General features: G+C 38.4%; 3 protein-coding genes across 3 annotated transcripts in view; 1 reads left to right on the top strand and 2 right to left on the bottom strand.

Moving 5' to 3' along the window:
* The window catches only part of LOC139712585 (beta-1-syntrophin-like), an 87,841-nt gene extending 81,024 nt beyond the window's left edge, over nucleotides 1–6,817 (bottom strand). Inside the window, exon 1 of the mRNA XM_071624393.1 lies at nucleotides 6,113–6,817. Coding sequence (XP_071480494.1) covers nucleotides 6,113–6,680 — 568 coding nt within the window. The 5' untranslated portion in view covers nucleotides 6,681–6,817. The remainder of the gene's footprint in view (nucleotides 1–6,112) is intronic.
* A 3,230-nt stretch (nucleotides 6,818–10,047) lies between these two features.
* LOC139712574 (malonyl-CoA-acyl carrier protein transacylase, mitochondrial-like) lies at nucleotides 10,048–14,182 on the top strand. Its single transcript, XM_071624382.1, has 5 exons — nucleotides 10,048–10,538; nucleotides 10,979–11,105; nucleotides 11,666–11,753; nucleotides 12,330–12,550; nucleotides 13,787–14,182. Exons 1-5 carry the CDS (start codon nucleotides 10,048–10,050, stop codon nucleotides 14,180–14,182), a joined length of 1,323 nt encoding a protein of 440 aa, XP_071480483.1.
* Nucleotides 14,183–25,250: 11,068 nt separating this feature from the next.
* LOC139712590 (uncharacterized) lies at nucleotides 25,251–55,402 on the bottom strand. The gene is made up of 10 exons (XM_071624400.1): nucleotides 54,921–55,402; nucleotides 52,142–52,265; nucleotides 50,535–50,581; nucleotides 47,199–47,319; nucleotides 45,616–45,711; nucleotides 33,337–33,477; nucleotides 32,482–32,683; nucleotides 31,755–31,875; nucleotides 28,440–29,064; nucleotides 25,251–27,662 (listed from the first exon to the last, which is right to left on the bottom strand). Exons 1-10 carry the CDS (start codon nucleotides 55,310–55,312, stop codon nucleotides 27,036–27,038), a joined length of 2,496 nt encoding a protein of 831 aa, XP_071480501.1. The 5' UTR covers nucleotides 55,313–55,402; the 3' UTR covers nucleotides 25,251–27,035.
* Between the last annotated feature and the right edge of the window lie 7,451 nt (nucleotides 55,403–62,853).

The following is a 62,853-nucleotide window of genomic DNA, read 5'->3' on the forward strand; positions in this document are numbered from 1 at the left end:
TCTTCCTCCATCATCTTCAATACATCCATTCAGTGAATTTGACAACTGGCTGCCAACCACAATGGACCATTCTATACTGAATTTTTTGAGCATACATGAGTACAATACAGTATATTGAGAATTATATAAGTTACCTGCAGCAGTCAAGCCCCTCGGGGTGCCATACTGGAATTCTGTGCAACTCATATTGGGGCACAATGGACATTTGTCATAATCAGTGCAGCAAAAACGTCTTCTGATTGTGGGATTATGTGCATTCACAGTGCCAGCAGCTTGACACTGCTTGGGACCCTGCTAGCACAGAATACACCACACATCGCACTCAGTCATTTGGCAATCAATTCAGAAGACAGACAATCAGTGTCGGAATATTGAAAAAAAACTTCTAAGCCTCTATACTGCACTGGGTATGCTGTAAGAGTATGTGATACACTCCATTTGCCATGATATGTCATAAAACATGGAATGTTTTGTGTTCTGTGATGATCAGAGTGAAAAAAATATCCCTTAGAAATATTTACAATGTAAAGTGAATAATATCATAACAATTTTAATGGCACTATTCAAAAAACACACTTTTCATTTTGGATGTTCATGTATTCTACTGAAGAAACTGCTAAAATCTACGACACACAATGATGTGGGGGTAAAAGAACACAACCATAAAAATACATTGAGCAATGTGAGGGAAGGGGGAAAAAATGCCTGAAGCCAAAATGGTTCTAAGATTGTTGGATTGGTATCCCTCCCACCCCCCCCCCCCACCCCCATACACACACACACACACACACACACACATACAAACAACTTCCTACAGACACACAAGTACCTGGTACATTGTATACATACAGTGCATAAAACATACTGTAACCATTCATCAAAGCGACTTCTGTTCAAGAACACATTACTGATGATAATGTAATATGTACTCAAAAATATGAAAGGTTTGATACCAATATCTAGTCAGGGAGTATCAAAAAGTATGTCTAGATGTGGATAATTTGTTTGACGAAATTATTCCGTACTGTCGTTCTAAACACTCACATAGAGAGGACTATGAATGTCAATGTGCCTCCTTGGCTTTTAAGTCAGAAAATCTTGGCAAATTTATGAAAATACACACATCAAGAAACCACTTAAAAGCTATTTTCACAAGGGGATAGTTCCTTGCTCATTGATGGGTAGTTAAACCGTGTCATTGATATCAGGAACTTGCTCCTTAAACACCGTTTGCAATCTTCACTTGTCATCTACTAAGTACTGTATTTAATGAGACTAAGATCCTGTCAACAGGCAAATCTTGAGATGAGGAAACAAAAGTCCGAAGTATTGTGTACAGTCTGGGATGACCCAGTTTTGTGCTGTGGGATACAGTACTTGTAGGAGACTCCGCAAGTCAAGGTTTTCACATGTTGGGTGAACTATCTCAGAATGGCGACTGAGAATGTGTGATTATGACATCCCTGGCAAGGTACATTATGTACAGGATACTGCCCAAATAGTGTGTTTTTACGAGGGATGGTATAGTTTTGGTTGAGATATGGATTAAGATTTCAACTTTTAGTGAGATAATTAGAAACCCTTCCTTAGGATCCCTTTGTTTTTCTTGCTTTGTTTTTCAATATCTCAGCCATTTCAAACTGATTTTCATCAAATAAACATTCAAGTCCTCTTTGTGTGCTCTTCAATATTTAAAGTGGTTTTCTAATTACCTTGCAAAAAGTTAAAACCGGAATCCCCATCTCAACCAAAACTATACCATCTCTTTAAATAATTTCTCAAATAATTTCTGAGAGAAAATAGTCATCCCAAAATTCCACTTAAAGATGTACTTTTGTAAACATATCTTGGACACTATGTTCTTATATTATTTCGCGATACCCTGTTTACACTGCTGAAATAGCAATACAGCACAAAATCTGGAGGTTGATTGAGTCATTTTTATCATTCTACTATTGAAACCACCATGAGAGCAAGAACGAATCACATAAATATGGCAAACATGAGGTGAGACATTCTACACCGTCTCAAACCCGCGGATGTTTTAATGCATTATTAAGCCGCCTTCTCCTCCACTGTCAGTATCCATAGATCTACATTGTAAATTGTCACAGCATACAAACTTGAAGTCTCTCACATGATCTTGCTTCCCAGTAGGCCTACATGTAGTATACATAATGCACATATGTTTCACTGCTAAGCGTAGTTGTAAACAACGTCAACATGCAAAGTCTGTGCACTTGCTTAGAAATTACTTTTTTATTGTTCTAAGCATGAAATATTCTTTTCACAACTTATCTATTGTTTTCATTTTGATAGCGCTCATTCCATAGTAGTATAAATAGGCCTATTTGGTAATTCAACTTGATGATTATTTCTTAATTGATAATTCTCATTCTCAAATGCTCACTGTGTAAAATAATGATATGTCATGAGAACATACAGAGCTAAATACCTGTCTGTCATTCTAGAAATGGGTCACCATGCACCATTACCATGTTGGACATTGGATGGCACAAATTACCAAAAGCACATAATGTCATATCCAAAAGGGGTATGGGTCTTGACTTGAAGTATAGGTTGCGCAATATGTTTTGCTCTCTGACACAAGATGTTCATCCCCATGTAAAATGAATGGTACCAGGCACCTTATCCATGTGTTTCGGTAAGGAAAGTCATTCTGTGTTCGTGCCTGATGACTGGTAACGTAAAGTGAACACAGCATGACAGCAGTGTTAACGGCTTCGGGCAGAGGAAGCTAGAGGAGTCATTTTAAGCCAATGACAAGTTTCTGGGAATATAGCAAAATGTACTGTAAATATGGCATATTTTGCAGGGTTTTATTTTCGCGAATTTTGCGAGTGCGGTGCTATGCGCAAATTCAAAAACGTGCAAAAATATCAACTCTGAATGACATGAAATTCAATGTGACATGATGCGTACATTTCTCCAACCAGTTCTGTTCTCCATAATCGCAAATTCAACCATTTGCAAAGATGTTGGGAAGTCCTGACTCACAAAAAATTAGACTTGCTATATATCACAATGGCATACCAGTAATTTCTTTTACCAAGATGCCGTACGTGTAGTCACATGAACACAGGGTGCATTGTGGAAAGCCATCAGTGCCAGTTATGAAACAATACATGGATATAAAATGGAATGATGATGAATTGGTCTATACATATTTGCTTGTTTGTTTTTTCATTTGTTTTCTCTCATATTGTCATATATGCAGCTTATGAGGTTACTATTCCTCACAACTTTCTTGTACTTCACTGTGTCCTCTCTTTAAATCTTTTGCAAACAAAACAGACAAAGAAAATGTTTTTTTTTTCACCCTTATTGGCTTTTGGAACAGACACAGAATTTTTAACTCTTCCTTTTTCAGGCCTTACTATGGCTGGCAAAATTGGCGCTAAATTGAATCTGTACTAAAAGAAGCGCTACACACAAAATAAATATCAAGGGACTTCGGGGGAAATGGGGAATTACAAACACATTGTGCAAAAATATCACACCACTTGGCCCTTTTGAGCAGCATGTCATTAAAGTGGTCCAGCTGGGATTAAGATGACATGCATGAGTGAAAGTTTATTCGGTGGGGAGTGCTTTCTGTTTACGTCCCCAAGAAAGGTCTACAAGTAAATGGCTTCTCATGCTCATGCAAAGAGGGGATTCAGTCAGTGCTGAGTACATAGAAATGTATGATGTATTATAAAAGCTTTGTGCCTCATACTATGCTGGGTGAACACAGGTGCTGATTTTAGAGATCTACAGTGTATGTACATTGAAATACATTAAAGAAAGACAATTTCTTCCAGAATTCATCGAGGCCCTACTCCCTGATTCATGGGAACGGCATGCAGTGATTTCTTACTTGACCACAGTAGATGTAAATACATGTAGGAACAATAACTCTATTCCCAGAGCCAATAGGACCAATATGCTGATCGATCACAATGAAATTAAAAAAAAAAATTAGCTCAAAGCCCTCAACAAAGAGAATCGGGAAAGGAGAAAACATGATGAGGTTAAACTTGATGATATTTTGATTTCATTTGATTATTCATCAAATTGAAGGAACTATTATTTTGTGTTTTGTTGACTGAAGGGTAGATTTATGTAAGTACTGTAAAACAAGGAATTTTTGCGTGCATTTTAATTTCGCGAATTTCGCGAGCGCCAAGATTCGCGAAATTAAAATGCACGCGAAAGTCCTTGTGTACACTATATGCATTGAACGCCAGTGGCATTTCGCGAAAATTTCATGCCACGAAAAAGGCTGTCGGCTCCAATTCGCGAAAAATTCATGCCGCGAATATATCATGTTTTACAGTAAATTGTTTGAACCTGTGGTCCTCATAAAGTCACAAGTTAAAAGGTCACTTTCATTGCATACCTTACACTGCTCTATCAAAAGGAAATCATCCATATCATTGAACACTACCACACATATTATTGTGCAACTTCCATTTTGTTGTAAAAACAACATTACAAAGAAAGAGACAAAATTAAATACTAAACTATAATCCAGAGTCAATATGAGAAATACAAGCAGTGCAATACACACCAGTCTTATTTGTCAAGGGTGACCAAGGAAATCTCTTTGTTGAAGTGCTCTTGTGAACAAAAATATTTTCCTAAATCAAATAATATAACACAAGGCATTTTATCAGAAAAAAAAAAATATGGATGACCTTCTGAGTGGTGTGAAGGGGGCTTTCTGGAGGAATAGTCTTCCCTCATTCCTCTGCTTGAAAGCAAGTGGGGACATTTAGAATGACGCGTTTCAATTAGGATGAGAGGAAGCAGTCGATGAGAGAGCGATGCCTACTTTGTCACAAAGGAAGCTACACAATGCAAGCAGGTGTCTGGCCAGATGTACAGACCTTGTATGCAACCTGTGAAGGCCATTTGTGAGTTGAATGCACAGAGCTGACAATTTGACTGCCAATTACATTGTATCTCTCTCCCCTTTCTCTCTACCCCCCCCCCCCCCTTGTGTCCTTTTCTTTAATGGTGATAGAATACCATAAAATTTTTCAATCAGTATTTTCATATCACTTGTGCAAATGGTAGGCCCTATGTGTTTCACATGTGTTAATTTGTTTTCAAATATCTGCTGCAATGAAATGGTGACTGCAGTCCATAGAAGTTAATGAATGCTAGCAGCATGTACAATCTACTATGTATCTTTTTAACTGGTTGTGACACAAATGAATGGTAGGCTAGTAAAGGTACTACTTCTTCAAGATGTCATGCATCCGACGCAATTTTTTCAGTGTAAATCTTCAAAGTATACATACCATGTACATGTATCATATTCAATAATACCAATTAGCATAAATATCTCCCTGGGACCCATATGAGTAAATGCTATATCACTTGTATCAAATGCTTACAAAGTAGTTAAATGGTCCTCATCTCCTTGAGTTGTATACTAAGATTATGAAATTCATAAAAACAAAACATACTAAAAGAGAGGGTCCTTGCAAAGTCAATCATGTATTCATGACTGCCCGAAAGGTGCTAGACAAATCAACAAGCTCATTGATCATCTTTCTGGGGCAACCAAGACCAAAATGAAGAACCTGTCCAACTCAGGTAAAAGCATGCATCAAAAGAAGAAAAAAGGAACACACGCACACACAACCTTGTTATTTGTTGAAATAATCAATCATCAAATTAACAAAACAGAATAAAAGTGTCTCTGTCCAAGCTAACAAGATAACCCCTTGAGGATATCCAATAAGATCTATAGTGTAGTATAATAAAACTTGTGAGAAAAAAACCACAAGATATTACTTCTGCAATATTATACAATTTCGGCTTAGAATGCCTACAGCAGGCCTATATACATCATTATATGTTTTTGTATTATTATACCAGTATCTACATTGTTGTTCATTTCATGTTAAAAAGAAAAACAAACACTAAAAACCCCGAAAACCTAAATTCTAGACTAATATTAGAATTAAATCTCCAACTCCAGAAAGCCTAGGTCACATATTATTTAGACTAGGGCCTACAGTTCTGTATCACAAATTTGAGAGTGCATCCAGAGAGAAACATATGGCTCTGGATGATCAGTTGAAAATGTTTTGCTCACCTTCGAGAGTGACTTCTTTGCCGGATCTCTTCAACAATCTCACAGCTTCATCATGAGTGGCATCTCGCAGGTCCTCCCCGTTCACGGACAAGATAGCGTCCCCAACATACAGAGCTTCCGTCTGGTCTGCGGCTAGGCCTTTGAAAATCTTGCTGATGATGATGGGCATTTTATTTTCCTTCCCGCCCTTGATGCTGAGGCCCAGACCACCGACCTCCTGCTTGACAACGCGGATCACTCTCTTCTGATTTGCGATGGAATCAGGGATTGTGTCGCCACCGTGTGTGTGATGCATGTAATCCGAGTATCGTATGGAATCGTTTCTCCCGGAAGCCGGATGATGACCTGACGATGAAGTCGTCGACGAATTGGCCTTGTTGACGCCGTCGTTATTCCCGTTGCTAACGCCATTGATATCGTGTCCATCCTCAAGGCTGATTGTAAGGGCTTCCTCGTCCAAGGCGGCCAAAATGCGGCACCACTGATCACGAACGAGTACCTCGAGAAGCCCCGACTTTGCGACACCAGCGGCAGCCATCTTCATCTCGCTTCGACTACCCTGGCTCATCGGCGCGCTGAACCTGCCCGAATTACCGCGTTTTGCCTATGTAGCATGTAATTTCAAATGCTCGACGGAGGTAGTGTGCAGCAGACTGTGACATAATACTTGGGATACAGCTTCCCTCGCTTCGGCTCACCGAGCTAACGCCGTATCTTCCCACCAGCTCGCCTCGGGTTCCTCGCTCGATCGCAGTGCTAGTGCAGGAGTTGCCTGAGAATGAAACCCTACACTACAAAGAGGAGCCGCTAGAGGACGACTACATTCCGAAGGAGGGTAACTGTGCGATATTATGAGGTAATATGTAGAATTAAAAATATATCTAAACGATGCGTTATACCAGTGACATTAGTAAATCTTGAATCAGATCATAATGCTGGCTAAGTGAGGATAAACAGATTTGTAGTGAGGTGTCAAGAATATAATGCCATTAAGACATGCCCTGCCAAGCAGGTAGAATCGTTCTTTCCATGCAAACTTCCGGTGAGTCGTGCTGACCTGAAATGTGAGTTGAATGTAATAGTTGAATGTTATTATCCACATATACATGATAAAACATTTCCTTTGTATATTATATATTAGAACTGTTTTGAGTTCTCTCTTTTTTTTTGTAATGGATACGGTATTCTACGTGATACTGCTAGATGGATGATGTTTCGTTTAATCCACGTTTGTTGTGCACAGTCCCATATGTTTAAAAATGTGTTATACCTTGGAAATATACCTTGGAAGTAGGCATTTAAAGTTAATAACTTATTTGCCTCTCGTTATCATCAGGACAAAGAATCCAGATTAGAACACAAGTCTAGTGGCGCTGTACAGCAGTTGATGAACATGGACAGGCAAAGGACTCTTCTGGGTCAAATGGGTCTTTTCTTAACGACCAAAATTTCGACAAGTTGGACTTGAAAGTATTAATTGATGTACTCTCCATCCACCACAGCAGATGGGAGGTTGTTCCATTCATTAATACATCTCTGAGAAAAGGATCCATGTCTAAGCTTTGAGTAAACTCTCTTCTTGGCAATGCTATATCGATGGCCACGGGTTCTACTATCAGTTGGATGGTCAAAGAAGTGTGTCGGATCAAGATCATCTCAGCCATGCATTATTTTGTACATCTGAATCATGTCTGCTCTATGGCGTGTGTAGGCAAGAGATGGCAATTTGAGATGTTGTAATCTCTTCTCATAACTCAGGTGTTGTAGCATCTGTATTTAGCGAGTTGCTCTATGCTGCACTTTTTCTGTTTTTGTAATGTCTTTTTTCAACACTGGATGCCACACAGTTGAACAATACTCAAGCCTGGGTCTGACGATTGCTTTGTATAAATGCATAAAGCCTGTTCTGTCCAAATTAGAAAAAGTCCTATTGATGATCCCAAGCTTGCGATTTGCAGCAGCACATACACTATCCACATGATGTGAAACTTCAATTGTTTGTCAAATATTACACCAAGGTCTGTCTCAACTTCGACGGCGGGAATAGGTGTATTCTCGTCTGACATGTAGTCATTATAACGAGTATTACTTCAACCATAGTGGATGACCTTGCACTTCTCTTGATTAAATGGTAGTTGCCACTGTTGGGACCATTTTAAGAGTCTTGTCAGATCGGCTTGTAGATTTTTACTATCCAATGGAGAGCGAATTGGCGAGAAAATTTTGGTATCATCTGCAAATAGCTTGACTTCTGATGTAGTATTACAAATAATATCAGGAATGTCATTTACATATAACAAGAACAATGTCGGCCCCAATACACTTCCTTGAGGTACACCGCTACCAACGTCTGATGCACTTGATGGGGTACAATTATTATTATAATAATTAATAAGCTATCTTGATATTTGTGTTTTTGACAATCAGTTAAAAGTAGACCACTACTAGACCTAGTCTCGTCGTTTTCCAGGTAAATATAGATTACACTCATTCTGTTTCTAGAAAAATTGGTGTGAAACGTTCGTTCGTTCATTAATTTACGTCCAGTACACGGTTAGTAACTTGCTTGGTAGTGTTAACACCGCAGGCCCGCGTCGTTAGTTTAGTGCTGCACTGCGTGCGCTGGTGTAGATATCTAAACATTAAAGTTATAACTAGGAGATGCTAAACTAAATGTTTTAATGTTACCTTTGCCTAAATTTGACCACTGGCAAAAGTGTAACATAACATAAGTACACTTCAGGGATGAGAGGAAAACTAGAGCGAGAGCTGTACAACTGAACGGAAAAATGTGTGCACATCACATTCATGTCAGGATCAGAGTTATTGGTACATCGTACATGTACATGCATGGACCATGGTGCTATTCACAAATTTGAAAATAGAAGATCTATTTTTCGCATGTTTTTACATTTGTGAATAGCACCCAACTCGCCAAATTCGCAAAAATAAAAACCTCACGAAATATCCAGCATATAAATTAAACAGTATGCTTTGAATCCTGAAACTTAAAAAAAAACAAAACATTGAAATACAAATTATGCAGGGCATCTGAGACCATACTACTCTGTATTTAGGGCCTGCTACAACTCTACAAGTAGATCACCTTGTTACATCCCATAAATATGCATGCCTGGGATTGTCTAAACCAGTCTTGAATAAGTTTACCTTTCCTGAGATATTGTTTGAAACAAATTTAGGAAGAATGTTGTAGCTTGTTTTTACTGTAATTACAGATATAAGATATAAATCACACATTAAGTGATGTATCATTGACGAATCTCCAGTTATACTTGGATGGGTAAAGTCAAAATGATTTAGTGCACACATCAGAAAAAAATTAAGAATACACAAGAACCTCCATTAAGCATCTGTTGACTAAAGCAACAGATATTTCTTTACAAGGGCTATCAATTCCATGTTAACAGTGACTTCACTTAACCTTTAGCATCCATGAATGCTTAAATGTGACTGATATAACTTTATGTAAAAACTTTGTAAATTTAGCAGGAGTGACATCATTGTCACCAGCTGTGTTCTACATAATGATGTGTATCATTGTTATATTATCATTTATTACCAGGTACTATTGATACAGTCCAAAAAGTGACAATGTCATATAAATCTTGTTCTGTCACATTCTATTTCTAGATCAAAGTTTGGCTCTGCAAGAATAATCAATGATGTCAAAGGTTGCTGATTGGCTGCTTCAAAGCAGACACACTTTGGCATGGAGATTCTTACAGAGTTGCCGCAATGTTGGGTTCATCGGCCATGGATCCTTTCCCACCTCCACTTCACAATGGGGCTGTGCAAATGGAAGGGACATCTCCTGCAGTTCTTTTACAACATTTACATGTAGCAACAGCAGGAGGAGAAACCATTTGTTGCTGCTGCGAGGCTTGGCAAAATGTGAGTTTGGTTGCCAGCAACGAATGGCAAAGACATATTGTACAACAAGTGCAAAAAGAGCAAAGTCGGGGATACCACTCAGGCTCAGTGCTGAAGGCATATGTGGCAGGCGGGGAGCGAATTTTGAGCAACCATCATGTCGCCTGTCCACCTCATTGAAACAGAACAGTAATACAAAGGGAGATGATGTAAGTCAAGATCTTTCACAATCTGGCAACGATAGAGAAAACAGCAGGGAACTGTCTGCTAGGGACCGGAGGGCAGGAATAAAGGCGCTTCTGGATGATGCGAAAGCAGATGACACATTGAGCGAAGAATTTGAGTTTGGGGATGACAAAGGCAGGACTGATACTGATAGAGGAAGACAGCAGCAACAAAGACCAATGCAAGATCCCTCAGAGACGTCAGTCCTCTTGTTCCCAGGTCAAGGGTCACAGTTTGTTGGCATGGGGCAGGGACTGCTGAAGTACCCTAACGTGGAAGAAATGTTTGAGGCTGCATCCGAAATTCTGGGGTAAAGACAACCATATTAATGTAGAACTGGATAGAATTGTATTATGCCTATATGCTGTTGGCAATGTAATTATAAACTGTTTGAATTCACTTTTATTCTTCACTATCGGCTAATGTTTTTTTCCCTTAAAAGCCTGGTGCATTAATATTTTGAACACAGATACCTGAATTAGCGTACCTATTGTTCCTTTGGATTTATGGTGCAGTTAACAGTTTCAAGAAATTTGGGTGATTTGAGAAAGAAAGAGAACATGTATGTAATATCCGTTTTAAATACTGTAAAACATTGATATGTTGTCATAAGATGACATCAGGTATGGATGATTTTATTTTTTGAGCTTTTTTCCCCATGCTGTGAATTTACACACATTTATGAGGAGCATGTACATATTGTGGATAACCCATTACCCACCCACCCTTTTTTCCCCCCATTCCTTTTAGGTATGATCTGCTAGCGCTGTGCATCAACGGACCAGCAGAAGAACTTGACAGGACGATACACTGCCAGCCTGCTGTGGTGGTGACGTCTCTGGCTGCTGTGGAGAAACTCAAAGAAGAAATGCCAAAGGTAATGCACGGTGATACAAGAATGCCCAGTAAGTAAAGAGTTAAAGAACTGATGTGTTGATATAGCTTGTGTGACAAGGGGGTGGGGGAGGGAGCATTATCATATTTTAGCAAACCAAGCCAGGTCCTTCTGCTTCTGTGAGTATTTATTTGACTTTGTTGTACTCTTTTGAAAAAAGATGAGGGAATTTCTTACTTCTCTCACATATTGTGGACAACATGCAAACCATAGGATTTCCTTAACAAGAAAGCTTTGTCCGAGATTATACTACCTAGTAGCAACCAAATTTAGTGCTATTTGTTTACACTTGCTTTTTAATATAAGATCCACAATAGCTACGAAACAGGTAAAGGTTTTGCAAATTTTTCAGATCACCTGAACGAGCCATCCATGAATCAGAATACATTATGAAACCCAATTACAAACATTACAAAAAGAATGAGGTTGTAAGCTTGATTGTGTATGATGCATGCAGGCTAGCTGCCTCCTCCATCTGTTTTCTGTCAGGTTACCCAAATTACTGATGCTGAAATGTATTTTACTTGGCTCACCTATTTAAGGCCATAGAGAACTGTGTTGCTGCAGCAGGCTTCAGTGTTGGAGAGTTTGCAGCACTGGTCTTTGCTGGGTCAATCTCATTTGAAGATGGTGAGTATTTAATCTGAGGATCCTATTTCCCATCAAAGGCCATGCATCCCTTTTGCAAACAGCACAAATTTTGCATGGTTAAAGAATAATGCCTTCCAACATCATGTATAAAATCTTACAGTAATACACTGCAGAGTTTTGTTTTGTTTTGTTTTAAGAAAGGAAAAACTAGATCCATTTTACTTGAGAATATACTCCCCATTTGCACTGAGAATAATGGTTGGATTTTTTTTCGGTGTGTTTTAGTGTACTGTGAAAGTGGACATTTTCACGCATTTTGACATCCAGAAGCCAGCGCAAAAATAAAAGCGCACAAATGTATTTGCATGCCATATGTTCCAGTAATTCATGTCCTGAGTCCACGGAAATAAAAACACATGAAATTCCACTTACCCAGTCGAGCGTGAAAAATTACTGACGCGAAAATATCCACTTTTACAGTAATTCAGCAAGTTGAATCATAAACCCATATACGAGAATGAATAAGCTTGTTGTGTGCTGTATTGGCATCTGTACAAAAGGATCTTGAACCATGTGCTAAAAATCTTATTTTTTGCTTGTCATTCTGCTTGGCAGCCATATATCTCATCAAAGTCCGTGCCGAGGCGATGCAGCATGCATCAGAAGCGGTATCGAGCGGAATGATATCTGTCGTGGGAGGGCGACGGGCGAGGTACAAGTTTGTGTGCAAAGAAGCTGAAAACTACTGCAGAAATCACCACGGTGTCAAGGGCCCAGTGTGTCGTGTGGCAAACTACCTCTATCCAGATGCAAGAGTTCTTGCAGGTCACAGTGAGGTATAGTGATAATGATAATGAACAATCTATTGTACATTGCATTTCCAGTCAAAGTGATCAATGTGCTTTACATGGTGAAATTGTCTCACTGATGAGGTGAAAAAGTATACAGGAACTTTTTGATATTCTCTTTGAAAATTGACACTGAGAATGATGAGCAGAGTTCCATTGGCAAGATATTCCTTGCTGATAGTCAACAAAACGCGAAACTATGCTCAACAGCCATAGTTTTTATGCATGGTACTGTAAAACGAGAAATGTTCGCCTGCATTTTAATTTTACGAATTTCGTGAGTGCCAAGATTCGTGAAATTAAAATGCATGTGAAAGTTCTTGTCTTCACTATATGCATTGAACACCAGTGGCAATTTGCGAAATTTCATGCCGCGAATATATCATGTTTTACAGTATCTGGAGCAGAGTAGCATCCATGGAAGATTCTATCAGATTTTACTACCTATGAGCTGATTGGTGGGGAGAGTGTAACATATTATAAGGATCAGAATTGTGTAGGCAATGAAAAAGCAACAAACATATTTTATATGGGACTCTTTTGTCTCCAGGCAACTAGTGTAACTGTTTGAGTAATCAGGAGATGCACAATAATGCCTGCCTTCTCCAAGCACAACACAGGCTGCTTTAGTTTTGGACATGTAGAAGTCTAGCAATTTTTATTATTCTGCTTGAATCATTTCTTCATTGCAGGCAGTTGGTGACATACATATTTAGGTATATTATTTAAAACATAGATATTGGCAGTTATATAGTGAGAAGTATGCTAAAGTTGTCTTTTCATGTACATTGAATCATCCCTTGAATATAAAGCAGTATTGAAATGAAGATTTCATATGGAGTTACTGTAAAAGGAGGATTTTTCGCGTGCATTTTAATTTCACAAATTTTACGAAAGCCAAGATTTGCAAAATTAAAATGCATGTGAAAGTTCTTGTCTACACTATATGCATTGAATGTTAAGGGCAACTCGCGAAAATTTCATGCCATTAAAATATTGTGTTTTACAGTATTCACTCTTCACATTTTTGCTCCCTGAACCTTTGAAGCTCATTTTGGTTGCATTTCAATTTCAGACTCCTTTTGATGATAATCGTTTTTGATGACTACTGGTATTGTCCTTGATAAGGCCAAATATCTTCACATGTTGTCATGTTCCTCTTGTAACCAGCCAATATCATCAGTCATTTACACCGCACTCAAATACCATTTGATTTCCTACCAGGCTCTGTCCTTCATCAAAGAGATGTCCAAATCATTTGACCTGAAGATGGTGAGGCCAATTCCGGTCAGTGGAGCATTCCACACCCCTCTCATGAGTAGTGCCCAGGAACCCCTGGCCAAGGCTCTTGCCTCCGTCGCCGTGGAAACACCCGTCATCTCCGTGCACTCGAACGTGGATGGGAACACGTACGGCAGCCCGAAGCACATCCGGAGGCAGCTGAAGCGACAGGTGGCTGAGCCGGTGATGTGGGAACAGACGATGCACAACATTTATCAGCGCCCCAAGAACATGGCCTTTCCATTCACATATGAGATCGGTCCGGGAAAACAGCTCGGCTCCATACTGAAGAGAAACAACCTCAAGGCATCTCAGTCACTGGCAAGTGTGGAGGTGTAATCCATTCATAAAGATATTTCCCTTCCTCTTCCAGTAAAAAGAACAATCCGCTTTCTTCTGTTTGCTGTATACAGAGCCCATTCTTCTTTTTTTATTGCAAATCTGGACTTTCCAACAATTTTGTGAATGGTTAAATTTGCAGTCATAGTGTACAGCAATAGATTATTAATGTATGTGTGCACGTTGTATTCATGTCTGGATCAGAGATGATATTTTCACGTGTTTTAAAATTTGAGAATAGGACCCAACTCTAGAAGTTGTGAAAACAAAAACCTTGCAAAATATATGGTGTAAACAGTATCCCTCTAACTCGTTTGAAGGGTTAGTGCATTGATAAAACAACAGCAATTTCTCTGATGAGATTTACAAGTACATGCTCTACATTTCTCAATAGCAAAGCTGGACATGCTACATTTCTTGTTAAACGTAGTCAACCGATGTCTGAAGTGTTGCGTGTTGCAATGTGATGAAGAAAAAGAGATGCCATCTCATATGAAATGCTGTTTAAAACAGATTTAGTTTAAAGAAGGTTTATCCTTGGTCATGATTGACTGATGTATGCAGTTACTGTGGTGATTTCATAGTTTTGAGGGACAAATTGTTCTAGTCAAATTCATGGTATTACCTGAAAGAAAAACCCCAGTTGGTGTTTAGGGTGATTCTAATGAGTGTAACAAAATAAAGGGGGAAAAAAATCAATTTATCAAAGCTGATAACAAATTTAAAAGTTGATGAATTCTGAGTCTTCCGCGAAATATCCCAGTGGCTTTGTAGACAATTTTGTCCTTTTTTTTTTTTCAAATGAATTCAAGAAGAAGAAATTATATCATTGGTATCATGCTCTTGAGTTGTAATCATAGAGCAATGACTTATTCAAGAGGCATTTTAGTTGCAGACCTAATCTATACATCATTTTGTTTTATTTCTATATTATGTACAAATAAATGGGAGATTAAATTATGACATCATCGCCTAAGCTAGGTTGCATGAAATTGTGACCATAATCATGGTGTCATGAAAGTTTTTATAGCAATTATCTTTTTTTTGGGGGGGGGGATGGGTCTGATCTGAATGATGTATTCACAATTCTAGTGCCCAGTATATTATGTTTGACTATACTATTTTATTAATTCTATGATCATTTTAGTCACGGATCACTGAACAGAAATATCTGCATTCAGTAGCCCTCACACAAGAAGTGAGACTACTCTGCAGTACTCTATAGATATCTTTTGGTGCTTGTTAGTTTGTTCCAGCAGAAGACAACAAAAAAAGAAAAAGAAAAGAAAGGAGAAACTGATGTTGTACATGCGTGTTTAGCTCATGTGATTTCCTTGGTCCTGGTGACTCCATATGATTATGATGGTTTGGTCTAAATTCCAGAGGGGGCTTGAGAATGTTACCTGTGCATCTATACTTGATTTTGCCTTGGTTTGTATTAAATTAAGATAACAACCCATATCATGTGCTTTCATTCAAAATAATTACATAGTGAGAAACTGTCCTACGTAAATTGCAAGATGTCCATGGTTGAATACACAGATTCTCATGTAGTCTTGATCTTACACAGGGAATAATTTTCCTGGTATTGCATCGCAATTTGTTATGCATTTTTACACCACTGCTACACAACTAACGTTTATGTAATAGTTTTCTTCCATAGAAGTGTACAGGATACCATTTGAAATATTGTTCATCAGCTGAAATTGCTAATCAATTTTGAGTTGGAAAATTATTCCCTGTTACAGACACATGGAGACTTTCAAATCTGAAAGGGATTCATAAGAACTTAATGTAGACCATACTGGCCATGTAATCTAATAGGTAGCAAGAAGAATATGGGTTCAATATGGGATGGTACATGTATCATTATTAGTTTTACATGAAGGAATCTCTTATCAATAATTTGTTTGTCATATTTACTGTTACATTTAAAAAAAATATGATTCACTGCACATCCCAGTTGAATCTGTCAAAGTGATAGAGGTACAGATAAGTCGCAGATACAACGAACTTTGCATTAAGTTGTCGTCACGCAAGTTGACATAATGCAGATGTTATGTTAACCCGTTGAGGACAAGTCCCGAGTATACTCGGGCAAATGTCTATGGGAAATGCGTGTTGTAGCAAATTCAGTCCGTCCTCAACGGGTTACATGCATCACATGGCTTGGATACATTTGCTTTGATAAAGCATACTACAAAACGAGAAGGATGCTCAGCATTGGGGTTTAATTTTCTGCTTTGTTGACTTTTGCCCATGAATCAACAGGTTCCATGTGAGCATGCCATAAGTGTGAATATGTCTGTGTGTGTGTGTGTGTGTGGGGGGGGGGGGGGGGCGGGGGGGGGGGGGTAGTGTCAAATTCATGATGCTGTAGGAGTACAATGTGTTATGTTGATGTGTGTGATGCTACTTGACATGTGCAGAATCACCAGCTGTTGGCAACTGTTTGAATGTGCGAGGACAAACAGGAGTGCAGTGAGTGTACCCCCTAATTCCCCTTATTCATTGTGTTTCTCAATGCAAGCAACAGTGAAAGTGACGGTTTAAATACAGGCGACTCCTGTTATAACAAAGTCCTCCTTACCAGCAGTTTTCTTTCATTATATAAAGATTTCATTCTAGCCGAACAATAAAGCATTGTAAGGTATATATGTAGACAATAATTTTGGGACCTGGCTTTTTACTTCACAGAGACTCTGAATCTCCCGCTTTCGATGGGAGATCTCCTGCCGAAAGCCCATTTTCGCAAAAGTACCCGTTCTCCTGCTTCAGATCAAATTTCTCCCGCCTTGGCTATGTGTTTCCCGCTTGTATAGTTTTGTAGAGCTATGCCAGTCAATTTCATATGAATACATAATGACATGACATGATATTTCGTCGACAAAATAGGCCACGCAACATTTGGCGCACCATAAAAAACTAGTCTTTTTCCATGGTTTCAATTGTACGACCTTCGTGAATTTGGGCCTTTAAGTTTAAAAAAAAAAAAAAAAAAAAAAAATTTTTACATTATCTTTACATTATCTTTATTTCATTGTCCATGTGTGACATCACAAACTGCTGTAGCCACCTTCTCCAGCAGTTGAGGTACCGAAACTTAAAGAATTCATAACTCTTGAACAGATTGTCCAATTTTACTCGTACAGTGTACTTCAGTGTGTTGTGCTACTATTTCAGCATTTAATCAACACACACACACATGCACACTGTATATATATATATATATACATATATTCGTCGCTGGGGTGACAAGACCTTGTATCTGCAATTTTGGTGAAAATGACTTTTTTGGATTAATAGTCAAATAATGGGTTAAGTGATGTCCTGTCCAAATCCCAACTGTCTTACTCCAAAAATGAAGCCACCACAGCATGTCAAAGGAAAGGCCATTCCATTCGCTATAGTGCTTTGGCCGCCATGTTTTTTGGCTCTCCTGAACATTTGACATTTTGTAGATACGAGGTCTTGTTGCCCCAGCGACTATATATATAAATATATATATATATATATATATATATATATATATATATATGTATATAATCATATACTGTATATACAATTTCGCAATGATTTAGAAGAACTGATTGTGTGTGTGTGGAGATGAAATTGCAAAATAGCGCGATACACGAATAACATTAATCTAGACAGGACATACCTTACTGGGTCATCTACGTTGCTGAGCACACTTCTGTATGGAAAACTTCAAAATTCTGTTTCATTCATCAAAACAGCTCAAACAACAACAAAACAGCTCACCAAACAAAACCAATGATTTCAAATTCAGTAGAACATTAGTTTTGATGTACAGTATTCCACTAACAACAGCAAGTTCACATCAAGCCACCATCAGCCATACCCACTCTCACACAAGGTGACGCTGAATAAAAACACTTCATTGTAAACACTTTGTGAGTTTTTTTCAAAGTTTTATTTTCTTTTTAGTTTTTATTGTTTTTTGGTCAGTTTTTTTCAATTTTTTTGGTTGTTTTATATCTATTTTTCTTTACATCGTACATGTACAGTATGTGCAAGAGATCTACATCCTTGAAATATGTTACCATGTACAATTCATATATTTTAGAGGAAAAGGCTAGAAAGGCATACATAAATGTCAGTTGATTATCTCAGCAAGTTCAGTTACCATGGGATAGTATTGCTCTCTGGTCACACAAACTTCAAAGAAAACTTTCTTACTCGTCACTTTGCAGTGAAGAAGGTACTCCATATGGTACAGTTTTTTGGGTTTTTTTTACATTTTCCAAATTGTCTCATGTCTGTTCAGTAAGTTCAATGACATTTTCAAGAAAGGAACTCTCATACAGGATTATCAAACATTTTTTTTTTCTGTGTTCTTTTTAAGTAAAATAGTTGCTGTTAAATAACTGTCACAGGAGTGGAAGGAAACGTTTTATCCATAATGCTTTTAACGTTTTTACAAGAATATCTTTTCTCATTTCTATTTTTTCTTTTTTTCTTTTTCCTTTGGGTACATTTCATATACAATAACAAAACTGTTTACATCTGGTCAGTTAACTTGCCATACAGAGTGTAAGGTAAATATACATTCCAATTCTTTTTTTTTTTATTAATTACAAAGTCTTATTCTCCTCACTTGTGCCTATAAAACGTATGTCTGCTCATAAAATAGGATAGCTTGCATGCTCGTGACGTTATATTGCCTAAAATAGGAGATAACTTCTGTAGTTCAATATTCACAAACAACAAAGACCTTCAAAACAATTTTCAGAGCTTTTTAACCCTTCAGTAATAAAATGCTGAACTTATAATGAACATAAAATATCATAGACAGCCATACAACTCAAAATCATTAATGTATACACAAGACACTGTTTAGGTAGTAGTACTTATAACACAGGGAAATGAACGGAAATTGAATGTGACAAAGTTTGAACATAATATTCCTTTGATGCACATATGTCAAACTGTACAACCACGCAAATAAGATTATTGGAAATAGGATCTTGTAAAAGTGAAAAGAGAGATTTAACCATTTTTTGTATTGGCCAAATTGTTCAGTAAAGAAGCTTTCGCTTGTGGAAACTTGTGTGTTGAGTGCATATATCATGACTATTACTGTGTTCCCCTAAATATGAGTACTCGTATTAAGAACACGAAATACAGGATGAAAACTGGAAAAAAAAAAGTTTTTTTCAATAATGACACATTGGCACAAGACTGGAGGAAAAAAAAAATGTTTGCTGCAATAATAACGACTTGTCACAAAACTGCAAGTATTCACAAACTGATACTTTGTCTCTCTTAGTCTCTAAAGGCAATATTCGACACAACTGAAAATCAGAGTCGGCTTATACTAAAATATATGTATCGACATACAATGCAAGGCATGTAAGGAGAATTAATCATACCAGCATCACAACATCAACACCACCAACAACATCATCCACGACATTTACCTCTTAGTATCGGCATTATCATCAATATCATAGAAAAAGATCTGGAAGTACAAGTGATTCTCACATTGTCTAGGACTACTTTTGACACTTGTGGAAGAAAACTAGATTGAGTGTTGGTAGCCTTCTTGTTTGCTTTAAAGCCCAAAAGTGGCATGACTGCTGTTCAACATGCTATTATGCACAGTGGTCATGCTACCTTCACAATGGAATTGACGAGTTCCAATACGTCATTAAACACGTGCACCATCATAATGTGCTTGCTCACAAGAAATTTGCACACTAACTTTTAAACAGATACCACAGTCAATGAAAGAGACAAACAGAAGTAATCCCATGACAGTTAAAAGGTAATAATCTGACAAGCTCTGGAAAGTCAAATTCCACAATCATGGATGATAGCTATTCCATCTTTCCAGAACAGGATCTCATACTCTTAAAAAAGAAAAATGGGCAGCCCTGTAGTGCTTATATTGTTGCCCTTACTTTAAAAGTTAACTTAAAATGGCTTCTGGACAAACAATTTGACAGGGGAAAACACAATATTAGTACTCCAGTGTACCCCTATATTCAGCAATCTCAACACAAAAATAAATTAAATAACAAAGTTCTCAAGCTTTCACACACTGAATGTGGACATCAATGATTATTAAATCAATAGCTATTTCCAACTTCTTCTTTTTTCTAATTATCACTGCAGTGACAAAACCAAAAAGAAAACGATACCATGAAAATGTTTGCTGATATCAATTTCCATATAAGACTTGATGATCAAACTGGCAAGTTGAGTGAGTGAGAGAATGAGTGTGTGTGTATGTGTGGTTTTATAACATTGTAATTTGCCCAGCTCAATCATTTCATGTCATATGGACAAGTACAAAAGAAGGGGAAAAAAAAGAAGTCCACCATGAATAGTGATTTCAACTATTGTAAGTATGGGGTTCTCCTGTAATTGGAGTGAATACGCACATGCAAGAAACATTGATTTCATATATATATATGTATATTTATATAGATATATAGATACATATTGTTATACGCATATCTTGTACAATGAAGTGAACATGAACACTATGTGGAAAGCACAATTTATCACTGTTGTAATGAACTTAGTGGCTTGCTTCTTTTCCTTTCTCTATCTCACAATGGGTCTACATGGTGATATATCAGTGCTCCATTTGCGGTGGAAAGATTTCTTTTCACCAACCATTCAATTGCAATTTTAAATTGTGCTTTCCTTTGTTCATTTTATTCAGGCCTGATGTACGATGTGCTGGACTCGTACAACATGATTGAATTGGAATGTTCTGAAGAAAGTCTCAGCATGGACAAAACATGTCTTGTGATCGGGAACACAGGGCGTACCATGGGCATATCATTTGCAGATGTATCATCCGATAAGGGACACCATGACAAAATGTGAATGTACAAGCAAATTAGCTGCCACATGAAAAGCAACACAAGGTGTAAGCTTTATACTTGGACTAGGGAACAAATCATGTCTACCACATAAACTGAAATACAACCAAGAATGAGAAACAAAGATGTACATCATACTGTACTTCATGAAAACTTCAACAAAACATAGGACAATGTGTGCACAATGTACAACTGAACCACAAATCATTTCATTGCAGTCTATTCAGTTAGGAGAGGGGTGAGATTCTATAAGACTTTGTGTACAGCTACACCAAGGTAGGGGAAAACATGTACAGTAACAAAGTGCATGACATGGAATAGGGAAGAGAGGGGTCTGGGGTACACACTGTTTATTGAGCTATTGCACGGATTGGTGCATCTATATGTCACGATAAAATATGCATGGGATCCCCTCTTCATCACAAAACTTTTCTCATGATTGCAACTTGCAGAACAAGGGTGGGAGCACCATATCAGCAAAGAGGAGAAGCCTGCTTGACTTTTGAGCACCTGCCTCATCTCTAGAACACACTGCTTGAAGTTTGCATCACTGTCATATTCATACACCACACAGAAGGTGCATAGCATCATATGGAGGATATGAACCTTTAGGCGACTTGGTATACAGGGCTCGACACTAAATGTTTTCTCCAGTGGCCTGTTTGGACCACTTACATCTTGAAATCTGAAATTTTGGTGGCCTGAAAAAGAAGTGCCCCCCCCCCCCCCCCCCCCAAAAAAAAAAAAAAAATCACTTCAGAGCTTACTTGCCCAATAGGTCCACCAAATAATGTCCATTTCAAAATTAGGTAGCCATACATCAATTTTTAGTAGCCCTGGGCCACCAGGCCACCTCCCATGTTGGGCCCTGGTATACCGGTCTAAAAGTGTACCTCAACACCTATAGAGTGCATAGACACTTGATAACCCTTGATTGCAACAATGCCCCACTCTGTCCCCACCATCGCACGCTCCCCTCATTCTAAACAATCATGATTGAGATGGGTTGTACAGGGAGGTATGGAGGGAGGGGGACCATGGATTGATTGATACTGGTTAAGTTGATATCCACACGGTACTCCATTATTGCACTTGAGCAGCTTCTGAGACTGGTCTCATCTCCGCTGAGAGTCATCCTTTTGAGGGCTTATTGCAACACAGGGCCTAGGCACACTACTGTTCTAGTATTTGGACATGTTACGAGGAGAAGGGTTTCTGGCTAAGCATTTGAATGCCCCTGCAACACACGATACATGTATGCAGTGTCTGATGGAAAAAGCAGTAAATGAGATTCATCTGTAAAAATGGCAAGTTCTTGAAGAATATTCTACTCGGGAATAGACAACATTTATTGCAGCATACCGCTGAGGGAATCATCTTTTGAGATGTGGCTTTGTGAAATTTGTCTTCCTACTCAGACATTTGTGCTAATACTGAATTATGACGACGATTACGGCAATGTGACCGTGGTATACAACTGGGCAATCAATTCTTACACAACACATGTGTACACATTTGGGCAGAGTTTTGATATCCTGTTTCTTTTCTATTTCTTTCTTTCCTTTCTGGAAAAAGGGGGGGAGAGAACAAATGTAATCTTTCATGATGACAGCTCCGAGCTGTACCTGAAGATGGGAGTGGGGTATAATCCAATCTCTTTCATCTGAGTGATTTTGACAGAATTTACCTCACAACACTCAGGATTACTTCAGCCCACCAAAGCCAGGACTTGGCACTCGGAAGTACCTCCTGACATATGATCTTGATGGTTCAATACAAGCCTGAAGGCAGGGATCTGGCTTAAAATTATCCCCCCCCCCCAAAAAAAAAAAAAAAAAAACCCGGAACAAAACAAAACAAACAAACAAAACCTTGGTACAGGTAATTCAGAGCCCCGTCATTTTAAATACATAGCTCAAGGTTTCTCTAATGCCCTAATAATCGTCGCTGGGGTGACAAGACCTCGTATCTCAAATTTTGGTGAAAATTACTTTTTTTTTTAATTAATGGTCAGATAATCAGTTTAGTGATGTCCTGTCCAGTAGCTGTCTTACCCCCAAAATGAAGCCACCATGGCATGTCAAAAGAAAGACTATCCCATTTGATACAGTGCTTCAGCTACCATGTTTAATTTTGCAGATGCAAGGTCTTGTCGCCCTAGCGACAATATAAAGTATATCAATTTGCTGTGGAGGCAAACCAGGGATATCCGATCATATCTCATGGTACTGAAGATTAAAATGTTTCCTCTATCCCCCTTCAATCACTACATCATACAGTACTGAAAAATAGCTACCATTGTGTCTTCTGAACAATGCAAGTTTTTGACTAGAGCTGCAAAGTTATCGCATTCTCTGACACAGTTTCATGCTTGTGGGCTATTGCCATTTGCAACATCAAAACACATGTTCAGAACACTAACAAAAACAACAAAATAGAAATACACCCATTCAACAGCTTCTCGATGGCGATCGAAGGAATCAATGTCGATGGAAAAATAAAACTGAATAAAATCATAAATACAATATACATGCCTATGGGGTTGGAGGTATCAAGCACTTTGGTATATAAACATTTCTCGAAACAGGAACAAAAATATATGACAGAGAGAAAAATACAACAAAAATATTTACTTTCTTCGTATTTGCATACACGACATTCCACAAAAAAATAACACTCTGGTTTAAAGGTAAAAAAATACTCAACATCTGATGAATCTGACGATTTCTGTCTCACATATCAAATCATATACATCCCCACCATTACTCGACTCTTTACACCTTTGCGCTGTTGAGACCTCCTGTTCAACTGATGCCCCCAAATCCACTTTTTTTTTTTCAAGTACAACTATGTTTACCACAAACTTCTGAAAAAAAAAGAGTTGTCATATCAACATACATATTTTCTAATACGAATCTCTGGAACAGATACCACGGCTGTACACTAACCCATTTTTTCTACTGGTCCGAGCTGCATGTCGGACCAGTAGGTACCCAGTTTTTCCATTTTTTCCATTTTTACTGGTCCATTTCCGAAAAACAGTGATTTTTACTGGTCAGGGACCGTTGGACTTGTGCCAGTGTGCAGCATTGCAGATACATGTTGATACCTCTACAATGTTTTAGTTCCTGTTTAAAAATACTGTTTATCCTCTTCATCCCCCTCCCCCCCCCCCTTTTTTTTTTGGGGGGGTGAGCAAATGGACCTACAGTGCCTGAAAGTTCTAGATGAACCAGAAAAATTCAAACAAGCTTTTAACTCACTAAGAATTCCCTTACAGTGACACTTTAACAGACAAGAAATAAACAAAAACCTCTGTACAGAAGGACCTGAAAGATAGAAGTCCTCACAAAATGCAGGAAATCGTCATGTCTTATTAATCATTTACGTTGCACTTTACAAACAAATATACAGTCTACGGCAAATTCTGTGCACAGAAACTGCCTCATCATCAAAACTACCACTTGGTAGCGTGCTCAGCGGCCTTGAAATTTTGCGAAAAGCACTTCTACCACACTGTTCTGGTAGAGATTCTGATCTAAGCCTAGTAAGCGCACAGAAGTCCTCCTTACACTCAAAAATGAAAGTCAGAGTGCCATCTGATATAGAAAATACTTTTTCACATCAAACCTCGCTAGCCTACCTCCCCCACGCGTGGGACTAGCAAGCACTGCTGCAGCTATGATTGCTAGTTACCCACGCAAGGCAATTACAGACACTGAAACGGAAACATGTCTCTATATTTAAAAAAAAAACAAAACAAAACAAAAAGACAACCAAATGTCAAAGGCTATTTTCGTAACTTGAAAAGTCTGCCTTTTACACAGCTCTTAAACAGAACCAAAGGTTGTGTGCAAAGCTCTTGACAGCACTGCCACCAGACACTGGCTGTTTCATGCTCACACATTGCCTTATTATGCCGTGCCTTCCTTCAGTGGGGGAAACACATCTTTCAAGTGGTCAAATAACAATCATTTGGACATGGGAGCCGTGTCCGCTCCAATTCCCATTTCATCAACACCAAGCATATCGTCTGTCCAGCTCTTCTAGCATTCTATGTAGAAATGAAACAGGATGCATCATTCCATATGGTCTAAAATGCCTTCACAACAAAGAATTTTACACAATCAACTACAGAACGCTACTGCCAATATATTGGACAAAATGCATATTTCGCAGTGGTCTTTCGGTGATCAGTCAACTGAGCTGTGAGAATAACCTCAGTTATTTGTGCATCCTGACAGCTGCCACACAAACTGGTAGATTCAAACTCAACTTACGCACAATCTAGAATGGCTGCTTGCTACCAGAGAGCAAGTGTCGGCCCAAAGTCGCTATTCTTCCAATATGTCAGATACCTTAGCTTGGGCGGATGCACTTTTGTGATTTGGCAGATGCTGCAGGTACGCTACAAATCATACTGAGGTCCAATATATTTATGAAGAGGCAGGTCTATGTTTGAGCTGTAACACCAGACTACATTTGGTTCATCACAAATGACTAGTGCTTCCTACTACTACTCAACCCTTTCCTCATGGGAACCTGGTATACCATGTTTCCATTCCGTCAACTCATATACGGAAACCTGGTATACCAGGTTCCCAAAGTGTAGACACGAGTGTCTGCATTCGTGGCCTAAGTTCATGTTTGTTTGTGTCATGCACACCGGTAAAATGACTTTAATCGAAAGTTTAAAGGCTTTTTTTCCCATTGAAATCTGTTCTTTTTCCATAGCAAACTGTTTTCTAAGTTACCCTTTTGTCAAAGTAGTAGTGCACTCGTTTGCAATAAAACTTGTATGACGATATATAGCCATCAAGGCTGAGCTCATTAGACTTTGACTTTTGCTGACCCTATTTGGGTGCCCTTTGAATGTATAACAAAAGAGTTCACGAGCCCATCAGTGTGCAATCTATTTATAATTCACATCCAATTGATATATTCAATTGTTCAATGGCACGTGCAGTTGACTGTGGAACAGGGATTCTTGTACTACTTGACTGCTATCACAAAGGTGGATTACCCAACCTGTCCGTTCTCTGTCAACCTGCAAAAAGAATCTCGTTTTGGGGCATTAGAAGCTATCAAGAGAATTACAGGAAAAACGGGTTAATACCATATTGGAGTACACACCATAATCCCTTAGGCCCACAACAGGTAAACCGCTCCCCCACTTTTCTCTGCCCGGAGTAGCAACTGAATTTTACTCCAGACAACGAAACAAAGCACCAATGTCTGATCCTGATGAGTTGCTCCTGCGTGTTCTCATGATGTCACAGAAATGCTTGAAAGTATTGGAGGGCTGCTGTCGTCTTTCAAACGGATAGAGACAATCCAAGAAAATGCATCAATTGCAAACTTCCCCCTTTTCAGATCAGAGGCCATTTTCAGAACACAATATGTCCAAAAGACTCAACAGAAGTACACACAAATGCACTAGTGACAAATATCTGCTGTGTGTAGGTGGGGGGGGGGGGGGGGGGTTGAAACAAGAAAGAATGGACATGCACATCGTGGAAGCTATGGCAGTGTGGTCACAGATGTACTATTCCAGTTCACATAAATTACTCCAATTCTTTCACTCTCAATCAGTCACAATCCCCTACCTGTAAATACTACAAAATACAAAAAGCACGTAACAATGTTCAGGGTTTTGTTTTTGTTTTACTCTTTTTTTTTACACAAATGGTAGAAAAAAAAAAATCATGTCGTGACGTGAGGAGACTAAATGCGAGTTGTCATTCCATGATCGTCTCGGAGGCTCTTTGAAATAACATGCCTTCAATGAAGAAAACTCTGTACAAAACATGAAAAAATCACTATACACTTTTCAGGTATGACTTGTAACGTGTACAGAAATCTAAAATAGAACCATACAAAATTTCCTCTTGTTTGCTTTTTTTTTTTGTGATTTTTTTTTCATCCTCTTGAGATGTTTCAGGATAGCGCAACTGTTTCCGTCAAAAGGTCTCTTGTTCATGATATCACAGCATTGATCACCGAGTTGTTATTTGGCTGTCCCGTTGGCTGTCACGTTTGTGTTTGCGCTTTATACGCTTTCCCCCACTAGCATTGCCATTTCCTGCGGTGGCGGTGTTGTTGTTGCCTGCGCTACCGCGAAACTTGCTACTGTTCTGATACTGGTGGGACTTGCTGCGATATGTTCGTGACGTGACGGGCTGCGACACGCTGGTCGCCGTCGCCGCGGAGGCAGGCACTTTGGCAGCTGGCGAGGGGGCAGTCGCTGCCGCTGTTGTCACTGGTGGCTCGCTCTTTGGTGGTGTGGTCTCCACGTTGGTGATAACCACGCTGGCCTTGGCACATTGGTCGCAATCGCGGCTCGTGGTCTTGGGCTTGGACACAGCCTCCGTGACCGTGCTCGTGCTGCTCACCGAGAGAACCGCAGAGGGCTTGATGATGGGAGGCGTGGCCGTCCGCTGCGAAGTTGAGCTTGACACAATTATGGATGGTGTCATCGCACTCGATGTCTTCATGGACACGACAGCTTTGGCGATTGCTTTATGCCGCCCCTGGGGAAATGGGGGCGGAGAAGGACTGTCTTTAGCAGAAATGTCAGCAGTATCCTTTGAAGACACAGATGCTGGAGAGGAGTGTTCCGAGTCCTTCAGGGAAAGAACAGGTTGAAATCGTGTTATCAGACGATTCTCTAAATCATTTTAAAATTTTTTGTTTATCTTTTGACCACTATAGAAAAATCAACCTTTTCTTGAGTGTCCTGTGAGAACAGCATAGACAACTGCACAACTGCTTACATTTTTTGTGCAACCTGCCAACAACAAAAGTCATCTGAGGTTCAAAGTTATCCTCGACACACTTGGGGATGGCCAGTATTCTACATGAACTCCCAAAAACAAACAACCCCAAGTACGTACATCTGAACTTGACTATGACATTTGCTACTGAAAATCCTTTATAATCAAAGACCATTCCAGTCAGATTTCTATGTTGGCGAAGTCAGATTGGTAAATTTAACGGTCATAAATTTAAAAGAAAAAGTCTGTTTCTCCTCATTTTGCATTGATTTAACAATTTCCTCCTCACAGCTTCCTCACCCCACAATCCAACATTCAATCCCTCAATCTGTAGTTTTCTTAATCCTATTGCAAAATGTTTTTTTTTTTAGAATCATGAATCTCATACATACAACAGACAAATTATATTACGCTCCTACTACAGATACGTACAAAAATAGGACAAGGTAAAAATTCAATCCCTCATGTTGAGATTTTCACTGCACTCTAGACTTGGTGTAGAGTTTAACTGAAGGTTGATTTCTGTGAAGATGCATGCATCTCACATCCAGACATCATGGACAAATTCTGCTCACTTCTCTCTATTTTGTTTTGTAATTCTGGGATCGAAACTCTTCACACACTCACCACGTCACTGCAGCTCGAAAGATCCTCCTGTGATGACGGCAATGATAACGTTCCAGCGGAGACTGCCTCCGATTCGTTACTGACCGGCAATGTCGTCACTGCACAGCTCTCTTGCAAATTCTGCTGTTGCGGCGGTGGTTGTTGCTGCTGCTGCTGATGCTGATGCTGCAGCAAATGGGTGGGGGGTTTGGACTCCTCCTTCTCTTTGTTTGTTCCCTGGCCTGCCGGGGTTGTCTGCCTCTCCACCACAGTGGAGGTAGGGGTTGTTGCAGTAGTTGTGGTGGTGGTGGTGGTGGCAGTGGTAGTCCGTACACTTAACTCATTATTGTTGTTCATGATCTGGTTGTTGTTGTTGTTGACACGGTGATGCTGCTGTTGATGGTGCTGCGGCTGCTGCTGCTGCTGCTGGTGCGCATAGTTGCCGCTGTTGTCTATCCTGAGCGTGGTGTTCTCAGGCAGCGACATCTGGTTCATGGCAACCATCTGCATGTACTGCAGGGACTGCATGGATAGCATCGTGGATGGCGGCCATGTCACCGGATGCACTTTGTGGTACCAGTTCTGGTGAATGAACTGACGATAGGCCACAACCTCATCTGTCACTCGGATGATACGACCAAGTATGCTGTTGGAAGAAAAGGATATCAGGGCATTAGATCCTCTTTTTTTCAAGCTTGTCTTCTGTTCACTGTCTGCGTGAGTAATGTAGAACAAAGGTTTCATGTGAAACTGCCTACTCCCACACATTGTATAATTGTGACCCGCTACAACAAAATGATCCTAAAGTCGGGTGAGGTCGATTATTTGAAAATTGCATGACACAATTCCCTAATCTCTCTGCTTTAAAATGATATATAACACATCTTATAACAATAATCGGCTGTGGAGATATCGATGTTTAAAAGAGAGCATGTCGAGACGTCTGGGAAATCACTGTTTCGAGAAAAGCGCCCTAAAAGTTCTCCTTGCGACGCAATCACAATCAAGGGACACGCAAGTCAGTATTCACCTCCAGACAATAGAAGGTAAGCCCTAGCAACCCCCGAAATGCTTATTCAAACACAGCGTCGGCGGTCTCCTCACCGACCAATCAGTGACCAGGATGCCAGGAGAAGCGGCTGGGCATAGCACACCCCGCCAGCACGCACCAGTGAACTGGGCAGTGTGCGAGCTTCACGCTTCGGTTAGCGGCAAGCAGCAAACTGACCAATGAGATCACGCTGGTCGTTGTTAGGGGCGGAGCCTATCTGTGGCGCTCAATCCAAATGTTCGAACCAGTTTCTGCTTCGTTGAAACGCCAAAAAACATGGCCCAGAAAAACGCTATTTTTTGGTCTTTCCTTTCATCATTTTGCTTCAAAATTTCGACAGACAATAGAAGACATGTCAGACTCTAATAATATGTCAAATTCGGAAATTCGTAAACTTTGACCAATTTTGATGCTCTGACTTCAAACTCGATTTTCACGGCATTGACCGTGCGCGACTTTAGGACCATTTTGTTGTAGAGGGTCACAATTACTGCTGAATCATGTGTGTGCCTTACCTAAACAAAATTGTTGTGCAAAAGACATGCTCTTGGGTTTTGGGCTCTGGTTTATGGTTTGTTAGTTTTCTTTTATGGTAACAATGTCTTCATGGAACTGCAGCTGGCCGGTCACACAGAACATCATATTATGCAATGGTAATGACGTTGACTAACTTGCAGATGGACGAGAACAACTTTAGTCGATCAGATGAAAGTATATCAAAGAATCAGAAAAAAAAAACATTAACAAATCTGGATTTATAGGGAAAACACCCATAGTAACTTATCAATCAAAAGAACTCCTGACATTGAACACCCGACCTTTATGATTATCCCAAACTTAATGATACAAGTCCTTTGACATACATCCCAATATATTAGATAAAGAAGTGCACCTTTGCTGCATTTTACCATGCTGACTGAGGTGGAAAGGCAGTATACATGTTACATATGAGAAACAAGCATTTCTGGCCAAGCCTCAAGTTTTGAGTTGAAATTTGTATTTCTTATAATAAATACAGAAATAAATATTTATCATACATGCTGTCCTCTGTGCAGCAATAATGCTAGCTCTTGGTTTTTTTACATTTCTGTTTTTTTGTGTGGATCCTTTCATGTTACCTCTTTGAACAAAGAGAAAAGGTAAAATACATTTAGTTGATGTATCAAGTTCTCTTGTAATTTAAACAAACAAAACTTTTCACATTGAATACTTTTTTTGCAGTTTCTGGCATGAAAATTGGTCAATATTTGAGTTCAGCAATCAAATGTATATATACATGTATAAACATAAACCTCGTACAGAGGCAGAAAACAAATAGGTGTAGTCACAAGATATATAGATATGGTAGAAGCCCAAGAGGATATGGGTTTCTTCCATCAGAACTCCCATCAGAACAGCAAAACTGCATTATAATATCAAGTTTCACCTTCAATATAACTGGAGGGTCAAAGTTAGTAGTGCCATCAGGTCATCATTCTGTAACATCTTTTTTCCTTCTTCTTATTTTTTTTTTTTTTGTTCATGACACTTCAGTTCAGCATAGAATCAAATATTTATTGTAAAACTAGTGTTAAAAACAAAGAATATTAAGTTTCATGATTTAAAATGGTGTCATGCAATAAAACAAGACAAAATAGAATCTTGCGATTGCATAGGTGACATCACATGCAATGGTAAATTTATAAAAAATATTCAATTACCACCTCAACTATCAGCGCAACCAGATTTTTATGCAATTTGCTCAGTATCAAATATTTGATGTTTCATCACTTTATAGCAGAATGAAGACAAGCTGAAATACTCATATCTTCACAACCAAACAACAAAATCATTCAAAAATACATGTTTGTTCTGTTTTTGTTTTTTTGTTTTGTTGTGTTTTTGCCTGAAGGCACAATACCTGCAAGTCTATGCATATCTATGTAGTTAAAGATCAGAGTAAGAACAAAAGACTTGGAATCCCTGCTCCTCAAAGTATTAAGGGGGATGTTGGCTGATTGGTGTATTCAGAGAGAGGAAAGGTTATGAGCTTGGTATAAAGAGTGATGTATGACACAGGAATACTGTAAAACCAGAAACATTCGCCGCATGAGAGTTTCGCGAAATGGAACCGACAGCCACTTTTAGCGGCATGAAACTTTCGCAAATCACCACTGGCATGCAATATGTTGTGTAGACAAACACTTTCGCATGAATTTTACTTTCGCGAGTCTCTGTTCCTCACAAAATTTGCAGAAATTTCATGCATGCAAAAATTTCTGGTTTTACAGTAGCCTATCTCTCACCTCTCATACTCGTCCTCCTGGTCGATGTGGGGCAAGACGCCCTGACACAGAACCCTGAAGGCGTAGAGGAATGCCTGCCTGACTGCCATGAAGCCATACGAGCTCTTGCCGAGGTCCAGATCTGGAGGCCGGTCAGGGGAAGAATTAGGAATTGGTCAAGCTTGTAATCATTCCACAGCATTTCAATGTTCTGATTCATTCTTAGAGAGTGAAATCGAGGAAGGCACACAATAAAATCCAGCGATCTCAGCTTACCCTAACAAATAAATTCTTACTTTCTGAAGATTATCTTGCATGCTCAACAAGAACTATACTAAACATATCAGTCGGTATAATGTTAATACAGGGCGCAATGATCCCATGCAGTAACCAGAAAAGCACTCAGAATTCACAGACATCTGCTAAGCAGCTCATTTCCAACTACATTGTGATTTCCCCTTTATATTACAGTTTTATATCCAGATAGAGATGCAGATCACTACCAAAATTCAATCACCTGTTCCTTGTAACATGATCAACTTTTCCTGAAAATTTCAACAAAATCCATACATAACTTTTTGACTAATTTTGCAAACAGATAGATAAGCAAACAAACAGACAAACAAACAAACCAACACTAGCAAAAACATTACCTCCTTGGTGGAGGTAATCATTTTCCATTTACAGCTTGGACAGTTCACAGTATAAACCTCACTGACATGAATGGGGTCAAGGCAGACCCCCTTACCTGGGTCGAGAGGATCTTCAATGCAGAGCAAAGAGGTGCGGTATCCGAACAACTTCTTCTTCTGAGCATCTTCCTTCCGGAAGTAAGAGCCCCCGTCAGTCACGCTGATGCCTGTCTTGAAGTAGTTGAAGTTGTTGCCATAGAGCTCGAAGAATTCTATGAGCAGCACTCCAAGATTTTTAGGCTCAGGTGGCGCATGGAGCTGGACAGATCAAAGGGCAGGTGGCAGACAAGTTTGAAATGTGACTTTTATAGCAATCTCATTTTATACAAAAATACAATATTTCTTTAACTATGGAGAGCTTGTCTACTGTAAAGTGTTCTCAATTCAAAAATATCAACCCTAACATGAACATTTTACCAGTATACTTGTGAAATTTCCGCAAGTTTTGTTCTAATTCATTCACAAGGGAAAGATGGTTTATACAAATCTGGCTCTATGGCAATCAAGGGCAATGAATACTCTGCTTATAAGACACTGTATTGTTAAGTTTTACTAAAATGTATCTAAATACATACCTCAAGTCTTTTATCAAAAATACCATGTATGCAGTGGCGGATCCAGGCGGGGGTGCACTAGGCGTTCCCCCTTTATTTTTTGTTAAAACAAACGAAATAAAAATAAAAATAAAATGAAAGGGGGGCGCATGCGCCCCCTTTATTTTTTTATTGCGCCCCCTTTCCTGAATTCCTGGATCTGCCTGTGTACGTGAGCACTAGCATCGTAAAACCAGTACACCCAAGATGAAAAGGACATCCATTCACAAACCATAAAAACAAATAAACAAATACAGAAACAGACAGACAGACAGACATACAAACAAACAACTCCTTTCCAGTGACCCTCTCTCTTACCTGGAGGAAGCTGACAATCATGAGGATGAGGCTATAGGAGCTGATGCCACCGGTCCACACCTCGTTCAGATCCCTCTGAAGGAGGAACTGTTTCAGGGTGAACACCAGGAATGGCAGACTGGGAAACTGCTGGATGAACTCCTGCACACAATGATGGAGACAAAAAAAAAGCAAGGTCCATCATACAACTTGAACAACTTAAGGGGAACTCCGAAGGCAATTCAACCGATGAGTGACATCACAAGGCTAACTAGAAAAGCACTCAGACAGTGTAGACCTCCGCCAAGCAGCTTATTTTCACCCATATGTACGTTCTGCTAAAAATGGCCCCATATCCGAATGATAAAGAATCCTTTCTAGTGTCTCTACCTATAGCTTCTTGCTGCGCATCACACGTACGCGCACCTCAAATGTGTAGCGCTTGAATTCCCTTGTTTGTTGGCCCTATTTCCCAATGATAGAGAATGTCAAAAAAAAAAGAAAAGGAAAAAAAAAAATCAATGAAAAAAAATTCCTTGATCTATGCAGACAGTGATCTGGATCACTATCCAAGTTCTATCATCTGTTTCTCATGTCATTATCAAGTTTTCCTGTAAATTTCATCCAAATCTGTTCCCAACTTTTTTAGTTATTTTGCAAACAAACAAACAAACAAACAGACAGACAAAGAAATCAATGCTGGCAAAAATTACCTCTTACAACGTGGTGGCAATAAATCAGAGTCTGGCATGAACACATCATTTAGTGTGTCTTTATAGACATGTACTGGATACAGGGACAGTATAACAGGTTACAATGTGAAGGAGGATCATACTATAACTGAGACAGCCTCTTAAAGGGTGTGTACAGTTCTGGTCGAGGTGAGGATTTAGCTTTTAACGTTTTGCGAGATATTCAGAAACTACCTGGTACTCTATGAGATGTCAAAGAGCATGCAGTTCTAAGGGGTATCAAAAGTTTATTCGATGAAAATCGGTTTTGAAATGGCTGAGATATCCCAAAACAAGGTGAAACAAAGAGATCCTGATAAAGTTGTGGCATGTCGCCTTTTATTATTAACACTTTTTTGGATATCTCAGCCATTTGAAGACCAATTTTCATCAAATAAATGTTGAATCCTTCTTAAAATTACATGCTCTTTCATATTTCATTATTTCACTTAGGAATGTTCAAAACATGAATCCCCACCTCAACCAGTATTGTGCAGTCCCTTTAAGTGCCAGAGAAGCAAAACTGATACACAAATATAAAATTCCACATTAATGACGATGTCTGCATGTACACAGATTTTTTTTTTTCAATTTACCACAAAGTATGTCAGGCATATAACATACAATATGCCCTTTATACTTTAAACACACCCACACACACAACACACACACACCTTTAGTTTCAAATATGATAGGCTTATACCCGACACACGCCTATATGTGATACACAGTGTAAACACCACAATGAATGGATACAGAGGAATTACATGTAAGTGCCTTATCATTACACTTTTTTTTTTCTAGATATAATTTATAAGTGAAGAAAGAAAAACAGTCCATGCAATACTGCAAATGACCACTTAATTTGTCTAAATCTGCATCATCTCAAATGATAGCATTATCCTTTCATAATCGTTTATCCTTCCTGTATGTATATGGAAGGCAAAATAATGCCAGTAATCTAAGTCTTGTAACACTTTATTTCATTCATGGTTCACATGTACTAATATTAGTAATTATCACTCCTACATTGTCAGTTTAATAGATGCCATTATTGTAACCTTTAAAGTTTTTTCAGATGGAAATCTCTCATGTCAGAGATGTACACTATAATTTAACAAATGAAGACATGGATGAAATAAAACATTCCTCATGTGAAAATTAGAAGAATGGGGCACTGGTATATTGTATCTTTCTAAGAAATTTGATATACATGAATGACTTGAATACCTGCACTGTCTACCACAGTCACTGCACGTATGAAGATCCTCACTGATATAGCTACTGTCTCGGTCCTAATTGACACACACCCAGCTCCCTCCCCCACAAATATTTCTTTGCCATGCCCGTTGCATTTTCTCGCCTCTCCTCAAGGAGGTTAACGCCCTTTTTCACATGTCCCTTCTCATACATTGTACATTCACTCCTTGCTCCCATTTTTGTGTGTCTCTGCATAGAATATGGACAACAAGATTACCCAGATGCTCTGCAATTCAGAGGACTTACTAATCCACTTTCTCTCCCACGACCATATCAATTTCCCTTTATTAGTATACTGTGAATGCCACACATAGCAGAGGCCACTCTGACTGCACCCGAAAGGAAGCGCAGTACAGTGTACATCCTACGCAGTCGGCTGATACGGCAGGCATGTCACGGGCTGCCTTCACAGTTACAATGTACACGGCTGCCTCGGGCCGGTCTCGTATGCCCCAACGTCGGTTTCATTACCGTCAAGTTGCCTCGCAGATGCCATCCGATATAAATGGCATGCTCCATCATGACATTTTAGTTTTGCGACCGACAAATTAACTAATGTATTTCTCTCTCAAGATGGCCTGGTTCGGCATCTTTGCATCTTTGCACTTGTAACAATGTGTGTAGAGAATGCCCAGAGATATGAATATAATAAGGAACGTGTCCTAGATCTACTACCTATACATAATATCTCCTGTGTGTTAAATCAACACATTTTTTTTATTCATGGCATCACACGATCAGCAGCCTTCACTTGCAAACATTGATGTCTTAATACAGAAAGATGTCTCTGAGAATATTAACAGCTGACACAGTAGATACATAAAAGTATTCCAAATACCATCATTCCAGTACAGAATGATCTGCAAAAGTATAGACCTATAGAGGTCATCTACAGGTCTATGTGACTGTGTGACATCTGCAGCATCCAGGAAATAAAAAAGAACACTTTGCAACCAACAATGTACATTGTACGTATGCATACAACTTGTACAAGTGTGTACAGCTCAGAAGTACAACGTAGCACACAACCTGAGTGAGAGTTTAGGTGTACATATATGGTATTCTTACCCTAAATGTCACCACCGGATTGGTTAATGAAAAGAGTAAAAGGCAGGTACAATAATGGATGAAGATAAACATGATAGTGTAGTATTAGTAAAACAATATATCATACCAAATAGACTTTCATAATAACCCATAATTTTGAGGCCACATATTGTCAAATATATATCCACTAAGATTCAGGGCTGCAAAGGCTACATTATCAACTAGATACAGGTACACGTACTGTATACATGTATACCACATAAATACTATGCATGTATTTAGCAAGATTATTATTATTTTTTTTTGCAAATTGGGACTTCCAGACAATTTTGCAAGAGGTTGAATTCACAATAGTGGAGTACGGTAAAGGATGGAGAAATGTGCGCATGCACATGTACATGTACACTGTATGGCATTCATGTCGGGTTCGAAGTTGATACTTTTGAGTGTTGTAAAATTTGCAAACAGCACCCTACAACTTGCGAAAGACACAAAAACCATGGCGTATACAATAATAGATGGCAGCATTTAAAGCATATTTCCACCTGCCAACTGGAATGAGTTCCTTTTATATAAACACATTGAAATGAAAGCCTATATAACAGAGATTACACTGGTAGCAAAAAGCACACGAGACATACATGTATGGTCAAAGTTTTTACCTCCAAGAAGTTGAATACAATGTATGTGATGGTAAGTACAGACAAAATAAAAACATTAAGAAAGTGACAATACTCTACTCTGAATGAGGTAATGATATAGAATGATAATGGACCATCTCCAAATTCCAGCCCAGCCCTCTGCAGTGCCACCCCCCTATTTTTAGTCAAGCAGGCATTCCGTAGTTGTCAGTGACGATTGGGTTATCAAAGCAGAGGGCCAGACCGGCTCATTAACGCCAGGGTTGACTGGAAGGTCATCGGCGCCCCCAATGGGTCGTCAAGGAACCGCAAAAGCGACATACGAGGCACTTCACAATGCACAGCTGGCGGCTGTATCAGTCTAGTAGGAGTACTCAAATGTGCTTCATCCTTGCAGAAGTTGAGTCCAGATGTCACTCAAAAATTATGCAGGTGTTAAGTAGGTTTTTGAGGCTTAATCTTGTGAAATATGCTGGACTTTTTTTTCCTGCTCCAAAACACTTTTGATGAAAAGTTTAGTAATACAAAAGGACTTATAAAGTTTGGCGAATGAAAACAGTAAACCAAACAACATTATCAAAAGAATTTGTGCAAAATCATAATTAAAAAAAAAAATACTTTGTATATAATTTTGAAGTTGTTACACTCAACTGTATACAGGCAAATCAGTTCATACATCATTAGAAAGGCATTTCATACCAACTAAGAGACTATAGGACTGTCGTGTTTACTTTAGATTTCAGCAGTTAAATTCCCCTTTTGTACATCAATTTACTGCACCCTGCTACCAGAACCCTGTACATCACATGATCTCCATGATTATAACCCACGTGCCAGAGCCTGTGTTCTGCAGTGGCTGGGAAAAGTGTAGCGACACGAGAGAAGAGAAGAAGTCTCCAGTCTTAAAGTGCATGAAATCAAATTTTGCTCCGGACTGCTTGAGACCAAAAACAGTTCAAATGTACTCGACTACTACAGCCTCAAGAGTTAGGACATCCACTTCCATCCAACAAATATTTGTCTGAACATTCCCATAAAGTCAAACTGAGGCAGGATGACCTGTGATTCCTCATATTGAGAAAACATGCTGCTGAGGAGGCTCTTAAGAAATTTCCTGTTGTTTTTTTCACCTCTCTAAGACGACATGTCATGAAAGGGACAAACTGTCTGACAGAAGTCAGGCCAGGTTCATCCACAAAAATAAAAAACAACTAGAAATGTCGCTATGGCGACTGGTATGCCTCCGCCATAATGAATGATTCTCCTAATAGGTCTATAGTACATGTGGACAATGTGTGATTACATTTTCAAAAAATTGGTAAAATATTAAAATGACATGTTTGTCACAAATGTATCGAATGTTTACCTTCCTTGACCTATGTTTAATTGGATGAATAGGAGAGCATGTACTTTAACTTTGACTTTGACCCTTTCATAAGTTTACGCACTTGAGTAATTTTCAAGGTATGGAGAAAAAGTGCAATTTCTGTATTGAACAGTAAATTGTTACCATTTTCATCTGGCCTTTGATTCATAAGAGAATCACTGTCAGGCAGAACATACATAAATATGTACTAAGTTTAATAGATTACTTGAGCCGCTTCCGATATGGAGAAAGTAGTAAGTTCAGCACTTTCACTTGATCTTTGACCTTTTGACCTTTGACCTTCTTGGCAAAAAAAAAATCCCAGAGAATCTCTAGTGGGTAATATACATGCATACATTAAGTTAAAAAAAAAAATAATCCTGCTGGCATTGCATAAATATAAGGAAAATAGTAAAATTTCGAAGTATTGCCCTTGACCTTTGACCCCTGACCTTTGACCCCATGAACCCCAAATTCCCTAGCTAACTACTGCCAGTCAGTACATGCATGTATACTCTGTTCCATAAAGATACTTTGAACAATTTCCAAGATACAGAGAAAAAAGTGAAATTTTAACATTTTGCTTGACCTTTTGACCTTTGACCTTTTGACCTCATTACCCCAAACTTTCACCAAAGAATCTTAATTGAGTAATACATGTATGCACTAAGTTTCAAGAAAATATCTTCAGGCATTGCATAGATATGGGGGAAATAGTGCAAATTTAAGCATTTGACCTTGACCTTTTGACCTTTGACCTTGAGCATGTGCACCCAAAAGTTGATAGGCACAACTTCACCCCCTAATACACATACATGCCAAGTTTCATTAGGATACCTCAAAAGGTTTTGATAGTTACCTTGTCCACAAAATTCATTACGGACGGACGGAAGGACGGACGGACGGACGGACGGACGGAAGGACGGACGGACGGACAACCCGAAAACATAATGCCTCCGGCACCACTTCGTGGCGGAGGCATAAAAAAAGTAGAATCATCATTTACACTGTATAAGTGAGAATATGCCTGTACTGCTATGATTAACATTAGGCCACTAAAAGTTCATGTCAGGCCACCAAATTGTCAAAGAGCATGCCTTTGGGTAGCCTGATCAGGTAAATAAGATTCAAAATACATTGTCATGTTCCCCTCCGTTTAACATCTCTACACTTCTTTTCGGGCCACCAACATTTTAAATTGAACTCGAAAAGCACTCTGAGAGCGCAGACCTCCGCCAAGCAGATACTTTCCACCCATGATCTTGCTCTTCCCAAAAGAGATTTTTTTTTTTTCTCCTCTCTACCACTGGGGAAAAGCTCTTTGGGCTCTTCCATAGAGATCAGTGATTTCCACCCACAGGACCTAAACACATGCTGAAAAATTGCCCTATTTCCCAATATAGAAGCCCTTGTTACGTCATAAACCCTCAGCTGCACAGCGCACCTCGCCCCAGCAGAAACTAGAGCACGCACTTTAGTGCGCACAGGCAAACCTCAAATACGCGCAGCCTGAACTCCCAAGTTCATTGACCCTACCTGCCAAAATACCAGAAATCCTTCATAAATTCCCAAAAAATTCTCGGATCATTACCAAAAGTTAATCGTTTGTTACTTGTGTCATTCTCAACCTTTCCTGCAAGTTTCATTCCAATCCGTTAACTACTTTTTGAGTTATTTTGCACACGGACAAACAAACAAACGAACTAACTAACTAACTAACAAACAAACCAACGGTAACGAAAACATAACCTCCTCCCTTGGCGGAGGTACAGTAATAATCTTAGTGGCACGAACTGTTCACCAGAGAAACTAGAGAAGCACTCTGAGAGCGCAGACTTCCGCCAAGCATGCAAATCATTTTCACCACTGATCTTGTTATTCCGTAGAGATATCAGTGATTTCCACCCATATGTACATGTACTGCATTGTGTGCTGAAAGTTGCCAGATTTCCCAATATAGAAGCCTTTGTTACGTCATAAACCCTCAGCTGCACGGCGCGCCTCACCCCAGCAGAAACTAGAGCATGCACTTTAGTGCGCGCAGGCAAACCTCAAATACGCGCAGCCTGAACTCCCAAGTTCATTGACCCTACCTGCCAAAATGTCAAAAATCCTTCATAAATTCCCCCCAAATTCTCGGATCATTGCCAAAAGTTAATCGTTTGGTGCTTGTATCATTCTCAACCTTTCCTGCAAGTTTGATCCCAATCCGTTCACTACTTTTTGAGTTATTCTGCACACAGACAAACCAGGGTTCTCGCCAGGAATTTCTTCACGCTTGTCGGCATTTATGCGCGCTGTTCTGGGGGTGGGTACGGGAGGAGGGTTCCCCCTCCCGCGCGAAGCGCGGAAGCCTTTGCTAATGCTCAATACAACACAGATAAATCGCCGCTAAAATGCCACTAAATGCGACATTTTCACGGAGATGTAATGAACGTTGTGAGGGGCATATTCTCACAGAAACAATGCAGAAACTCCATACCTTTTGTTAGCGGCAGTTCCTAAATAATAAATGAAAGAGAAGTAGGTGCCGATGGTGGAGGTTCCGATTTCTTTTAGGCCTTTCCTGTTTCACTGTTGCAATAATTAGCCGCCTCTGCATGCATCGCAACAACGCGCGCCGTGTTGCTTTCTCGCCGTCTGCTCGACCACGTGGTAGGCCTATTGCATGCAGATGCGCGAGAAGCGATCGAGAACTTTCGGGACATCGTTGCACTTTCCTTTCTGGGTATACTGCGGTAGTTTGGCCGTGACATCAAAGAGATATCATACAAAAATGTAATGATGGTCATTATTCCGAAGGTTTGTTTAATCATAAAATGAAACGATTCATTACTGAGTACTTCGAAGGTTTGTAATCGGAAACAACGACAACACCAAAGGTCGGTACTACAGATGAATGTTCAAAATAAAACTGATTTCGTTCGAAGATTAACAAGCATTTTTTCTTTATTATTTTCCGATCAACGAACCTTCAGAAAGGAATCTATCATCTATCATCGTTATTGCTTCAGAAAAACAAACCTTCTGAATAAGAAAACACCCTTTTGGGGCCGTTGTTGTATTCCGAAATTATACTGGCAGAACATTCGAAATAACAAAATTGATTTCGTTTGGATATAAACGAATATTTTCTCCTTTATAATTTTTCTATTAACGATCATTCAGAATTAAGAATGTAGAGTATTATTTTGCCATTATTCTTTCGGAGTAACGAACCCTGAGGGTAAGAAAACTGTAACCGTTTTCATTTCTTCTTTATCGTTTTCCGATTAACGATCGTTCAGAATTAAGAATCTAAAGTATATTATATCGTTATTCTTTCGCAGTAACGAACCTTCAGAGTAAAAGAAAACTGTAACCGTTTGGGGCCGTCGTTTTATTCTGAAATTTCGAAATAACAAAACTGATTTCGTTGTGAAATGAACGGACATTTTTTTAAAATCATTTTTGGATTAACGAACCTTCAGAATAAGGAATAGAGCATTATTTTTGCATTAATCTGTCGGAGTAACGAACCCTAAGAGTAAGAAAAGTGCAACTGTTCTTGGGGCAGTTTTATTCCAAATTTCACTGGCAAAACGTTCGAAATGACGCACTGATTTCGTTTTGAAATTTACGGACATTTTTCTTTATTCAATTTTCGGTTAACGAACCTTCAGAATAAAGAATCTATTGTTATTACATCATTACTACTTCTGTCGGAATAACAGACCCTTATAGAGTACGAAAACACGCTGTTTTGTGCCGTTGTTTTATTCCGAAATTTCACTGGCAGAACGTTCGAAATAACAAAACTGATTTCGTTGTGAAATGAACGGACGTTTTTTCTTAATCATTTTTTTTTGGATTAACGAACCTTCAGAATAGGGAATCTAGCATTATTTTATCATTAATCTGTCGGAGTAACGAACCCTCAGAGTAAGAAAACTGCAACTATTTTGGGGCAGTCGCTTTATTCCAAAATTTCACTGGCAAAACGTTTGAAATGACGCACTGATTTCGTTTTGAAATTTACGGACATTTTTCTTTATTCAATTTTCGGTTAACGAACCTTCAGAATAAAGAATCTACAATTTATTATTTCATCATTACTACTTCTGTCGGAATAAGAGACCCTTAGAGTACGAAAACACGCTGTTTTGTACCGTCGTTTTATTCCGAAATTTCACTGGCAGAACGTTCGAAATAACAAAACTGATTTCGTCGTGAAATGAACGGACATTTTTTCTTAATCATTTTTGGATTAACGAACCTTCAGAATAAAGAATCTAGCATCATTTTATCATTAATCTGTCGGAGTAACGAAAAAAAAAATGAATCTTGGTGGCGATAACTGATGCTGGTGTAGAGAAAAACAAAGACAGCTCGCTCAAAAGATGCTTCCTTCTTTCAGTTTATTTTCTCCCCAGTCATTCCTATCGTTCTCCTCCCATGAACCCCTGCCATGCAGGGACGATGAACAAAACAAAATGTTACCGATGCTGCAATGAAAAAAAAAGAAAGAAAGAAACACGTCCTCAAAGCAAATTATCTATACACTTTTCAAGTTGAACAAATTGATGTTCGTAATGAAGAATAAAAAAAAAAAGCACGACCTCAAGCAGTGGGGAAACTTGATATCATGGCTTGTGGAAATTTCCACGATATTTCCACGAAAGCCAGGTGTCAGATAAAGAATGTCGCGCGTACTGCCACCTTGCTTCAGTGGTCGTAAACAGCGTGTACATAGCATGTAAACCAACTGGGAACATTGATGAATGATCATCATTTATTTTCTGCCCATGAAGGCCCCCTAACCCACCTTTTAACAAACCAAGCCAGAAGCACGTGGAGCATTACGTATACGTTGAACTTGAAAGACCATCATGACAGAATTACTATAAATTTCGGCCCGGAGAAGGAAAATGGAATATTCACGAATGACGTTTACAAATCCATAGAAATTGAAAAGGCTAAAATGGAACGCATGGCTTTTTAGATTTAAAAAAAAATAACCCACTGAAACTACCAAAACCTAAATAACAATTTGCATTTGCTTACTCCATCGCACGTTCTTTTTTCTTTTCTTTTTTTTTAACGAAAAATGGAGTTAATTTTCTCTCTGCGGCAATGCTTTGAACGCATCTAATTTTGCGTCATTGCCGATGGCCAGCTTCCTAAAGAATTGATACGAATCCTTTCAAATATACGAAACAAAGTCTAAAGATCCTGGATCCTGGCGGTGAATTTCGGTGGTATTATAAATCCTGCTCACTATCAAAATTTAATCATCTGTTCCTTGCACCATTTTACCAACCAACTGTTCCTGAAAATTTCATCCTAATCTGTTCCCAAATTTTGACTTATTTTGCGAATAGAGAGAGACAGACAGGCAGACAAACTAACAAACAAACCAAAGCAGCCAAAAAAAAAAAAAAAATACAACCTTTGGCGGAGGGGGGCATGCATTTCATATCGTTTGTTCTTGCGTAACCCGACAACAAGCGTGACAACAAGCGAGCACGTGTCAGCCTTCCTCAGCCTCCCTCGGCCTCCGACCCTCTCTTCCCGTCCTCTCTCTCCCTCTCACAATACACTGTAGCGTTGTACACGCACGCGGCTGGATAAGTGGCCGGCTGGGTGCTTGTGCATGTGTGTGTGGATCCCAAATCAGAGCGCATGTGGTGAGCAAGTGTGTGATGTGGTGTGTATCTGTAGGGAGGTAGTACGTCGCTCTGTTGAGCCGCGTTGTTGTGATCGGTGCGGTGACTGCGTGGGTAAATTTTTGCGCTTGTATAAGTATGTAAACTGCTGCTGCTTTCAACATCTAGCTTCTTTTCTAGCCAGATAATAAAGACTGAAAAAGGCGAGAAATTGGTCCGAACTTAGCTCGTCAAGCAAGTTACCCTTGTCGGCAAGTTCACGCGTGGTGTTACCCTTGTCGGCAAGTTTTACCCTTGTCGGCAATTGCTTCTTCAAACCGCACGCTTGTCGGGGCCGACAAGGGTGATATACGCTGGCGAGATCCCTGCAAACTAACTAACGAACTAACTAACGAACAAACCAACGGTAACAAAAACATAACCTCCTCCCTTGGCGGAGGTAAAAAGTTACTGTCAAGCCCTGCAATATCATACAATATTGTGTATTGCTGCTGTACAAACTTTCACTACCCGAGCTAAAGGCAAACCAAATGATCACAGTTTCTGTGAATGACATTTAACTACATGTATTCAAGTTTGTACAAGGACTGGTTTTGCTAGGATTTCAAAGAGCTGAGGTACTGCTCATTGCTCCGTTGTTAGAATCCAGCTATCACTTCTGTTTTCTCTTACTCTTTGGCAAGTGATGAGATCACACACTCATGGATGGATAGGCAACACAAAACTAGAACAAGACAGCACACTTTGGGGCCAGACAAAACAGAAAAGCAATTCAAGAAACTTAAAGCACTCACACGTGCATGCGCGCATGTGCACATAATCAATACTGGCATAAATACAACTGAATGTGGTAAAGTATTGACCAACAGATGCCATGTTTACCAATCATTTTTCTTCATTTTTTTTTTTTTTTTTGGGGGGGGGGGGGGGGTGTCTGTTTTTTTTTATCTTTGGCATTGCATTTATCACTTGACAATGTTTTAATTTGCCCAATCATATAATTCATATGACAAACTATTGTCATATGGGAACATAACAATCTATTTTGAATCTCTCCACAGAAAATGGTCATGAAAGGCAAGAATGACAATCTTTTTATATAATGCAAAGCAAGAAAAGAAAAAAGAATTGAAAGGACGGAAGTGCCTATCATTGCGTATCATTCTACAGCTTGACAGCGGTCCACTCTACGTCCATGTGCATGTCCATATTTGGTCATCATTGCTCTATTAACAGTCTCGATGACCATGAAACTACACCCTGGCACTACAAGTGCCATATTGGGTGTAACACAATGAAGTTTGGGTTAAATCCATGCGCCATATTCATTGGATAAGAAGACTTCAACAATTTGTGATGTCACAGTAGGACAACAATATTCATAAACAAAATATGAAGAGAATTCAAACTATTTCCATTTTTCTGGCATGATAAAAGAACACCCGAAGGCAGGGGGAACAATATTCCTCTTAACATAGTATACCGTATAATAGCATAATCCCTATTACTGTGATATGAGCAATGTACATCACTCCAAAAGCACACACACAAACTATTCACATGTATACATCAGTCATGTACCACACAATGTGAATGGCAACCATTCCTACCTCAATGAGTTTGGCACAGTTCGTCCCTGTCCGCATGTTGAAGCTGATGTCAACCCTGACCTTCGTCTGGTCATCTTTGAACTTGACAATGGGCACCTGTTGAATATGATAGGGAGACAACATGGACATCATTCAGTCATTATCAAATACAAATCTTGAAATTCAAATCATCTATCCACAATCATCTAAAATCAGCATATCATAAAAGTTCACCCAGGGCATAAATGTATGTGCCCATATACATGGACTCAGCATGGGTCATACAAATTGTATGATATTTATAGCAAAATCATCCTAATGTTGATATGTATTCAATGCACTTTATATGGTTTAACAGAGGCCATACGGGTGTAAAATCTGTGCACCAGTAAGATAAAATTGGTAGGGTTGTCATCAGAAGCATACAAAATATGGTCAAATACAATTTGAATCCTGTCATTTCTCAGTGCTTTTAATCATTAAAATACACTCTGCTTTATACCTCTATACTTGTATGCCTTTTCGTTGGATAACTGCAAATTGTACACAAGCATCATTAATCAAGCCATGAGAACTGCAAACACAAAGATGCAAATCAAATATGAAACACAAAGATTTACTGGGTTTCCCTATGATAACCAGGGTTTGCGTTTAAATACATAGTATCTTCCAAATATTTACACCGACCTGTCCTGTAGATATAATGATACAGTAGATTCTACATTGCAGTATGATGTGCACGCCAATATCCACGTGAAAATGTTATCAAGGTGGGACAAGATGCAAGATTGTTCAGGACTTTTGTTTGTTTGCCTCGTTATAGCAGGTGTGTGTGTGTGTGTGTGAGTGTGTGTGTGAGTGTGTGTGTGTGAGTGTGTGTGTGTGTGTGTGTGTGTGTGAGTGTGTGTGTGTGTGTGAGTGTGTGTGTGTGTGAGTGTGTGTGTGTGTGAGTGTGTGTGTGTGTGTGTGTGTGTGTGTGTGTGAGTGTGTGTGTGTGTGTGTGTGTGTGTGTGTGTGTGTGTGTGTGTATGTAATAAGGGTGTATAAGACACAGCTTCATGTACACAGGATAATTACTATAGGTTTCTGATTGGCAGAGGCCAACCACACTACAAACACAACTTTGATCCTCAGCAGTGATATGCATATAGGTCATAGCAGTATTGTTTTGAAATCACATCTGACTTGTTTCCTTTCATGTTATCAATCTGTTGTTGCTCATTATGGGAGAGGGCTTTCAACACTTACTACAGGGGGTTTCAATACTTAGTACAAATTGGCAAATTCATGACATCAAAATAAATTTTGTATTATAGAGTAAAACACCCTGTTTGTGGCAGGCTTTATTCAGGGTGCATATTTGTGGCAGGGGCCGTTTCATTCATTGATGAAAAGGCCCAATCAGGTGTCACTTCCCATAATACTTGCGAGTGTTAAACTCCTGCTTACTAGTGTTCTATTAAAGTGGGACTAAGCACACATGATGTTCATGAGCTGTTTTATTGATGAATGAAGGTGCCCCTGCCAGAAACAGGCACCCTGCCGCAAACAGCATTGATTACTCTAATTTAAAAAGTATAGTGACAAAAAATGGCAGATCATACCGAGGCCTTGTCAAGGACTTTGATGCTTCCTGGTTCTGCAATGCCACTTTTCTCCAACTCATTGCCAAGCCTGAAGAATGGACAATCGCCTATTTCTCCAAAGAGGACAAGGTCGATGTCACTGCAAACAAAAGAAAAATAATGAACAAAACAAATGAGTATTTAGAGAAAGAATATAAAGAATAAATTAAACATGTGCACATATTTTCTAGGTATAAAGTTGGAAACTCCATTGCCTCTGTGTAACAAAAATGTAGCTGGTGATAAAATTGTGACTCTTGGACTCAAATACAACTGTACATTAATATCATCACCAACTACCGTAACAGGAGCATACATGGTTCACTACAAGGACATTTCTGAGAACAGGGTATACTACAACACAGTAATACAGTCATCTAAAGCTTTGTCAAGGAATGTGGAGATGATTGCCTAAAGCAGTCCATGCATATCCCCCTGTATGCCGCACCCTATCCTGTAGGTGTAGGAGACATACGAAACTACAGTATATGCAACACTTTTCCTATCAATACATGTGAGCCATCCCAATATATATTGTTCCAAAAGACAATGCTCAAAAGAGGGCCACCATGTTTTGTATAGCCTACAATTGTATACCTTGCTGCTCTTTCAAAGTCTTGCAGAGAGATCATGTAATCAAGTTCTCATTCACAATATCCAAGGTTAATGATATTGTTCATAATTTGACACTGTAACAACACACCCCTATTTCCACATTATACAGAAAATAAGTACTAAATAAAACTGTATGATCCTCATATCTCGCCTTACATGTAAAACTACTGGACATTAATATGTACATTTTCTATTTTCAGTTGCCATGCAACAGTTAGACTATGTCAAGGTGATATGGACTTTCAAACAAGTAGAAAGAGAATGAGGAGGAACCAGTTTCTCACTACACTTTGTACAATGTATTTATATCCCAGGATTTCTCACACACTACAGTACACAGAAGTTAGACTGACTACACACTGTCAGAAAAGAAGGAACAGCTTCTTAAACTTGTACATCACTTTATAAAGTAATCACTCAAAAACTGTTCCTAACAACTATTTTGACTGTCTTGTCAAAGAGTGGATTACTACACCTGAAACAGAATGAGAACAAAACATTGATCAATAAAACAAACATAACACCAATAAATTTCTAGCTTTGTAGCAGTCCTGAAGTTAAAAATATCAATGAAACAAACATAATGCCAATTTCTAGCTTCGTAGCAGGCTGCAGTCCTGAAGCTTCATTGAGCACATGTAATGCAATACTTTTTCCTTACAAAAATGCCCTCAACCTCCTTTTTTTTTTCCCTCCAAACATGATTGAAATTAGGCAGAATTTCCTCCCTGATTGGTGGTCACTAGAGAGGAAGTATGTGGGAGGCACGATATCACAACGTCATAATGGCATGGGATCTAACTGTAATGCAACACAGCCTACTGGCATGTTACATGCTCCAGTTCTTTTCCATACCCCAACATAGCGAACAGTCAACACATATGACTTTAATAGCCACATGCCCCAACCAATCAGCTAACCTGCCAGATATATTTGAGATGCTTGGGGAGATACTATCCATGACAACTCCACAATCACATCCAGACAGCTAAAGATCAACAATTGATTTATAAGCATGATTTCCACGAATAATTTGGCAATATTTTCAACAAAATAAAACACAAGAAGTACTGCAGGAAAATCATTTCCTTGAGGTACAATTGTACATCAGCTGCCATTTTCAGCACAATCAGACCATTTTCCCCAAAACTGTGACATACATGTACAATGATACATGCATGTAAGAATTGTTCTATGAGCAAACATTGTAACAGTTGCTTATGCAAAGTCAGGCATGTGACTAGGATGGCTTTCCTACATGTACCATGTACAGTTGTATGGTCTTTATCTATGGGACAGATATCACATTTGTAAAAATTTACCACATCTCATATATTCCTCACTGTCAATAAATGTATCATTTCCGTATTTTCTTCCCCAAGCAAACTCTTCTTTCATTAGTGTAGACATCCTCATTTCTCCTTTGGAACAGATTATTCTGTGTTATCTTTGATGAAATTATGTACATTAAAATTCCACAACAAAAAATGTGAACCAAACCTTGTTTGCAGATACATGTACTTGTCTATAAAAAGTAAATAAATAAACAAATAAATACAAATCTGACAGACAGTTATCCATGTGGAGAAAAAATATTACTGCCAAGGTATACGTAAACAAAAATATCCCAAAAGACTGAGCACTGCAGCTTTAGTGTATGCACAGGCAAAATTTCACAAGGAAAGATGCTAGGACTGTTCTTGCCCTATAAATACAGTCTCTTCCTGGTTAGACATCCTAAATCAATTGAGGTTGAGAACTCTTTTCCTGTATCCACAGAATTATATACGGACACATCCCACAATCTTTCTGTTAGCTAATTCAGCCCATGCGATGGGAGATAACGGCAACAAAGTCACACACTTCAGGGCAAAACTAGACATATGTATACACATTCCCTGGAGGAGTTTACATGCACAATGGGGAAGAATATCTAAAAGCAAAGATCTGCTCCCATCATGACAGTCAAATTGAAAGCATACCATACACTGACCTCAGTGCAAGATGATACTGAAACCAGAGACCCATTCCGAACCAAAATTATGACTCAGTGTATCATAAAGCTACAGATGAACAGTACATCATCACATGAGCTATAGACTTTCATCTGTATCAATAATCATCAATGGTATCACTTCATCCTCATCTGAGAGGTCTGCTAGTTTTGCTGTTGCTTTCAACTGGCTAATTTCTATTTCAGTTTCGCACATCACTCCAAACATCATTTTCTTTCTACAGCTTTTTCTGAATAACAAAATAAACTTGTATATGTTTCTACTCTTGGAAGAGAATCAATATCTATGCAACAACAACTAAGACAATCTTTCTATTCATGAAAAAAAAAAGAAAAAAGGAAGGGTTACACACTTCACTTGGCCACAAGTGCTATCTGAGGTATCCATCAGCTATATCATGATGGATTTAAAGACACCATACAGCAAACCATATCCCCCACCCCCCTATGGCTTCATTTCACTTAACATAATTTGGGGGGAATAAACTACTTTCTTTGTTTCAATGTCTTCATATATAGAAACAGTTTCTCTAAAGCTCAGTCTCTTTTATGTACCGGTACATCTGCTCCCATTTTGGCATAGTGTTGTAGGTACAATCAATGAGAGCAGACAAGTTGTGTTATTATTTAATATAACACACAAACATACAGTGTAGACATAAAAGCTCAACGGAAGATCATCTCACCTTGTGGGAAGGTACAGCATGGTACGATAACTCCCATAGATCTCCACCTAAAATAAGAAATTGAAAAAGTCAGGAAAGTTGTTGAGTATAAAGTAAAAGCCACTTAAAGTGTAGAAAGAGAAATCTTCTTTCTACTGAAACTCAAGGGGGTAAAATTTTAAATAAAATGTTATAAGTCTTTACCGTCATACCTCCTCCCTAAAAAAGAAAAAACATGTAAACAAAAATACCTTTATACAATACCTTTTTCATCAAACGTGAATGTCGTCTCCTAAAAAAAAAAACAAGTGACTATCGCATCGCAAAGACTACAGAGAGACTACATTATATGCAATGTATACTGTACATAGCCAGTCTGTACAGCAATATAAGCTGCACACAGCTTGGCGAGTCGGAGACAAAAAGACAGTACGTACAGTACCTAAACTGAGCGATTAGAACGACCTTAGCATAATTTCACTGCTAAATCTAATCATGATGCATCTCATGTTCTTCATGATTGAGCTATCTCAAAGCAGTTTTGACTGCGATGCATGACCTCCTACTCATGGCTAGTTACAGCCAACTGCAGGGTATATAACAGTAAAATGAAGATTTTTCTAGGCACATGGGATGTTTAAACTGTCAGCATTAAAGGCGAGAGGAATAGTCCATGTAGACATTTTTTTTTTCTTTTACATCAAACTGTAAACTATAAAACCAAAGAGCATCACACACTCTCACAAAAAAAAAAAAAAATCAATAAATAAGGATTACAACTATTAGTACTCTACCTCCTTTACTACAACCAACACTATATATTCTAAATGGAAGTCTTCAATAATAACTGCCTTTGGTCTTTCATGTCCTCTTTTTCTCTCTGCCCTCTCTCTTTCTCTCTCTCTCTCTCTTTACTTCACATTTCAGCATATTATTAACATCATTCTGTGCCTGTAAAAAAGGGATAGTATAGTTTTGAGCAAGATGGGGCTTTAGGTTTCCAGTTTTGGGGAGATGAGAAACCTCTTATGAAATATGAACGAGTATACAATTCTAAGAGGAATTCAAAGTTTATTTGATGAAAATTGGTTTTGAATTGGCTGAGATATCCAAAAACAAAATGGTCCTCATAAAAGTTGGGACCCACCTTTTATAAGGACCACCTTGTTTTACTTTGTTTTTTGGATATCTCATCCATATCAAAACTTAATTTCATCAAATAAAATTTGGATTCCTCTTAGAATTGTACACTCTTTCATATTTCATAAGTGGTTTCTATCTTTCTCACAAAAAAAAGTTAAAATCTGAATCCCCCATATCAATCAGAACTATATCATTCCTTTACATACAACATACTGTAAAACACAATATATTCGCAGCATGGACATTTCGTGAACTGGAGCGAATGACCTTTCTCGCAGCATGTAATTTTTCGCGAATTGCCACTGGTGTCCACTGCATATTGTGTAGGCAAGAACTTTCACGTGCATTTTAATTTCGCGAATGTTGGCACTCACGAATTTCGCAAAATTAAAATGCACGTGAACATTCCTCATTTTACAGTATGTTCTTGATTCTATCACAAAAGTTAAAAAGACAACAGTTGAGTGGACAAGGCTGTGACATACCTTTGCTTCTGGCCATATTGATCTGACAATACCCTGAATTCTGTGAACCACTTCTTTCCTCATCAAATGTTCTTCATGCCGTGGGAGCATGTAGTAGTAGAAGTCGATTATCTCGTGATGTAGCCTGCATTAATAAACAAACATAATTAAGAGGATGAAGAAAAATCATAGAGTATTATTCAAAAGACCATGTCCTGAGTACAACATGAAGTTACAGTATATCGTCGGTTGAGAATGATAAGGGCGTTAAGTTGCCACAAAACCCATAGTGTTTAAGACCACTTAACGTCCTTCTTATTCTCAACAGACGATATATGTGCTCTCTGAGATGTTTAAAAAAAAATACAGACTAGTAATCAATGCAATAAACAATAATAAATTCTAGACTTGCATTTTAACCTAACTCATGTATCATCTATAGTATCATTTTGATCAATCATAGTGACGGAATGTAGTGTTAGGTACAACTTTGTACATACACATACAGGTAATACATGTAACCAGATGGTATGATTTCAGCAGCAGGACAACACCATTCTTCCCTAATTAGGAAGGAATTACCAGGTAGGAATGATCCTTCAAACTCTACAAAAATTGTGCAAGCATGCCAGGTAAAATGTGTGTGGGCATTGTCACTTCAATGTTGAAGTTCAAGCTGACTAAAGTGTACTGGTATACCCTATCTTTCACAGAGGCTTAATTTTTGTAAACTTTGTCCTCATCCTAGATTTGTAGAAAGAATACTTTATCAAATGTTTTCTTGGACAGGGGAGTAACACACACACACACACACACACACACATAAGCAAGATAATGAGGTGATTGAAGATGATAGTACTGCTACAACTACTGCTATTACTACTTAGTCTACTACTTCCACTACTACTACCAATATTTATCAAGATTTTACACAATATATAATTAATGCTATTAAATGATGCTAATATACATGGTATATTGTGCTAAGTTAGCTGCACAGATCTGTCTTAACTATGGCTACTGGAGATAAAGAACCATTATATTTTTTGCTACTTTATTAAGTATGATGACGGAAAACAATGTTAAATGTACAATTGTATCATGATCACACACACAGGGCTCGACCACACACACAGGGCTCGACACTGGCAGTGACCCAGTGGCTCAGAGCCACTAAATATTGATGTCAGGCCACCGTACTTCCCAAAAGTTATGTGTCGGTGGCCTGATTGGGCAACTAAAATCTACACAAAATTTCATATTTTCTTAATGTAGGCCACGTTTTTTGACCACCAAAAATTTCAAATTCAAAGGTTTTAGTGGCCCTAGCAGGCAACCAGAAAAAAAAATTGTTAAGTGTTGAGCCTTGATACATGTGTAATCAAACTGGCTACTTTGAAGAGATGAAGGACTGTAAATACTACATATCAGACATTGGTTTAATAGACTAGGCTAACATTTTTCAAAATATTTTACATCAAATTCAATAAAACCCAATCTTGATTTCTCCATTTCCAAAGCCATGTAGAACACCTAAGTGGATATCATTTCACAGTTAAAAATCTTTCTTCTGTTATTTTGAGTGACATTTCAATTTGATGTGATGAACAAGTAAATAATTGCCTCTCACCTGTATAGAAGACTATAGGCCTATAACACAACTGCTTGAAAAGTAATGTGGAATGGTGTATCAAACATACATGTAGACACATATTTAATTTGAATTTCTTGTCAATCTGCACATTGACAATCCAATGCAGAAAATAGAAATTCACATCATCCTGTTCCAATTGGGTTTTCCATTAAATAACTAATTCTGCATTCACAGTAGTCTGTGTAAATATCAAACAACAATGATAAGTGGTAACTGATAACAGATTTTAAAAAAAAGTCCTGCCCACAAAAAGGGTTCACTGCAACTGCAATGGCCAGTGCACTATTGACTTGATAAGACTATCATCTGATAGAGTGATATCTGATAGCTGAATATCATTGAAAAAAATGCCCTACAAGTCAACTAAAATTAAAAATACAAATAAATATATATTGTCAGAAGTGAATCTGCAGTCTCTGCATCATGAGATTCATCAGTTTACAACGTACATGTACTAAACTAGTAGAATGTGCAGTGTACATGTGACTACCATGCGATACACACTTATTACAAATCCAATCCAATACAAGTGCACCTATCCAGTACAATGCACTGCTCGGCCTCGGACACACGACCCTCAAATCAATCTCAACGTGCAGTCTATCGCATTGCAGTGTCTCTGCACTAGACACACACACCCACATACCTCATCTGGGATGCCCCAAGCCAGGCAGACACATACGTCAGACACACACGATACACAAACCCTTCATAATACACACAGGGTTCATACACACACGGCCATACACACATTTAAACCACACGAATACTGTTATACACGCCGTGTGCATGTAATTTAATCTGCGAGGCAAACATGCTCAGTGTCTGTGCGGTGGAGTGAGACCGGTAGTAGCTCTCGGCTCAGAAGCAGACACCAGCTCAATTCAAATTCAAGCAGTCCGGTGAAATAATGCAAAGCCAAAAAGAGCATATCACTGGTTTAACACACTCGATGCCTTGAATGGCAGTATGGTTTCTGCAAAATCTTGATGTGTAGTGTAATAAGCACACATAACAAAAGAAGTGTTTCGGAAAGCTCCGAGTGTATTCACGCAACGGTAATGCAAGCATCGGGTTTAAATTTACCCCGAACAAAATCATGGACATGGTCTCGATCTAGGCTAGGGTTTCAGCATCTGCACCTACCCGACAATTCCGCTGTATCGCTGGCCTGGCATTCGCCATGGCGTTCCCCCATTTCGTAATTTTCCTGAATGGTTCCAATCGTATGTGCTGGCTAAATTGTCTTTTCTCTTCTTGTTAATTGTGTCCTGTCTATCACCGTAAATATAACCGTTGGCTCCTTTCTTTTTGCTCGCTGGCGCTACGTTTTCTCCGTTCAGTGGAATGTAGTCCGGCGCAGCCCTACCTGCGCTGCTCCTTGAAGTCGGGGAAGGGTTGCCAGTCCCAGTTTTGCTCATGCTATCGCCAACGTGAAAATTTTGTAGGTCGTCAGTTGCGCTGTCGAATATCTGGGTCCATAAGTCAGTGGCTCTACCAAGTTGTTCAGGTTGGTACCACGTCACCCTCGGATCCATTCAAAATCCGACTTCGCCGTTCTGGTGTTTTTGGTGTAATTTTATGACGGACAGATGTTCGGCAGCGCAGAAAATTTCCAAGATGGCGAAGAGTCAATCCCACAAATGTGCGCATGCGCACATGCTTCAGCTGCTGCTGCGGTTCTAAACTTACGCCCATTTCTTCTTGACAGTCAACACATGCGCTTCGAAACCCGTCAATCACTCAGCTGTCTGAAGCATTGCGCAATACTGAGGGGGCGAGACGATGAATGTGGTAAAATTACATTAGTTTAGCTTATCAACTTCATCATTATCAAACGATTACTCAGTACTCAAAAAACTTGACGTTTAATGAAGCATATGCATACACAACCATGCAAATATTTTCACGTATTTTTTTTTTTATCCTACACTAGTCAAGTAATATGGCTCAATAAAGTGACCCCAATCACACAGGCTGCCCAGCCTGTCGATCTTGTTATAAAAATAATTTGTTTTCTATACTTCATGCCTGCTCTTTCTAATATATATTCCAAGATCTTCACACAGCAATTACCAACCAATTGAAAAATATGTCGGAGGACCCAATAACGATCTCCTCGATTCATTCATTTCGGTATACTAGTAGTCGGCCTTTTAAATTGTATCAGTTGTGTTCAATCAAGTTCTTGCAAGCACTTGAAAAGATGTTTGATTTTCATATAGACACTTACCCATTGATGTCAAAGTTCGTCAGTCTTACATAAGTTTGAAGGACAGCCCTTATGAGGTCAAACTATGCAATTATTGTCGTCTAACCGGCCATCATCAAATTATAAATACATGTATCAGACAAAAAGGACGCCGTCTAGTAGCTGAAGAGCGGCGTTCCGAACATACCCTCAGATTTCCTCCGTTGGATTTTTACAAGTGCAGATTCAGAGGGTTTTAGTTTTTAGGCCATACCTCTCTGCCCTCCTCATTCAAGTTTGCGTTTAATTGTTCCCTTATTACCCAATACAACAACAACAACAACAACAACAACGATGACGACAACAGTAGTCAAGGTGAAGGGGAACAGCTCTAAACAAAATTAACAAAAGGGGAGAGGGGATTGGCGGTCTCTTATGTTTCGATATAGAGAAAGGATCGTATAGCATTCACGCAGGATCCGCCTTAAGGATTTCAAAAGGAGACTTAAATTCAATCAAGGAACATAATAGGACTATAATTATCGAACCACTGCTGCTGACACCGACTTGCGACTTGCAATCTTTAGCCATTTTTGGGCAGTGAAATGTGAAAGACATGATTGTAATGTACTTAAGTTAGGGCTTCGTAGACTTCTCGGAAGGTGGGATAGCCGCAGGGATATACTGGAAACAGAGAAAGGAGGATAAGAGGGAATGTGGGGGGGGGGTGGAGAGGGAGAGGGGGAAGGTGGGCGCTGGAGGAGATTTGGCGTGAAGAGGTTTACTTTTATTCTTCTTCTTTGTTGTTTTTTTTTTCTTGTTCTTTTTGCTCTTTTTAAAGTTCTCTTCTTTTTTCTACCTTGCAAGTAAGAGTTTCCTGGACCGAGGTCCTTTCACCTTCTTTCTTGCATCTCTTTCCGAAAATACGAATATCTCATAACGTCAATAGTTGGATCAATGAATGAAAAGTCATCCACCTTTCCACCTTTAAAAACGATGCTGCACTGGTATACACGTTGACTTTTTACCATGAAAAACATGAACGCTGATCTGTTTGTTTGTTTGTTTGTTGTAGCATGATGATGATGATGATAATTATTATTATTATTGTTATCATTATTATTGTTATTATTATTATTGTTATTGTTATTATTATTATTATTATTATTATTATTATTATTTTCATTATTATCATCATCATCATTATCATCAATAAAATAATACTAATATAAAAATGTTTCTTTATCCAGTGTAGCCCCTTAACCATGGGTAAAAACGTCTTGCCGAAGGACGTTTAGGCACTTGACGGGATTCGATCTCGGGATTTCCGATTGAAATTTAATTAAAGAGTCTTGTATAACTGTATAATATTTACGTGCCACAGAGTACCTCAGATATTTCGACGTAATAAAGGAATTGACAGAAAACAAGGTTTCAAATTCAGTGTATAAAAATTCCCAACCTCCTCGATTTAATAATCATTTGGCATTATTCAGTAAAGGAGAAATCACTCTGTGCTCAGTCAGCGATCATTCACCCGTTTCTCGAACAGTCGATTTCAAGTTGAAAAGTGTGTCAACGACGATCTAAAGTCAATTTTAAAATGGCTCAAACGTAATGGATTATCACTTAATGAGGAAAAGTGTGCTTCGATGATAATCGCGCCAATACGGAAAAGATATCAACTTTGGCTATGTTCATACTTCCCCTTTCGGGTAATCGGCGTTTTGATACGCGTTTAGTTCAAAACACGGTTGCGTCCTTACATCCAAATCAAGTTTAATGATTCTCCTGTGAATCAAACTGAAGCATTCAAGTATTTAAGTGTGACCCTGAATGAAACGTTATCATAAGCGTATGTCCGAGGTAAATTATCCTCCGCTATTTACTGTCTGAAAAGAATAAGACCATTTATTTCACGAGATACTGCCTTGTTGTTTAATGAAGCCGCACCCAGATTACTGCTACACTAATTGGATAAACGCAGGAAAGACTTTGTTAACAAAAATAAGTGTATAACAGAAAAGAGCCCTTTGTGCTGTTATACTGGTAGACAACCGTTTCAGCAGTAAATCCTTTTACGACCTCACCGGAGTTGAACCAGTTGAAATCCGCTGGAACCCTGCATAATATATGTTACCACCATTTCTATGTGATAAAATAACAGTGAAACAGAATGCACACTATCTAAAGAATTCGCACAATATCCTCAAACTAAAATAACGTATAGAACACATTTTTTGAAACACGGATGTATGTATACTGGCATATGGATATTCAATGATCTCCCCGAAAATATTACAATATTAGACAAACTGTATTTCTTTAGAAATGCTCTTGATTCAGTCGTAAATTTTCATCCATGAAGTCAGAGTTCACATTGAAGTGTTTGTTTAACCAAAAAATGATAAACACCTCAGATGATTGTTGTTATTTTTGTTGTAATGATTGTGATGATGATGAGTACGTTTATTCGTTGTTTTGTTATGTTGAGTTTTGTTCATTTGTTGATATTTGTGTAATCTCTATGTTTAAATTGATTTTGTTTCGTTCTATAGATATCTTTGATTTGTTCTGTTTATGAAAATACTTTGTTCACGGCCTCTTTGAGAAACAGCCTCTTGGCTGATTGAGGGATTTTAACACCGTACTTGGGAACAAACACCAAGCAAGTCGGAATGGAAATTCCCCCTCATGGGGAATACCCGTCAAAGTGCATGTTTAATAACAATTTTGATATAGGTACCAGGTCTTAGATTGTGTCAGGAATTTGGAGTGACCATGCTTTATATTTGATTCGGAAGTTGTTTGGGTATCTGAGCGACGTTTCGTCAAAACAGACGCAGCCAATTATTGTTATGTATACTCAAGGGATGTTACACATCGCTGAAAAGGAAGTGTCCATTATACGTGGAATTCGCAAAAACAACAACAACAACAACGACGACGACGACGACGACGACGACGACGACAACAACAAACCCTTCAATCAAAAACATGTCGCCAAAACAATTTTAATGTCCTAAACTGAGGTGTGATAATATAGACTGGGAGCGTGTGGCGCGGTTAATATCATGCACTGCTCTCTGTGCATTCAACAAGTTCAATCAAAGCAAAAATTGTCCATTATTTTTCCCAAGTCACTTAAAGGCAAGGTCATAACCTTTGTTGTATTGCAATGGTTTGTCAGAAAAGCTAAATCATTTATAACATCAACTACGATTCCCACAACAATATACTTGAAGGCGCCATAAGAAAAACAAAACAAATGGAAAGCTGCCCTTTGTGTTTATGCAGCTCTGCACGAACCACTGCTTAAGCCTTTGGGGTTCGACATGATGATTTATCCTTATAAACTCTATCATAATTGTATTGTTTTTCAATCAACGCATACTATAATGTTCAAATATAATTTCTGTCCATTCCCTCCCTCCCATTCCCGCTGCCCCTCTCTTTCTCTCTCTGTTCAAGAAAAAAATCACACTGTCACAAAAACGTATATAAAATACTATATATAACATCAAAATAAACCATCTAAATCAAATTGACATAATCATAGTGCATGAATGCTTAAATGAACGCCTCAGATTAGAAGGTGGACTTTGTATTGTTTTTTACTTTGTGTAAGTTGTGATGGAAAAATACTAGTAAAATATTTTACGATGAATGAACAACATGTTTGTCAGATCTGTGCAAGATATTACTAACGGTCGTTCCCCTTGATAATAAATAGGTCAAATACGAAGCCTAATTTCGGCAAACTTAAAGTTCAATGTCCACCGTATCTATCATTTTGTAATCCTTTAGTCTTCTCGAAGTTTCAAAGCGAACACCCACTCCATGATTGTCTGATTTCAAATAAACATAACCATTGATAACTATAGAAGAAAAAAAAGAAGTTTCATCACCCAGTCCGAGAAAAAACAAAATCTCGAGATTTCAGGTTTAGCTTTTAATTCAAGAAAAGTATCCCACTGACATCATTCATTCTTAATAAGTGAATAAATAAATGATTTGAATCCAAGTGGTATCCTCACCTCATTTATTGTGCTTCCTTCTTTTTGTACGATTTGGATAAAACTTCTCTATTTACTTTGACTGTAATACTCTTTTATATTATTTCATTATTGTTATTCAAATTATTATCATTACATGATAACTTGAATCGGGTATGAAATGTTTGCTGGTGGTATGCTTGAGATTAGTGGGTTTGTATGAACTGCAGGGAAATTTGATTTGGAGACTTTTATCTCGGGACTCAATATTCTTCCAAAATTACAAGACTTGATAATAATGCCCGACGGGCGAGGGAACATGCATAATGTTCAATCCGAACTTGAAGGTGTGTGAAATGTTAATTGTGGGATCACAGAGGTCCTAACAGTGGCTGGGGAGCTTACCCCCTACCCCCCCCCCCCCCCGGGGCTGTCTAGTGAGAATGTGTTGTGCATAGAAAAACGCCATCATGTGCAGTGTAGACACACAGTATGTTTCTCGCACTCTGTCTCAGGCTCAGCCAAACGGCAAACAAATGATGATGATGATGATGATGATGATGATGATGATGATGATGATGATAATAATAATAATAATAATAATTATAATAATAATAATAATAATAATAATAATAATAATAATAATAATAATAATAATGATAATAATAATAATAATAATAATAATAATAATAATAATAATAATCATAATAACAATAAAATGTGAAGTCTTTTTAGTTTGTTTTTTATATGTTGTGTTTTGCTTTTCTTTTTCTTTCTTTCTTTCTTTTTTTTTTTGCTTGTCAGCCAATTTGGGGAGAGAAATGACAGCAAAAAATGTGAAGACCTTTTTTTCTTTCTCTCTCTCTATCTCCTTTTGCTTGTCATGACCCACTGTCATTGGGTCAACTCCCCCCTCCCCCACCCCCTTGGCAAAAAGCTAGACCCACCCCTGTCCTAAGACCAGAAGAACAGATTCAAGGGATTGAAACCTGTAACTTTTCCACGCTGTTACCTAAAGTGACATGTCCACACCTTCTACAAATTTATGGTTGATGTATCACTCAGTTTTTTCATTGTGTAGAATATGAAAATGCATACTTTAACGGTTGACATAAAATTCTGCTTTTGGGTATATTTTGTCTCATTTGAGAAAAAACAAGCAAATGAAATACTCCACTATCATGTGATCATGTTTGTTTAATCACTGATTTGTAAATGTATTTGATTTATCCATATAATAATAATAATAATGATAATAATAATAATAATAATAATAATAATAGTAATAACCGATGCAGCAAATCCACTCTGTGGAGTGTTCTTTGATGGATGCAAAAGAGAGGTTATAAGAAGTATAGAAAGTATATGTATATATATATGTATATATATATATATATATATATATATATATATATATATTTATATATATATATATATATATATATATATATATATATATATATATATATATATATATATATATATATATATATATTTATATATATATATATATATACATGTATATACAAATAAATGAAATGAAATATATAAATATATTCATATAACCTCAGTCTTTTGGTTTACATGTCTACAGACAGCAGTTCTTGTCCAATGTGTGATGAAATGACATAAATAAAGCCTGGGAATAAAGTCTGTTTATCACTTAGGACCCAAGCCCTTTATCATAAGAATTTTGACATTTGATTAGGTAATGCCCCCCCCCCCCCCCACACACACACACACACACAAAGTTAGTCAGTCAATGCCCAAGTTTGGTGCAGTGCTGTAAGATGTTGTAACATTTAATAAGGATGATGATAATGAGTAGCAACAGCAGAAGTATTTGTAGTAGTAGTGGTAGTGGTAGTGGTAGTAGTAGCAGCAGCAGTGGTAGAAGAAACTTTAGTGCTACAACTCCAGGGCCCTGTTTTATGAAGAGTTAAAATTGATTATATAGTTGATTTCAACTGTAAGTCTATGGCAGCCTGTGTGTTAAGAAAATTTACAATCGATTTTATCTTTTGATAAACGGGGCCCAGTACTACTACATGTACTTCCACTGATAATGACAATGTTAATAATGATATAGAGCATTTATCATGATAATAAAAACGAGAATAAGCAGAAGAGTAGAATTGTAAATCTATCATCTGATCAAACCCTGGGAGTGTTTCACAAAGAATTTAAGTCAATCTTAAAAGCTAAGATCAACCAAAAATTATGGTATGCCACTAGTTTCCCTGTTCAGTTTTAACAGCCTTTGAGAGTCTACTTCAAATTGTTATCAAAATTAACAGAAATATTCTTTTGTCACTTATGTTTGTATTTTGTATATCAATGGCGGCATGAAAAATTTCCAAAATATTAAGAACCTAGAATACTACTGAAGACACACACAGCATACCATGATATTTTGATCCTTTTGAGATCGACCTAAATTCTTTATAAAAAAACGATACTGGTTATAAGAATTAAAATCTTATCACATCAAGATTATGGGATTTTTGGTGGTCTGTTTGTTTGTTTGTGTTTCATGAATTTATGACAAACACTAGATAGTGGACGACCAGAAACCTACAATATAATTGCACTTGGCTATATGATCCAATATTTTTCTACTGTAATTCTCATTCTGAAAGTTGCTCTATTAGCATTAGCATTTGGAATAGCATTAGCAGAGGTGTTAACCAAATCCGTACATGTATATGTGTATACATCAACATATGACAAACTTAGTTCACAGCTATCTAATGTTACCCTCCCAATGCCAATGTATGGTAGGCATATTTAATGATGGCAAGCACTTGACAAAAGCCTTTTTGGCAAAGTGAAAGCAGTGTTTGATTTACAGAGTACATACCTGCCGAAAGACTTTTGACATATGGACTATAAT

The sequence above is a fragment of the Diadema antillarum genome, unplaced genomic scaffold (genome assembly GCF_040938485.1).
Source record: "Diadema antillarum isolate AM-2024a unplaced genomic scaffold, OU_Dant_1.0 seq00001823_RagTag, whole genome shotgun sequence".
NCBI lineage: Eukaryota > Metazoa > Echinodermata > Echinoidea > Diadematoida > Diadematidae > Diadema > Diadema antillarum.

What these genes read in the sequence shown, in the direction of transcription:
- LOC139712574 (XM_071624382.1), top strand. Translation starts at nt 10,048, where the DNA reads ATGGCAAAGACATATTGTACAACAAGTGCAAAAAGAGCAAAGTCGGGG. An exon ending in GCTGCATCCGAAATTCTGGG is followed by an intron (nt 10,539 to 10,978) that starts GTAAAGACAACC and finishes CATTCCTTTTAG; the next exon opens with GTATGATCTGCTAGCGCTGT. An exon ending in TCAAAGAAGAAATGCCAAAG is followed by an intron (nt 11,106 to 11,665) that starts GTAATGCACGGT and finishes CACCTATTTAAG; the next exon opens with GCCATAGAGAACTGTGTTGC.
- LOC139712590 (XM_071624400.1), bottom strand. Translation starts at nt 55,312, where the DNA reads ATGGATCCGAGGGTGACGTGGTACCAACCTGAACAACTTGGTAGAGCC. An exon ending in CAATATGGCCAGAAGCAAAG is followed by an intron (nt 50,582 to 52,141) that starts GTATGTCACAGC and finishes TTCTTATTTTAG; the next exon opens with GTGGAGATCTATGGGAGTTA. An exon ending in AAGTCCTTGACAAGGCCTCG is followed by an intron (nt 45,712 to 47,198) that starts GTATGATCTGCC and finishes CATATTCAACAG; the next exon opens with GTGCCCATTGTCAAGTTCAA.